Raw genomic sequence first — 54,944 nt, forward strand, 5'->3', positions numbered from 1 at the left:
GGGCAGTGCGGCGCTGGGGGCGGGGCTGAGGCGGGTAGTGCGGGGCGGGGCTGAGGCGGGGCAGTGCGGCGCTGGGGGCGGGGCTGAGGCGGGGCAGTGCTGCGCTCGGGGGGCGGGGCTGAGGCGGGGCAGTGAAGTGCTGGGGGCGGGGCAGTGCGGCGCTGGGGGCGGGGCTGAGGCGGGGCAGTGCGGCGCTGGGGGCGGGGCGGAGGCGGGGCAGGGCGGCGCTGGGGGCGGGGCAGTGCGGCGGTGTGGGGCCAGTGCGGCGCTGGGGGGCGGGGCTGAGGCGGCGCGGGGCCAGTGTGGCGCTGGGGGCGGGGCTGAGGCGGGGCAGGGCGGCGCTGGGGGCGGGGCTGAGGCGGGCAGTGCGGGGCGGGGCTGAGGCGGGGCAGTGCTGCGCTCGGGGGGCGGGGCTGAGGCGGGGCAGGGCGGCGCTGGGGGCGGGGCAGTGCGGCGGTGTGGGGCCAGTGCGGCGCTCGGGGCCCGGCGGGCGGCAGCACGATGCGCTGCTGGGCCGCGCTGGGGGCGCTGGGCGCGCTGCTGGCGCTGGCGCGGGTGGCGGCGGCGCAGGCCGTGTGGGGCGCCTGGCTCAACGTGTCGTGGCGGGAGCCGGCGGGCGGCGGCGGCTGGCGGGCGGGCGAGAGCGGCGTCTTCGGGCAGGACTCGCCGCTGCGGCCGGCGGCCGGGCTCCTGGTGCCGCCCGACGAGCCCGACGCCTGCGGCCCCGGCGCCAACTTCAGCGGGGCCCCGCGCGGCGCCGGCCCGGCCTGGCTCGCGCTCATCCGGCGCGGCGGCGGCTGCACCTTCGCCGACAAGATCCGCGGGGCGGCCGAGCGCGGGGCGGCGGGGGCCGTGATCTACAACTCCCGCGGCGCCGACGGCGAGGTGCTGCCCATGTCGCACCCGGGTGAGTGGGGGGGGGCTGCCCCTTTCCCGGGCTTAGCCCCCCAGGAGCTGAAATGTGGGGGGGGGTCGGATTGACAAGGGGGCGTGTGGGGTGACACGGGGAGGGTGGGCTGTATACGGCATCATAGTTCACAAAAGTGGGGGGGGGGAATTCAGGGCGGTAGGCACCCCCACGGCGGGGTGTAGGGAAATCCTTGGTCGTGGGGCGCTCTCCTAGCCCCCGAGCTGAGGGCGGGTCCGCGCTACCCTCCGTGCGAATTGCACCCCGCGACTTGCCTCGCTGCTTTCGACGCCGTTTCAGAACGGCGTCTGTCGGAATAACGCGCTCTTCTCTAGCCCGTGTGGCACGAGGGCTGTGTCTAGACTGGCCATTTTTTCCGGAAAATCAGCCACTTTTCTGGAAAAACTTGCCAGCGGTCTACACTGCCCGCTTGAATTTCCGCAAAAGCACTGACTTCCTACTGTAAGAAATCAGTGCTTCTTGCAGAAATACTATGCTGCTCCCGTTCGGGCAAAAGTCCCTTTGGTGCAAAACTTTTGCACAAAAGGGCCAGCGTAGACAGCTGAGATTTGTTTTGTGCAAAAAAGCCCAAATCGCGAATATGGCAATCGGGGCTTTTTTGCGGAAAAGCGCGTCTAGATTGGCACGGACGCTTTTCCGCAAAAGCACTTTTTGAGGAAAAGCGTCCCTGCCAATCTAGATGCTCTTTTCCGAAAATGCTTTTAACGGAAAACTTTTCCGTTAAAAGCGTTTCCGGAAAATCATGCCAGTCTAGACGTAGCCGAGGGTTGCCAGGATGTCGGAATAAGCCGCTCGTTATTCACGATGGGCTTATTTGGCTACCCCGAAATAGCTCCGCAGTGTAGTCGTGCCCGAAGAGTGCGAGGTGCTGGGCAGAAGAGGGTAATGGGGCTTCTGGCCCTGCTGGCTGGTCAGTGGAGTGCATGTGGTTACACAGGCAGCAAAGCTGCCGTGGCTATAAAAAAAAAAAAAAAAAGATTGGACAGTTGGCCATGCGGGTGAGCTGTCTTCATTAGATCTAGACATTTTCCTCCCAAGAGCGAGGACTTCTGTAGTCCCCCCAGTCTAAACTGTAAAACAAACAAACAAATAATTGGACGGCTGGCCACGCAGGTGAGCTGTCTTCATTAGATCTAGAAATTTTCCTCCCAAGAGTGAGGACTTAAGTAGTCCCCTCGGTCTGAACAGAGGGAATCTGCTGTGTGCCTCTGGGACGGAGATGCCGCTTTGCAGCAGTGTGTGCAGGGAGCCAAAACGGCACTAAGTGGTAGTCTGAGTGAAGTCTAAGGAGTAGGGGTGGAGTTTTGGAAAACTTGGAGGTAATAAGGAGCATGACCTTGATATAAGAGAGGCTAAGTCATTTCAGAGACTAACGTAGAGTGGACAGGCTATCTTGGCAGCTGTGTCCTGGCCTGAAAGCAGGTGGAAAGGATGAGTGGGATAAATGAGACATCATCCATAAGATAGGAAGAGATTTGGGGGACAATGTAGAAGTAGGCATGGTGAGGGTTGGAGTCGATCAATTATTGCCAAGATTGCAAGCATAGGGAATGGTGGTGATGCTACTGTAAAGGGAGGAGGAGGAAGCTGGAGAGAAGGTTGACTAGAGATAAAAAAAAATCCTGGTTAATCAGTTAACTGGTTAAAAGTTAGGTGAGCCTAATGTTTAAGGAGTTAACCAACTAAAAGTAGGATCTGGTGCTGGGGACCACTTGAGCAACACCCAGCCCCCACACTAAGTCTGGCTGCTAGTTCGCAGCTCCTGCACTGGGGTAGGGACTGCCGCCGGCTCCTAGACCCCATCAGAGCAGCCCCTGTCTGTGGCAGAACCCCTGCAGGACTGAAGCAGCCCCCTGCCTACAGTAGTCAGGGAGATGCTGCAGCCCCCACGGGTTACCGGTTAACCGGAATAGGTAAGCATCACCCGCTCAGGGAAATCCTACCAGTTAACTGGTTAACCTTTCACATCCATAGTGTTAACTAGTATTCTTACTCTTGATTTTGAAAATAATCTACTGAACATAAAAGTGATGCAGCCCTGAGGCTCTTAGATGGTTCCAGTGATTACTGCTCAGAACTTTCCAAAGATGTAACAGAGAGAAAGTGAACATGAAATAGTCGGTTTTCAGCAGGGTGTTGGCCAGGGACAGATGGCATCTTTACCCTCTGGCGAGATGAGGCCCCTAAGGTGACTTTAATCTGCCTTGAAAAGCAGGAAATCCCCATGCTGACATACCTGTTGTGTTAGTATGAATTAAGGAAAGAGTATCAGCCTGAACATAGCTTGCTGTTCAAGGCATTTTGGTGTTGAATTTATTTAATACATAACAGTGTTAAATACAGCAAGCTATTGCAGCTTAAACCTGAGCAGGTTGCGGCCTGAATTCTCTGGCCTGGGGTGCTATGTGCTGTCATACAATAGCATATGTTCAGACATATCGACTGGGGGTGGGAATTGTTTGGCTCTTTTTGCTAATAATCTAGTTAACTATGCTTAAACTCAGCTTTTCAGTCAGTGAGTGTAGCTGAGAGAGAGCTGATGTCTCCTCCAGACTTGTATGTTTAGTCATAGCTTTCCTCATGCAACAATGAACTCTGAATGGAATTAGCATGGGTCCCATCCTCTGATCTTATTTTTGTGTCTCTCAACTTGTCCCTTAAGGGGTGTTACTAGTATAAGTATCAAACCTTTTTAAAGCCAAGTTACATTCCGCAGAAGTTGATGTGATAGGTTCCCTCCACTTGTCACAGAAAGTTTGCTACTAGCTACTAGTGACTGTGGTTCTTCTCCCCCCCTCCCCCATCCCTCCCATTCACACACCTCCACACACACTCCTTATCTATCAGATGAAGACTTAAGAGTTTGATGGTTGTGGTAGTACAGACAAGCTAATATTTCATGGAAAGATGTCTTAAGTTTGAGCACCACAGAGGACATTAACACGCTAGTAATGGAAAACAGAGATACTGTACTTCAGAATATTTAAGTTCTTGAAAGAACTTCCATTGAAGTGGTAACTAAACTAGCAAGCTGAAACAGGTTGGCTTGGAACTTGCAAGTTTTTGCGTTAGTCTTTGTATGCAACGTGTAGATTATACTTAGGGGAGCAATGAATTTTTCTTCTCAAGAAAGTACAACCATCTTACAAAGACCTGAGGAAACACTTGGTGAAAATGGAGAAAGATTATTTCTTCCCTTTTTAAGTGTTAAAATTAGATTGCATTTGTGTGGCTTTTCCCCACTGTTGGCGGTTTGTCTTGCAAGTTCCTGCTTAGAGAAGATAAATGTATTTATCCTGCTTTTTACCCCCTGTGATGAAACTGGGGTGTGTGAAGAGTGTATACAAATACATTGGTAATCAAATGTTTCCCAAAAGTCATCTAATTTTTTAATTTGTAAAATCTACTTAAAGTTGATGCCACAGAGCTTACTAATCAATCAGGAAGTATTGAGGACAGAGTGAAAGCAGTTCTGTGAAAACTAGTTGCTGCCAGTGATAAAGGTAGCACATACCTGTAGCATAACATGAATCATGTTTTGCATAAATTCCCCTCAGGACAAAAACTATGTTGGAGGGAACGCATGGCTTGCCTTCAGGGCTTTCTCCAAACACACATACTTCTTCTGTAACTACTTAAATATCAGGGGATGGCACTTGTGCACTAACGCATCCTAGGTGTGCATAGTAAAAGAATACAGCCCAAAGGAATTTAGTCTTTTTGTTGGTTCTGGACAAGATGTTATTTCTTATACTGTATTTGGGACTTAAAACAAAAAAAACCCATAGGAATCTGCAGAAAATGAAGTACGTTAAGGATGCTAAATTGCGGTTATCTGGCTAATTGTGTAGTTGTTAAAATTTGTATTGACTACATGAGTAGTTGATAAAGGGCCACTCTGTCCCTGATGTCCAAGAATAAGGACATCTCCGTACTTATCTGTTTAGCCAGTCAGTCGAAAATTTTCTTAAAGTCCCGGTAGAAGACTTAGCTGGCTTAATGAAATAAGTTGTTCTCTATGATGTGTGCTGTTCTGGAAAGATCTCCTTCTCCTTTTGCCCTTGGGTGTAGTTTTGAGCTGTAAGCCGGAGGACTCATGCCACAATTGTTCAAGGTGTGGTGGTGATCTAGTGTGATTCATTGTGTGCCTTGGGGCGTATTGAAACTTCCAGGCCCAAGTATTGACAAGAAATAGAACGTGAAGTTCTAAACCTGGTGGATTTCAATCTTTTTGTTTGAAGCTGTCCGTCTGTAATAATTTTCGTAATATACCTCCTAAAGCCTTGCACTGTGGCCTGACTATTATAACGCCTAATATGTGATGCTGCCATTCTCTCTTCTTGTGTTCTTTGTCTGGCTTTGTTTTGTCTCTTAATTCTAACTTTCTACTTCATTCCCTTTCCTCCATCTTCTGATCTCCCCTCTCTTCCTACCCTCCCGTGCTCTCTCCTAGTATCTTTTCTGTTATCTGTCTTCCAGTTGCTGTATTTTCTGTGTGTCTGCCCTGACAGTTCTGGCTCTTCTCTTTCCAGTTGCCCTGTGACTGTTTGGGTCACAGAGATCCTCTTGAGATTGTCACCTGATAGGCTGATATTACTGAGCCTGCCTGCCTGCCCTCTGGTGCACCCTACCATCATGTCTTGCTATGCCAGAAGCTCTGGTTTCCTCCAGCAAAGGCACAGAGTTGGAGTAACAGCTCCCCAAGCAAAGTAACACAGACACTGAAAACAGTTGAGCTATGAGAAGGCTCAATTTCAGGGACTTGACAACACCTAGGAGCACAGCCCGAATGAGACCAAATCCCCAAAATAAATCCGTCTTGCTCTGTATAAAACTTTTACACTGAGAAAGCTCATGGAATTCTCTCCCTTTATGAATGAAAGAGTGAGATGCACAGCTCTAGTGTCCCTTCCCCTCTCCCCAAGTAATAATATATTTACCCTGTATTTGATAATAAGATCACCATTGTTTATTAAATATAAAAATAGGATTTAAGTGGTTGCAAGTGATGACAGACAGATCTCAGTAAGTTACTAAGCTAAAGTAAACAAAGCAGGCCAGTTATGCCTAACACGCTAAGATAAATTGTTACAAATCATAATTTCTCACGCTAATCCTTATTTCAGATAAAATTTTCAGGCTAGATCTGATTTTTTTTTCTCATCTGGGTCTAACAGCTTCTCCCCTCATTAGAGTTCTTTTCTTTTCAAGTCCTTTCATGTGTCCTCTTTAGGTGGGGAGCAGTCTGTAGCTGAAGACTATCATTGTTTGCTTCCCATCCCTTAAATAGAATTTCCCTAGAACAGGAAGTCTTTGTCCCATTCCCGCACTCCTGCAGAAAAAATATTGAATTCAGGATAGATTCCAGCATGAGGTGGCATGGTCACCTGTCTTAGTAGGACCAACCACAGTTTTGGCTTATAGGAAAAACAAGACTTCACAGATCCTTGTCTTGAGCACTGGGCCATTAAGTTCCTTAAGAACCACTAATAACTTTTCTAGAAGACCTCAATTAATAAACAGGCTTACACTTCATATTTCTAACTTTACATACAAGAATGATACATACACATTCGGGGTGTTACGAGCTCTTGAATAATAGGTTAGTTGCCTTGTTTGCATAAAACATATTCGAGTCATGCATATTCATATTCAAAAACACATTTCCATGAAAAATATGGGGGCACAGAGTCACACTCTGTTTTCTAGGGTTAGTGAATATCTGTCTGGCTTTTAGTGGGGGGTAGGAGATCTGGTGAGTCTGTCTGGTTCAGTAAAACTTTGTTGACAAAGCAACAGAAGAAGTATTGTCCTTTGCGGAAAGGAGGGGCGTATCAGTATATCACTATTTGTTATTTGGGGGCGAAGTAACTGGAAAATTCAAGTGAAGTTAAGACATTAAAACATTAAAGAACATTAAAATATAGTTCTTTTCTAAAACATGAATAAATATGTAGCTTAATAGTTCTCATTCCTTAATTTAGTCAGTCATGTCTTCTGATGGGAGGAGGCGGGGGAAGGGGCTGTTTCATCACCTGTTAGCACTTCACAGCAGTACACAGAAGGAACGGAATTATTTTTCTCCTACTGCATAACTAACAGAATTACTTGAGTTAAGTCAGCTGACTTAGTCCATACCCACTAAAGAGCCTGTGGGCACAATCTGACCCATAGAACCTTTATTACAGGTAGTGATGCTTGGGTAGGAAAGAAACCAGTTTCTCTTATTCTAGGCTTGTCTTCTCGGTGTGACAGTTGGAAAAAAACAGTTGTTGGATGGAGTGAGCACATTTCATATGGAACTGCTGCCAAACTAAACATTGACTCTTTAATGAGATATCTAGAATCACACTTGGAGCAAGAAGATTAGGCTGAAACAAGGAAGGAAAGATGGGTACAGAAGTAGCTTACTCACCAATTCCAAGGCCTGGGCTGTCCTAGAATTTTTACTTCATGATTCCCAGCACATGTATCACTGGTACTTTCTCTAGAGAGGTCATATCAGTGGGAATCCTAGGCCACGTCTCCTCTTGCTGCTCAGGAGATGGATCTTCTGGTGATCATGTAGCACAGTGGTTCCCAAACTTTTTGTCATCGTGCCCCCTTTTTGATTTTTGAGAGAACCTCCCCCAAAAAAAGCAGCAAAACTTGGGGTGCTATTGACGGGGGTATGTGTGGCTGGGATGCCTCATGCAACCCCCTGGAATTTCTTCATGCCCTCCTGGTTTGGGAACCCATGATTTAGTGGATCTAGTTAAGACACGGAGGCATGGCACTCCTCACAATCCTGAGGCGTAAGGGACGTCAACAGGAGCATTGGCTCCCATCAGCTGAGAAGACGTGATTTTACGTAGCTGGAGTTGCATGCCTTAATCCGACCTTCCAGGTCTAGTGTAGATCTGGCCTTAGTGTAGAGTAGTTATTAAAGATACCAACATGTAGACGACTACACAATCTTTGCCCCCCCCACCCCCAGCCCTGCTGCCTCTGGCTTAAAAGCCAGCTCCCCACGAGCACCAGATCCGCCTGGCCTCTCTCACACACATCCTGTGCTGCTGTCTCTGATAGAGAGGCAGTGGTGAGGGGGCAGGCAGAGCCAATAAGCGTGGGGAGGCAGTTTTCAAGCAGGCTCCCCATCTGTGCCAGCTCCATGGACCCACTTATCCCCTCCCCTGGTCTGCACGGGGAGAGAGGCAGCAGCCCAGAGAGGTAACAGGAGGCTCCCTGGGAATGGAGTCAGGAGTGCACTGGCTGCCAGTTCCACCTCCAGGGACTATCGAATAGTTCTATATATTGAATAGTCATGTAACCACTAACATTCCATGCACTTACACCACTATTAAATTACATGCTATCTAACATCCCTAATAGTTATCAGGAGTTTGCCCACTGTCATCTGGGGCTTCTCCAGAAATCAACTTTGTGTAAGTACATTTTCCCCTCATTTTTTGTCAAAAGCAAAATAAATAAGTTGGAGTAGTGCGTACCCATAGTTGAAGCTCACATATTCTGGTTTTATTCTACAGTAAAACTCCATTAGTCCAGCATCCAATGCTCCGGGACTCCTGATGGTCCGGCACCATCAGGAACCTGGAAGTGCTGGGGGAGCCAGACAGACTTCCCCCATTCAGCTGCTGCTGAAACTGACCAGCAGCTGAATCGGGGAAGCCGGGAGCGGAGCATCTGGGGTGCTGCCGGGTTGGTCTCGTAGCGCTGCCCCTCGGGGCTGCGGGACCAACCCGGCAGCACCCCAGCTGCTCTATTGCAGGCATCCCCGATTCAGCTGCTGCTGAAACTGACCAGCAGCGGCTGAATCAGGGACGCCTGGGGCAGAGCCGGACTATTGTAAGGGGGGGCTATGAGGGGTCTGGGGTGGCATCCCCTCCCACTCCACTCCAGACCCCTCATAGCCCCCCCTTCTGATAGTCCAGCATATCTGATAATCCGGCCCCCCCGGGTCCTAAAGGTGCCGGGTTATCGGAAGTTTACTGTACTTCTAGGCATGCATGGAACAGTAACTGAAATATCCTAATCTGCCCTTGCTAGCATGAAATAGACTATTGTAGGCAGTGCTTCTTGGAAAACACTGGTGCAGGGCAGTAATGCAGTCACATTGAGGGAGAATTGGAGCAGGTGGGAGAATAGATTTCATCCAACGAAATGGTGGTAAAAACAGGTGAGGCTGAAGTGAGGTATTGTTGGTGACGCAAGAACTTGCAAACTGCCTCACCTCTTAAGAGGTTATGGATGGAAGCTCATGTGTTGCTAGACAAAGAACAAATACCCCCCTCTGATGAATTTATACTTGTGTAACACAAAATATGCTGATTTTTCTTTTCCCTGAGAGAGTATTGCCACAAAACTTTCCAACTCTTAATAAGGCTTATCTTCTAGAAGTGCAATAAAGTACTATATTTTTCCCATTGGTTATCAAGCTTATCTTTTGAGGTAGCATTTGTACTTAGAGGCGCAAACATTCCTGTAGGTTTAAATAAAGTTTATTTGTGGTTATTTCACTTTAGGAGGCTTGTATTATTTAATTACAGTGCACACAGTGAGAGATCCAGAGCAATTCTGTTTTGTTTGTATCAGTCCTGTGCTTAGAAACAAGGGGCACACCAATTGATCAAAATGACCATTAAAATGCACACAACACAAAAATAGCCAAATCAGATGCAATAAAATCCTGCCTAATACCTTCTAGTATTTTAAATGTCAAGGACTGAATGGAGTCTGATGTAATATTTATTTAGTAACTTTGTAAGCACTGAATCTTATCAACAAGTAAGCTTCGGTTTTAATTATACCCATTTCAAGATGATAGTACCTTTCTGTGGCAGGCTGAACATGGTTTCAAAGTACAATATTATGGACGGGTAATTGCTGACCTCTGTAACTTATATTGGTTTTCAAAGGCAAACGTGTTTGGGGAAAGATTAAAGCAGAGTGAGACAGAAGTATATAAAGTGAGTTCAGTTAACTTAAGGGAGAGAGGGGCATCTTGAATATCTTGAGGGCAGGGGACTGGACTTGAAGATCTCTCAAGGTCCCTTCTAGTTCTAGTATTCTATGATTCTACCTTTGAGAGAACCAGAATGTTAAATGGTTGTCCTGTCAGGGTACAATAATAGCTGTGGAGATTCCTTACGTGTTAAGACTTACAAATCTTGAAGATCTGTTAAGAAAGTCCAAAATGTGACTTTTTTTTCCAAATTCCTTCTCCTTCCAATGCTCAGATCATGATTCTGCTGGCCTTGAGTAGTATGTCATTTGGCTTTGTGCGTGCTATTCCTGAGGGTGCCTGAGCAAACACTGGCCAAAAAAACCCCAACAAAAGTATCAAGGAAAAGAGGGGTGTTGCTTTCATGAGGTGCAGAAGTCAAGAAGCACAGTTCTGGAGTATCTTATCTGGGTCTAAGAAGGATCTGAGAGTCTAATCTTGGATCAGTATATGAGAAGGAAGGTGGTGAGGTTAAAACCTTTCTTGCCAATAGTAAAACTTGTATTGAAGGGATTAATTGCCACCAGCAAAAACAACATATGATCTCCTTAAATAACTAGAGCTAGCAGTGGTCAGCAAGAAGACTAGCTGCATCCTGTTCAGACTTGTTATGAAGTACAGTTTTTAGAAACAAACAGTAAAGGAAACAATGTTTAAAAGAGTACAGGATTGAGATCTCAGGTAGGTATTATGATTGTATACTCTAAAGTAGCCTGGTTTTTAACACTAGTTGTGAAAGATAAAATGTCCTTTGCTCCTTTTGAAAGAAAGCAGAATCATACAAATACACGGCCAGAAGGGACCTTGAGTTATCATCTCATCACCCCTCTGTTCTGAGACTAGGGACAAGGGTACTAGGCGTGGCTGAATTAGTCCAAGAATTATTTATTCTTGTATCTGGACTTCTAGTACTCCTGTCATCTGAAGAAGTGGGTTGTGCCCGCGAAAGCTCATGATACCATCTACATGTTTTGTTAGTCTTTAAGGTGCTACTAAACTATTTGTTGTTTTTTAAGTTTAGTCCAAGCTGTTACTAATGACCTCCAATGAGCAGGATTCTACACACTTCCTTGAAAGCCTGTTCAGTTCTTAGTTATCTTCATAGTTATTCATTCCTGATATTTAAAAAATAATAATAATGGAGATTGCCTATCTCCTAGAACTGGAAGGGACCTTGAAAGGTCATCAAGTCCAGTCCCCTGCCTTCACAGCAGGGCCAAGTACCATCCCTGACAAATTTTTGCCCCAAACTCTTAAATGGCCTCTGCAAGTATTGAACTCACAACTCTGGGTTTAGCAGGCCAATGATCAAACCACTGAGCTATCCCTCCCCCTAAATCTCCTCTAAATCTCCATTGTTTCAGAATAGGCAGATTACTACTTATCCTGCCTTCATTGGCCATGGAAAACGATTGATTGGCATGCTCTTTATAACCGGTTTAACATATGGAATGCTGTCAGGTTCCCCCCTCAGTCTTCTTGTTCTCAAGACTAAACCTACTTGTTTTTTGTTTTTTTTTAAATCATTCCTCATAGGTCAGGTTTTTCTCCTCTGGACTCTGTCCAGTTTGTCTGCATATTTCCTAAATTGTGGTTCTCGAAACTGGACATGGTATTCCAGATGAGGCCAAACACAACAGTACAGTTGCCTTCTACATCTTGCATAAAACAGTCCTGATATTGGTCTTTCTTGCAGCTGCATGTTGCTTGATCCACTATCCCCTGCAGAGATCCTGCCACTGCCTACCCAGTTATTCCCCATTTTGTAGCTGTGCATTTGATTATTTTTTTTAACTTTTTCATCTTGCTGATTTGATACCATTTTCCCCATTTGCCATTGCTATTCAGAACTGTGATCTTGCCCTCCAAAGTGCTATTTACCCCTCTTAGCTTTCATCTGCAGATTTTTATAAAGCATTGTGTTATCTAAGATGCTAATGAAAATGCAAATTAGTACTGGAACCAGGACAGATTCCTGTAGGCTCCAACTAGATCCATCCTTCCAATCTGATAGAAAACCATTGATAACTGTTGAAAGACTGTACTTGAAGAGTAGTTATGCCCCCAGGTTAGGAATATTATAGAGACTGCCTAGGGTGGAAAATGGAATTGTCTGACCATGTCAAATATGATTACCCTCATCTGCCTCAGCCGTGGTTTGGTGTGGTTTCTTTGCATGGTTCTGTGATCATACCAAACACAGCAGATTCAGAAAGAACACAAGTGGATCCACAATTAAGCTCCTCTCTGCACCAAGTAAAAGGTCATTTGTGAAAGTTTTTACTATCTTGAGCTTGTAGTTTATTGTGTCCCTACATAGCTGTCATATAAATATTAATTACAATGCCTGAACCAAGTATGGTATAACGTGGGTTCTCCACAGCATGGGGGAGCCAAAGTGTTGCAGCAGCAATAGGTTCTTAGCTCTCCAGTACAATGCAGTACCATGTGTTTGAGAAATTTTTCCTAAGGAGTCTGAACCCCGCCCAGTTGATGGATATTATGGAATGAATTTTCAGACTCTTGAATGCACTGGTGGTTTAGATGTACTAAAACAGTTATGTCTAATACTGGTGCTCGTTGGATTTACTAAACTGTTGTAATGAGAAATGATGAAATAAAGAACTTAACGAAGTCAAAGCATTCACTGTGGTAAGATATATTGGTCTTATCTTGCAACTTTTGCCCACTGTTGGCCCATGCCTTACAAATCCTACATAGTCTAACACGGTGGTCTCTAACCTTTCTAAGCACAAGATCACTTTTTGAATTTAAGTGCAATCCAAGATCTATCTCAAACCCAAATATCCTTGCCCCACTTCCTTCCCACCCCTTCTCCGAGGCCTTGCCCCTGCTCACTCCTTCCCCCATTCTCCTTCCCTTTCACTAGGCAGGGGCAGAGGCTTGGGGCACAGGCTCTGGTCTTGGGCTATGGGATTTGGAGTGTACGGAGGCTTCGAGCTGAGCCTGGGGCAGGGAGTTGGGGTGCAGGAGGGGGTTCAGGGTACAGGCTCTCCAAAGGAGTTTGGGTCCAGGGGGCCCAAGGCTAGGACAGGCCCTTGGGGTCCAGGAGGGGGTTCATGACTGGAGCAGGGGTTCAGAGCTGGCTCCAGCTGGACACTGCTTACCTCAGATGGCTCCTGGGTGGCGGTGCAATGGGGCTAAGGCCAGCTCTCTCCTGCCCTGGCCCTGCACCACTCTCAAAAGCTGCCAGCAAACTCCTTCCATCCCAAACCCTGTTGTGTCACCCTCCCGCTCCCTAATTCTGTGGAGATAGAATACAGGGTGGAAGAGGGGGCACCCTGACATCAGCACCCCTCCTCTCCCTTCCCTTCTCTGTACCACAAGCAGGAGGCTCCCGGGGGGGTGGGAGCGGGAGGGTGTGCTCCAAGGCAAAGGACAGGAGATGCGCAGCAGTTGGGAGAGGGGCAGCTGAAGTGCTGCGCTTTGTAGCCTCTTGGCCAAACCAGTGAAGATCATCTGTCAGAGGCTCCAAGATCTACCAGTAGATCCCGATCGACTGGTTGGTGACCACTGGTCTGCCAGGTTGACAACACTATTGTATGTAGTTTTGAATATGCCAGCTGCAAGCAAATAGTGTTTGGCTGTAGTCAGACACGCAGGAAGCCATTCCAGTAGTGTATCTCCCAATTGAATCTACATGTTGTCTGTGCGTTGTAGGATACAGAGAAACTCATTGGGACAAAGTAAACTAAAAGTTGTCTCTGGCTAATTAATCTCCTCTGGCATATTCCTCCAGGAGTTAAGAGAATTCAGTTACTAAAGAGATTTACAAGACGATAACAAGTGATTTGTAATTTGTGTTACAATTTTAAAATTGCACCTCTGAAGAGGTACACAGGAAACAATTTGACTTATTTCTGAGAGTTCTAGAGGATATTTAGGTTGAATGAAGCTTAATCCAGTAACTGATGGGGATGTATGAATGTAAACAACTAACCTTTTAACGGATAAGTGGTTGTTTATTGCTTAATGGTGTTGGTTACACTCAGCAAAGCCACTTCCCCAGGAGCTGGGCTAGCAGCTCCTGCACGAAACCTCCTCCCTGGAAGCCAGGTGGACAAGAGTTGCCTGCTCATTTCCCAGGGAGCCAGGCCAGCAGGGCCTAGCAGCCCCACTCCCAGGGAGGCGTCTCTGCAAGATCTGCAGTCTAAAGCTTAGATTTCAATTGCAGAGCCCGCAGCATGGGTAACTGCTGAGATTTTCAGCAGTTACACTTACCCCTTTACGCAATTTTTAACATCCCCAGAAACTGAAGCATACAGCTCGTCGCAGTTCAATGTCAGGAAGAAATATTAGTGGTGCTAACCTTAGTCTCATTTAACAGAGGAAATAGTATATTCTGCAAAGCCAGACCTCCTAACAGTTGCTGAATAAGATTAGTGAATAGCTTTCAGAAGGGAGTACTGAGTATTGAACAGGTTCCATGAACTGCTAAGTTTCTTCAGAGGATTTTTTTATAATGCCATTCGCTAGCCTAGGGATGTCAACATTTAGTCAAGTATACAATTGACCAATAGGCGTAGGCCAATAAGCGGGATTAACCAGTATGAAATTGACCAAGAGCTGACCAAATTGAGCAAGAGCTGATGCCACCTGCTCCTCCCCCCGCCCCCTGGAGAGGTCTGGGAGAGGCCTCTGTCTGCTGTGGGACAGAGGCTACTCCACTTCCCATGGCCCAGGCTTGCTGAGGACAGAGGCTGCTCCATGGAAGCCAGAGCAGCCTCTGTCTGTGAGGCACTCGGAACTCCCCGCTACCCCCCAGGCAGGGGCTGCTGCTGGATCAACCTCTGTGGACAGAAGCTGCTTCACAGCAGCCTCCCTGCTCCTGCTGCAGCAGCCTCTGATACAGAAGGCAGTGGTGCGGGATGGCAGGGGGCTCCCCAGGAGTGGGGCCAGAGCACACCGTGTGCCGGCCCTATCCCCAGGGACTATAGAAGAGTCGTGTACCCAATAAGAATTAATGCAGTTACATGACTCTTCAGTTACCCAATATCTAACATCCCTACACTAGACAACAAAGACAGTGCTTTAAGCTTGTACACGTCACTGAACAAAAGGCAATGGGCTGGCTCTAGAACATCCTTTTTAAAGACTTTGAAATCGCTAGCTAAAATACTGTTCTAACAATGCAGGAAAGGCTGATGTTCTAAATGTCATTAAATGTTAGTCCATGGCTCTTCATGTCAACCAATAATAATCTTTATGTTAATGTATATTTTGAGAGAAGAGATTTTTTTTGTTACTTGTAAGATGAATTTCACAACTGATCACTTTTCTCAGATTAAACTCCATTATAGAAGCAGAGTCTAGGGAAAGCCACAGCACACGACTTTCTCTCTTTCTGTACTGTAAATCAATATATTGGTGGCTGTGAAGGTAACCTTGCAGAATAATCTCTCTAAACAAACAAGGGTTGCAGCAACAACAAATACGTATAATATATGTGCGAGCCATGTTAAGAGTTGCTTTGCAGTTTTGTTTGTGGGTTTAATGCGCAGGACTTAAATACCTTATACTGTGTGCGCCTTGGAAGATTCTTCCTACAGAATGCTGACTCAAACAAAATATCCCTCACCAAGCCAGTTTGATTGCACTTTGAGTACTCGCTGGATATCCCCTGTGCAGCTTCTGAAACAAGAGTTGAAGCCCTTTTTTGGCTTTACTTCTGTGCTTGTTAACTGCCGTGTCTTTCTAGAGAATTTTTAATTAACTTTGGGGACAAAATCTATAGCTATGGGATTGATGAAAAAATTACCGAGTGAGGTTTTATGGCTTTTGTACAGGAGATGTAACTAGATTGTGATAATCCTTTATGGCATTTATAATCTATGAATCTGCAAGGCACGGAGGCAGGATGTCAAGGGAATTAGTTAAAATTGCTGGAGTTTTTGAATCTGCATCAAGGGAGGTGGGATTCTGTCTTGGGTCCTAGCTGAAGAAAAATCTAGATAAAGAAGCAGTCTGGAAGCACTTGAATGCCATTATATTTCCTTTCATTTTCACAAATCTCTTCTATTGGCTGTGACACCTGACACTTTATTGTGGCAAGTATTAGAGGGGTAGCCGTGTTCGTCTGGATCTGCAAAAGCAAGGAGGAGTCCTGTGGCACCTTAGTCTATAAGGTACCACAGGATTTCTCGTTGTTTTTATTGTAGCAGCCATTCTTGTTTTACCAGAAAGTATTGGCTCTGGTAGGAGGACTGTCCAGTCTTCAAGTCCAGCTTTTCTTTACTTTTCCTTTCACTCTTTATTTCAAAATACAAGAATGGTCAGAGTGAAACCTACTTGTACTCAGAATTTGCTACTTTGTTTCAGGCAAAGAAGGTTTAAAAACCTATAATCACACAATTCATACTGTACCATTGTTGGAGGGGATTGCTTCCTTTTTCCACACTGGCGACCAGTTTCTATCCTGTGTCATCCAGCTGATGTTTAAACTCTCCAGTTCTCCCTCTGTCCTTCATGTGCTACATGAAGTTACTTGAGATGGCAACTCCTGTACTCTGAGCAAGTACTGCATCTAAGATGTGCTATACTTTAACAAGGGTTGTGCCTGGTTATCCATCACTGGAAATATCATCTAGATTAGGACTTCCTAAAAGAGATGCTCTAGTTCAAACAAGAGTAAATTCAGGGAAGCCCTATGGAGTGTTATGCAGGAGGTCAGACTAGATAATCACGGTGGTCACCCTGGCTCTATAATCTGTAGAGCGGGATTATTTATATTTGTCTGTCTTTCTTTGTGGGGAGACTAGGACTTCAGTCAGCTCACTTCAATGTCTGCCATTTTTCTTGCTGCTGCTATTAGTGGCAATGTTCTTACTAAAAAATCTACTGGAGTACTGTAGGTCAGGTGAGTTGCTATAGCTTCCTTTCACCTCTTCTCTTGTTGTGCTTGCAAGTAATGATTAATGCATAGGAATAATGGTGGAGGTAGGGTTAATATTTAAGCTGTTTCGTGTGACTCCCCCGCAGCCGCAAGGGCACTGTTCTGCTACAGAGATGTATAATAAAATCTTCTCTTTCCAACACACCTGGTGTGGAGAATTTCACTAGGAAATGAACATTGAATATTTCTGATCTCGTTTTTACTTGAGTGTTTCTCTTCTGAGGGTACTTTCACCTTTAAAGGGAAACTAACTTGACATCTATTTCCTTGTTTGTAAAGATTCCAGGTAATGCCATGTGCTCTTAAGACCTTCTGCTAGCTTTTATTCTTTTGTTTGTTTTTAAATAACTGCATCTCTCCATTAAATAGGTTTCTATTCCTAATCCATAAAGACTTGTAGGAGGGGGGAACCAGACCATGCCAGCTGAAAATAGGAGTATTTTCCCCTTATCTTTCAATGATAGCCCTCTTAGGTGGCAGTTGAACAGGGAAACACTTCTCAGAAAGTTGAGTGTTTGTGTAAATCTTGGACACCATTTTGGCACTGTTGTTCTTGCCCGTCTTCCAGATCGTGGACACTTTGATCTGTTTCCTTGTTACGTCATCAACATTCTAATAGGTTTCAGAGAGTTAGCGGTGTTAGTTTATTTCAGCAAAAACAGCCAGGAGTTCGGTGGCACCTTAAAAACTAACCAGTTTATTAAGGCATACGCTTATGTGAGCTGCAACTCACTTCTTCAGATGCTTGAAGCTTGGCTTTCTCTTCAGGCAACTGAAGAAGTGAGTTGTATCTCACGAAAGCTTATGTCATAATACATTTGTTAGTCTTGAGGTGCTGGACTCCTTGCTGTTTTTATCAACATCATAGTTTTTTTTTTTAATCTGATAGCATTCACATCTAAAGGGATGATATTCTCTCACCTTAATCTGACTAAAACAAGAGACAGGACTATGCAGCACTTTTAAGATGGTTTATTAGGTGATGAGCTTTCGTGGGCCAGACCCACTCCCTCAGATCAATATGTGGAAGAAAATTGGCACGACCATATATACCAAAGTGATACAATTAAAAAAAAAAGTGAACACATACAATTGACACATCAGATTTTAGAACTGAGGGGGGAAGATTAGTGTCTGTGAGGTAATGATATTGGGGGTGACAATTATCACCCTAATATCATTACCTCACAGACACTAACCTTCCCCCCCTCACCATCTTGTTAGTCATTAAAGTGCTACATAGTCCTGTCTTCTGTTTCAGTAAGACCAGACTAATACGGCTTCATCTCTATCCTTAATCTGACTAAACTCAGAAAACAGAAATGTTTCCCATTCCTCAGGCTCTCATCTTAACACAATGAGGGGACAATATGAAGAATTCCTTCATTAAGCTTCTGCCTCAGATGACGTATGAATTGGAGGCAAGTGTGTGCTGAGGTGAGAGAATGTTTGGTATTATGAGTAACTTGGCTATTTTGTCAACAAGCTTCCTTTTTATGCCTGTCACTAGGAGAATCCTGACCTGTGAAGCTTAACATTTCTTGAGTTGAACAGTGCATAACAGATCATGTCTCTTATCCTGAAGCTAGCATGATGCATTAATGGCTTCACAAGAGTTATCGGTAACCATGACGATGCTCGGTGAAATTTTTGCTTGCCCATAACATGCCTGTACAATGAAGATCAGTAAAGCTGGAGTTTCTGTCTCTGTAGACAACCCTGGGTTTGAGCAAGAGATCAATTGACAACTCTGACAAGGTGGTGCCTGTTTCTCCTGCGCTACCGGATGCCTGTCTTTCTGTAAAAGCTAACATTACAGACTGGTTTAAGATTGCCTGATGTGGTTTATTCTAGTTTTCATCAACAAGAATCCAGTAGGGCACTTTTTATTTTGACCTGTCAAGAATATGTATGAGAAGCATTTGGGACTAATGTTACGTCTTGCATTTTCAATGTGTGAGATAATACAACAAACCTTTTTTGTGTGCCTGGACAGCCAGGCGTGATGATATGATAGGGAATTGATAGTCATGGATTCTGTGGTGAAATATAGGATGCCTCTTCCTCTGAAGTGTAGAAAATGTTGGTTTGGCCTGCAGTCTGGTTACACTGTTGGATTTAAATCCAGTAAAAACTAACTAGATGAGACACTGAGGTATCTGTCAAAATCAGGGCTTTCCTGGCTTGGATTAGCAGCTGTACTGGTCAAGCTACAACAGTTAGATCTAGGGGCTAGTCCGTTTTTCATGTCTGGGTACACATTTCTTGGCCAAGATATATTCAAGGTCCAGACTTCAGAGAAAATAATTTGAAAGAATAATAAGTAAAGAAATATTTTTGGGGTCTGTTCAAAAGCATCTAGCAGTCTAGATATGGCTGGGGAGGGTCTCCTTATTTAATATCCTGACATGGACTACCTTTCAGACTGAGTTTATTTCCACTATGCTAGGGATTGACGCAGCAGTGACCAGCCATCAGTTTATCGCATCTACTTAGATGCGATAAATCAAACTCTGAACACCATTCCATTGATGCTGGTACTCAACCCCATCGACCTTTACTGCTCACAAGATGCCGTGGTACATAGGTCTACTTTAGCAATGCTTTTTTATTTGATTAGATTTAGATCAGCGGGGGGGAGGGGGTTAGTATAGACAAGGCCTTAGGGATTGCAAGAATAAGATTTAACGAGGTTACTACATGCTCAGGTAGAGGAATAGTACCTCTTTTGCTAAGACCTGCTGTATTGTGCTGTGCTGACATCCTGGATGTTCTTCCTTTCTGTTCCATTGTATGTGATTCTGAGCAGATAGCATTTTCAGCCAACAACACAGGTAAACAGTGCTGGAGTCTTGTGACTCAGTGTACACTAGGGACAAGGATGAGACAATCAAACTTTTGACCTTGCCAAAAGCCTCACAAAAGAATATCTTACAATGACCTACCAATAAGAGGTTTTTCCTGACCCGTAGCAAAGATCTCAACTGCACTGTCCACCCATGTTGACTTCTCTATGGGACACAAGTTTGCTCTAAAATGGAAAAAAACAAAACCAACTGTGGACATCTCCTTCCCATGCCTTTAGTGCAGCAGAGAATTGCATACATGCATCTTGGATGGTAGAAAAAGCTTCGCTGGAGTGTCGAGGAAAGAGCTTCATTATTGAGCGTGTCATTGGCATGCTGAGTGAAGCGATGGCTTGCTATCTTGGTTAGGGATGTTAGAGATGAATTGAATAGTTGTGTAACCACACAAAATATTATTGGTTACACAATTATTCGATATCCCTAAGGGCAGGGCTGGCAGCCAGTTTAAAAACTGGCTCTCTATGCAAACCAGCTCCTGCCTGCCGGCCTATGCTTACTTCCCCTGATGAAGAGGCAGCAGCATGGGGTGGCAGCAGCCTTTGGCTGTGGGGTCCCAAGCCACCTCCGTGGACATAGGCTACTCTGGCATCCCACAGAGTAACCTCTGTCTGCGGCAAGCCTAGGCCTGCCAGGGACAGAGACTGCTCTGTGGCAGCCTCCGCTGCCTGCCACCCACACTCCTTGCCGCCCCCTTGTGTCTGATAGAGGCAGCAGAGCGGGTGGGGGGCAGGTAGCACTATGGAGCTGATATGCAAGGAAAAGGTGCTTAAAAGCTGGTTCCCCACGCATGTCAACTCCTGCCTGGTCTCCCCGCCCCCATGTGCTGGTGCCTCTGATATCAGATCAGAGCTGGTGGCTCTGAAGATCCAGTGGTCGTGGGGAGCCAATTGCAAAGCCAACTCCCCATGGCACCGGCTCCCGTCCCCCCCATTTGCTGCCTCTAATACAGAGGCAGCAAGAAGGGAAGAGATGCGTGCAGTTGATAGCATTAACTGATAAGACCAGGCTTATTGTTAATCATGTACTTGAGTACATGTTGACTTCCTTAGTGTAGGTAGCTTAGGCTTTCTGTGTGGCTACGTTCTCTGAATATCTCTTAATTTTAGAAGGCCTGTGTATCTAGATTAACGTCCCTCTTTCTGCCAGTAATCATGCCAGTATTTACTCTACTGTTGTTGTAGAACACTAACTGTCCACTTCTGAAAGGCCTCAGAGCTGTGACTGGGTCTCTTCCAAACTGGCTGCATTTAATTCATTTGACAAAAAGATGACCTTTTATTGTTAAATTCTTTACATTCTGGGTTGCTTTGTGTGAACTCAAGACTCTCCAACTACAGGATTAAAAGCTTCTTTCAGGCGTTAGCTATTTGTATTCTGAGAGTGCCTGAGAATTGTTCATGTACAGAAAGATGACTGTCCTAAATAGCTCTAAGTTAATAGTTTCTCTGAAGGTTTTTTACTCAGGTGTGGTACTTGAGACTTGAACTGTGCAAGTGTTTAACTTCTTAGTTCTGTTGCTGTATATATTCATTGTTTAAAAAGACTTGATACCCAAGCAGAAATGAGTAGGGCAGAGTTTCATAGAAGACTAATATTTGATTAATAGGGATGGGGGGGGGGGGTTCTCTCTCTCTGTGTCTGTCTGTCTGTCTGATTTTATCAGAGATCTGATTTCTCATTTGCTTTTGCCATAAGCATAATTTACACTTTTCCCCTTTATGGATGCAGAAACAATAATTGTAAAATAAATAAACTCTATCACTTTATTATATGTTTATTATATTATATGTTAACGACATGATGCAAGGAAACAGGGTCTTCTGATATTTAGGCCTTGTCTATACTACACAAAGTTTTGTCAACCAAAGTTATGCCACTTTAATTGAAATTTCTGTACATGTCCATATTTATGTTCCTTGTGTTGACAGAGTATGTCCACACTAACAAATTCTGCATCAGCCTGAAGCAGTGCACTGTGGTAGTTATTCCGGTGTGCAGGGCTGCTAGGTGCAAGGGGGTTGGGCAGAGGGGGAGCTCAAAGGAGAGGCTCAGAGTGTAGGGTGGGGGTGGCTGCCATCTTCTCCACAGTGGCAGCCCAGGGTGGCGGGGACTGATCTATCTTGAGACGGGGAGGGGGATACCCCCTCCCCTATGTCTGCCTTCAGCTCTGCACAGCACAGTAGTCTTCCCTCACCACTACCACCACCTGCCTGCTTTGGTTCTTCCACAGCCACCTCAGCTGCCTGGAGTAGCATCCTGATATGTGATATCTCTCTGTGCTGAGGAATGTCAAACAACACAGAAGTCCCCCAAGCCCTTCCCCTCCGTCTTCCACTGCAGCAATCTGCCTGCTGCTGTGTTCCTAGTGCAGGGCATGATTAGTTACTTGTGCATAGAAGCACACCCTGCTGTCAGATGCCTCAGAGCTTTAAAGGGGGAGGTATGCATGCTTGGATGGCAGCAGAGATCAAAACAGTGAGTAGAGCTGTCCAGACAGTATTGTTGGATACTGAAAAAAGTCGGTTATATTAACAAAACAAACAGAAGCATCTAGTGATGCTTTGTTGCTTTAACTTTGCTGCAAAAATATTTAGGCTTCTTGTTAAAGTGGTTTTATTTTGTCCACAGAACAACAGAATTTTGCCTCCAAAAGTAGATTTATAGTGTGTACACCTCTCCTGTAATGTCTCCCCAAATGTCTTCTAAGAGCCCAGTAAGCAGTGGAAGTGTTGGTAATGCTGGTAGACACTGTTGACCTCCCATGGTTTAGCAAATTCTCTGGTTCTTCTCTGGTCAGGTTCCCCGGGTGCTGGACTAGGGAGATTCAACTTGTATTTCAGAATTTTATCTTCATTTCATTGGGGGTGAAACCCCGAAATTTCAAAATTCTCTGAAGAAAAATAAAAGCTGTGTTTTTGGTAAACTGGTGTTTTGATTTTGATTTTTTTATATATATATAATCAAAATACCGTGTTCAGTTATAGTATAGCCATGTTAATCTCAAAATACTAGAGACAGTATATGGATGTAGTAATAACTTTTATTGGTCCAACTTCTTCTGGTGAGAGAGGCACAAATTTGAATTTACACCAGTTTTGCTTCAGGTCTTGAAGAGCTGTTTTACTAATGTACTGAAAAGTTAGCCATATGTATGAATGCAGAAAGAATAAATGTTATAGGGACACTGAGTGCTAAATGGTAACTAGATCTTATTTTCAGCATCCTACAGAAAAAGGAATAGACCTGACAGTGCAATTGCAAACTTGATTTTTTTTTTTAACTGTTGCAGAAAGGTGTTAGACACGTAAAACTTTTCAATTGTGAGGAGAGCAAGAAAATCTTGTTTCCTGCTGATGGGTGAACAGTCTGGAGGTTGAAAATGTGCTGGGTTCAGTCTGTAGAAGTCTGCACTGGAGACAGCAGAACTTTCAACATGGAAAGTGCACTGCTATAGCAACTCCATTTTTTTCTCTCTCCAGGGAAAGCATGCCTGACGAAGCAGAAATTATCTCAAAGGGATAGTCATTACAAAAATGAGACTGGGTGGATTTTAAACAGAATAACAGTAGGTTCCTTTTTGGCACCTTTTCTGAAAAACTGCATTGATTGTATAGGTAAACTGCAACACTAATGGTGCAGGGCACAACAGTGCTAGAACTTAAACTTTTCGCTTTGTGTTAAATAATATCTTCAAATGTCTGAGAAGGATTAAAAAAAGTTTGTCACTGTGAAAGGTGGTTGTGCTAATACATGGTAACTGTCTTACACTAACACTGGTAGCACATCTTCCAGTGATTTCCACAAGATCCCAAGTACTAACAGAGCAAGTGCATTCAAAGTTGCAGTTCCAAACAAGTTCAGTGGTTCTTGTACTGAGTTGCTAGTGTGAGCTTGAGTTGTCTATCTAAAGCCAGCACACTGAAGGAGCAGTACTTCTCTGCATGAAAGGAATCCAAATCCTCGTCTGCACTTATCAGTGCCGTTGGTCTACTTCCTCTGTGCAAATAGCATAGCTGAAGTCGACATACTCACCGCGGTGTATTGTGTGTAGTAAGGTCCACAGGGGCTGCTCTCCCATCAGCGACGGCGATTCTTCTCGTTTTGGTGGAGTACCAGTGGCAATGGAATGGTGATCAGAGATGTAATAAATCGACAGATGGTGGATCAATTGCTGCAGTGTCAATCCACCGCATAGTGTAGACAAGGCTTAATTGTGCATCGCCATTCCTCATGTAGTAGTAATAGTTCTATTCCAAAGAGTTTTGTTAAGCCATCCTGAATGACAGTAAGGTTTGGTAATAGTGTCTGTCTCAATGGGGATTGAGCAGAAATCTTCTGGCTACTTGGGGAGGAGGGGGAAGAAGGGAGCAATTGTCACTAATTCTTCTCCCTTCCCTTCCCTCCTCTTCTACAATCTACAAGTTTATGCTTCTATTTTTCTTAGAATTGGACATCCAGTTTTTAAAGGATGGCTTTTTGCCTCTAACCACTGCTTTTACTCTGTTTGGTCACGGTGGCATTTTTTGGTCCTCTTACCAGTCACTTTAATTTGGGGTCTGTATTTCATTTGAGACTCTCATGATGCTTTTAAATACATGTGGCCATGCCAGGTGGCAGGTGTTTCATTCTTTTAATTTTCATGTAATTAGCTTCCTCATTTTTCCTGAAGTTTAATGCTACTGTGGTCAGCTTCTTTTATGCCCTCCCAACCCTAAAGGTGATTAAAGTTAATTATATTACTGCAAGATTTACCCAGTATTGCTTGGGTCTTTAATTTGTTTTTCTTCATTTAAATCATTACTCTAGGGTGGGGCTGGGAATGAAGGGTTCAGCATGCAGGCTGTGTGGGGGCGAGAACACTACTACAGCCTTCTTTTATTGTAGCAGCTTGGGGCCAGGTAAGAAGTGCTTCTTCCTGGCCGCTGCAGCTCCAGGGAGCACATCTGGGGGAGTAGTGCATTCCCTAGCTGGGGCAGTTCCAAGTCCTCTGCCCCTGTACTTCCCAGCCAGATTGAAGAATGCAGCACTTTTCCCTCGCTTCCCCGATGAAGAGGAACAGTCAGCAATGTTCCCATACGAATCGGGTGACGGGGAGGAGCCACAGCTCCCCTGCCCTTCCTAAAGGTTGCGTGGGGGTGGGAGGCTCAGGACTGGGGCAGTCCTGGACAGAGTGGGGTGCCATCCAGCCAGCTCCTTTCACCTTCCTGGTAATTCTGTGTCTCTTCTGTATGGTTTTATGCAGCCCGATATGAATCGGGGCGAGGGGAAGCTTCAGCTTCCCACGCAGCCAAACCCCCTTACCTTGCTTTAAGCTATGATAAGAGCTTACCAGTTAGGAGGAGTTCTTGACCAAACAGACAAATTCAAATACATAGTGAGTGGTTTGGCTGTTTTCACCTCTTGGACCAGATCACATGGTCCATTTAAGACTACATCAAGAATCGCCTCTCTCCTTTTGTGGGTTTGGGACTAGCTGCTCCAAGAAGCAATTTTTAATGGTATCTAGAAACTTTCTGCATCCTGTCCTTAAATGTCTTGTATCCAGTGAATATAGAAATAATCAGGGCTCGCCAAGCGATGGCAAGCCCTGCTCGCCAGCCACGCGGTTCAGCGCGCTGCGCATGCACTTACCGCGCTGCGTGGCTGTGCCGGCTTGTAAGCTACTCACCATAGGCGAGTAGATTACACTAATTGTCAAGCCTGGAAATAATTGAAATCCTCCTTTATTATTATCAGGGCTCGACAATTACAGCAGTCTACTCGCCCATGGCGAGTAGATTTTAGCCCGGCACGGTGCCACAGCGTGATCAGTGTATGCGCAGCGCGCCAAAGCGCGCAGCTGGCGAGCGGGGCTCACTGCCGCTTGTCAAGCCCTGATTATTATGATTGTTTTATTTTTATTGTTTCTAATTTCCCTGAATACTACGCAGTCGTCATCCAGTTCAGGTGGTTGCTGGTCTATTTCTATTGCTGTAGTCTTAGTATTAAAAAACACAGAATTTCTGTCCATAGAGATTCCGTGGTGGAGTTTGTCAGTCTAGATTTTTACTAAATTTGACACTATGCTTTTGCTCACAGAGAGTACTACTCCCCCACCAGCAGGAACCTGTTCCATCTTTCCATGGTAAAAATGTCACATTGATTGTCATCATTCCATGCAGTTTCTGCAATGGCTGTTAGATCAATATCCTCATTTAATATCAGGCACTCCTATTCACTCATCTTATTAAGACTTCTAGCATTTGTGCAAAAATAACTCCTAACAGCTTTCTGATTTGATTTGTTGTAGGCATAACTTGATCTTACTTTTTCTGTCTGAATAAATCTTTTTCAGTAGTATTACCAAACTTAGGATGGAAGTGTAAGAAAAGCAGCCACAGAACAAGGAAATCAGTAAGCTCTTAGAATGGGACTTTGTCATGAACATGGCATTTCATAGAGCTTTAAAACCACATAGAGAAATAGGTACCTATCATAGTGACTCCTTGGGACATAAATCAAAATTGTGGTTCCAAGGTACAGATCAAAATACACACTTCCATAGTACACTCCATTGCTCCAGGTGTAGAACAGTAATTTAAGCATTCCATGTCAAAAAGGTGCCTTATGTAATTATTTTAAGTGACTTGTTCACCTAGTTTGTGGGTAACAAATAGTTTCCTTGAAGCATTAACCTATCTGTAAAGATAATATTTAAAATATAAGACTCACCAACTGTTGGCTAACGTCAAATATTCACATGGTCCATTGGAGACTGCGGCTTTACTCTTTCTAGTATCCAAGGTGAAGCAACTTGAAACCACTGTTGAAAGATTTGACTCAATAGCTTCTGCTGTACAATAATTTGAAAATAGCTTCCTCTTCTCTTTACAGGGGCAGGAGACATTGTTGCAATTATGATCAGCAATCTGAAAGGCATGGACATCATGCACCAGATTGAGAGGGGCTTTGAAGTGACTATGGTTATTGAAGTAGGGAAAAAGCATGCACCTTGGATGAATCACTATTCAATCTTCTTCGTCTCAGTGTCGTTTTTCATCGTCACAGCAGCAACTGTGGGCTACTTCATTTTTTATTCTGCTCGAAGGCTCAGGGTTGCAAGAGCTCAGAACAGGAGAGAGGTAAGTCTCTTCCATAAATTTGACACTTATTTATATTGTATATGGAAAATGATATTGGGAGGTGGTTTGGCGGCTGTGTCTGTCGTGCAAAATAAAGCTTAAACCCTGGGTCCTGGTTTGATTTGGGCTTGAACTGCTCAACTTTGTGGGGTCCTACAACCTGGGCCCAAGCCCAACGGATGTGTGTAAGTGGAAGGGGATTTTTGGGGCTTAGGCTGTAGCGCAGACTAAGGATGTTAAGAACTAGTCGACACAGTCCAGAGACATTCAAGAGTCTTCAAAGCCAGATGCACATGTGAGTTTCCTATCTTAGGATTTTTAGCAAAGAAGGAAATTGGTTTAGAAATTGAATGATGATAAAGCACTCCTCAGCAGAGGAAATTACTTTTGAATATCAACTTTTGTGTCAAAAGCAGCACTGGTTTTGTTTACTGATTATAAAACTGTAATCTTAGATTTTAAAGTCTCAGCAGGGATTTATACGGGAACGTTAGGGTTGACTAATTAGTAACTCTTGATATCAACTTTGCAGTAACCTATGAGCAGCTAATATAAGTAATAAAAATTATGTCTCCAGTTTTACTGCTTTACAATTGATATTCTAGACACATAACTCCTAAAATCTTGAGGACAGATCTATAATGGGCCTTATTTTGGTGTGAGAATCTTGTCCTATCATTTTCTTCTACCCGCGGAAAGCATAGACCATTGGCTGTAGTCACTAGTGGTCAGAGCGGCTGAGTGTGCCAAATATGAACAGCCATTTCTATAAGGTCCTTACTGTATCATTTAGGAGTCTACCAGAACATGTGATCTGCTTTGGTGACTTTTAGAAGGACTGCGCTCTCTCCAGCTTTCTTTCTAGGGTTGCTGGTAAAGTCCCAGTTTTCTGTAGCTTTAAAAAGAGGATCTGATATGCAGTTCCTCTCCCCCAAGCCACTGTGCAGTAGAGAGCCCCACTGCATGTTACAGGTGGGTTTTTGATCGTCTCAGAGCAAATCACAGATATGGTGCCTGGGTACTTGCGAGTGAGATGAAAGGCAGGTTGTTTTTCCAGACAATAATCACTAATAACCCTGCCATGTAATTCCCTAAGTATACTTGTTACTCCAGCCCATGAACTGGACTGTGTAAAACAAGCTGGCATATCTTAAAATTCAAAAAAGGAACATGAGAATGTCATAACTGTGTTGCTATAGTAGTTGCAGTCCTAGTCATAACTGATAAACTGACTCACTAGAAATGTAGCCCATGTCGAGTCAACCCACATTACCATCTTCATTCCTGGCAGGTTGTAAAATTAGAAAGACGAGGTGGGCATAAAAATGTTTCTTGTGACTCTAGCCAGGACAGTTGAACTACGTTTATAGTGTGTTTATTATAGAATTTTAGCTCAATGAAGTTTTCAGTACATATTTTGAGACCCTCTTGTTTGAATATTTTAAGCTCTTGTAGATATTAATTCTAGTAGAGTACTTCCAGTCCTCATGTCTATAGTAGGGATGTTAAATATCGGTTAATTGAATAGTCGAGTAACCTTATTAATTCTTATCAGTTATTTGACTATTCTATAGTCCCCAGGGGCAGGGCTGGCAGCCAGTGCGCTCTGGCCTCACTCCCGAGGAGTCCCCTGCCACTCTGCGCTGCTGCCTCTGTCTCAGAGCAGCGCGGGGCGCCAGCTGATCTGCAAGGGGAGCCAGTTTAAAAACCAGCTCCCCTTGTGGACTGGCTGACTGTCACCCTCTGCTGCTGCCTCTGATAAAGAGGAAGCAGCGCAGGATGGCAGTTGCTGCTGTGTACAGGGGGAGTCTGAGCCACCCAGCGCAAGCCTGCTAAAAAATGTACTGGCAAGTGTGGGGGAGGGAAATGCGTGTGTGTAGTCTATAGCTGTGGTTCTCAACTGTGGGCCATATGGCTCCCCAGGGGCCACACCCTACCTCTAGGGGGCCACATGGAAAAAACGGAACATTAGATAAATTATGGACCTTGTTTTCCAACTAACAGCGGCTATGAGGGGGGCCACAGAGGTAAATGAGGCTCAGAAGGGGACAATGAGCAAAAAAAAAGGTTGAGACACACTGGTCTGTAGCATGGACCTATAAGCTTTTGTTTATTGGGTAATCGACTACACTCTTACATCCCTGGTCTATAGGTAATGTCAGGGGATCTACTGCTTCCATGAGGCACTAGATGAAAGTACAGGCAGTCCCCGAGTTACGCGGATCTGACTTGCATCGGATCCGCACTTACGAACGGGGCTTTCTCACCCCGGAGCTCGCAGGCAGCGGGACCGCCCAGAGTGCAGCGGTCCCGCCACCTCAACCTCCGGGGCGAGAAAAGCTGCTCCGGGTGCCCCTGGTCTGCTGGGGACCGTCTCCAGCAGACCAGGGACATCGGGAGCAAAGCCGCAGCGGCGGCGGAGTCCCGCGCCTCCCCGGCTTTGCCAGAGCAAAGCCTCAGAGGCGCAGGACCCCTCCGCCTCCCCGGCTTTGCTCCGGGTGTCCCTGGTCTGCTGGAGACGGTCCCCAGCAGACCAGGGACACCCGGAGCAAAGCCGGGGAGGCGGAGGGGTCCCGCGCCTCTGAGGCTATGCTGTGGCAAAGCCGGGGAGGCATGGCACCCCGCCGCCGCTGCCACTTTGCTCCCGGTGCCTCTGGTCTGCTGGGGGGGGGGGAGGCGCAGCTAGTGCGCCCCCCCCCCCCAGCAGACCAGGCTTTTGTTGTGGACCCTGGGGTAGAGCAGCTGGGGTGCTGCCGGGTTGGTCCTGCAGGGACCTACCTGGTAGCCCAACTGTTCTGTCCCAGGCTCGAGACTCAGCCGCTGTTGAAACTGATCAGTGGCTGATTCCAGGAAGCTGGGGGCAGAGCAATTCTGCCTCCAGCTTCCTGTAGTCAGCCCCTGGTCAGTTGCAGCAGCAGCAGCTGAATCTGGAGCTAGTTCCGACTTGCATACAAATTCAACTTAAGAACAAACCTATAGTCCCTATCTTGTACGTAACCCGGGGACTGACTGTACAGCAGATACAGTTCAGGTATGATATCTCTAAAAGTAGCAGGCTGTCTAGCACATTTCAATCAAATAGACACTAGTCTTAATCTATTGCATAAGAGTGTAAGAGTGTCTATATTCTTTCAGACTAAAACAACAAGGAGTCCTGTGGGTTCTTAAAGACTCACGTATTTATTTGGGCATCAGCTTTTGTAAGTAAAAACCACCACTTCAGATGCATTTGACAAAGTGGTTTTTACCTACAAAAGTTTAATCTGTTCTTTACGGTGCCACAGGACTCCTCATTTTTGCAATACAGCCTAACACAGCTACCCCTGGGACTTGCTGTGTGATTTTATTTAAATCTAAATAGGAGCCTAGTTATTGCTAACTGATATCGTAATGGCATACATTGCTAATGTTAATGTATAGAGAGAAAAGTGATTTTTTTTCTTGTGTGCTGTAGCAAAGGTCCACCTATGTCGTGAACTTCTTGGTAGAAGTGGAATGTGTGTCTCTGTGATATTTACTCTTATGCAGGTAAATACACTAGTTCAACAGAATAAGCAGATAATCTATGTGACTGTAGAAATCTGGGTAGCGAAGAAAAGAGTAGAAAAAGATACTGCAGTCTCTCATGACCTACATGATTCCCTCACTTACTCCGCAGAGTCCTCTACTATTGGAGAGGTTTATAGCTAATGCAGGGAGTGGGGGAAAAGTGGGCATTAAAAGGCTACCTTTAAAACCAAAACTTGATGGCTTCTGTTATGTGAACAACTGGATACATACTTTTAAAAGAGTATTTGATGCTCATTTGTACCGAGGACTCTGTATAGCACTCTGACAGAGTAAAGGGACCTTAAATGTAGCTGGATACTGACCAGTACAGGACATTACAATTTTTCAAGTCTAAATGAACTCACTGCCATCATGAAATAACTAGGGATAGTACTTGGTTCACCATCATTGGTTCAGAGTTTACTGCTGTAAACTTAACTGCTGTCATACACTTTATGTAATACCTCAGAAGTGACCCACTTAACATGAAGCAAGGTGACCTGCATCAGGACAATGCCCATGTTCGTGGGAACAGTAATTAAACCTCTGCACCTTCGGGTAGTGGAGCTCGGTGTGTCATGCAGGTATCTTGCTTGGATTATAGAAGGAACGTAAGGCCTGTTTGGCCTGTTTAAAAGTTTCATCTCTAAGCACCAGAGATGATTCTCTCAGGAGGAGGAGCAGGGAAAAGAACTTGACCAAATGAATGCTACTTTCCAGCATGGAGGGACAGAAATAAAATCTTCTCTGTCTTCTCCCCTCTTTTCCTTCCATCTGAGTCTGACTCTCCTGTTTAGACCAGGCACTGGCCATAATCTTTCAGACTGTGGCATATTCTTAACTCTAAGTTGTCAGTATGGATGGAACCCAAGACAGGCGCATCAGGTCTCTGACTGATGCTTGTTCTCTCTCCCTATAAATGAATTCAGTTACCGCAATTAAAATATTGTTTGCTGAGGCATGGCTGTCAATTTAACCCCTTAACGCTTCTACACACACTATCTTAATTTGAGTTTTCACCTAAAAATACACTGGGAAAAAAAGTTAGGTGAGCACTGAAGTTACAAAAAAAAAAAAAGAGGATTAAGGTTGCCTATTCAACCTTAATTCAGCCCCTTTGTATCTGCACTGTGATACTGTCTCGAAATACATGACTGCATGTTCTTCCCCACAGCCACTGCCTCCGTCATGTATTGAATGCATGGTGCTCCCTGAATATTTAATCTTATCCTCATTGACCAATGTATGGCCCATGCCATACTCCTTCACAGAAAGAGCAAAAAGCCTTGACTTTAAACCAGGGCTGGGCAAGATGCAAGCTGGGGACTGGATCCAGCCTGTCTAACACTTTCATCCAGCCAGTGGACTGCATCTGGCCACTTTTTATTTATATCCCTCTGCCCGTGCCACTGAATTTCCAGGCTGTGGCTCAGGCAACAGGATCCTATTTAAATGGGTCATGGATCCCAGTTGCAGTGCGACCCCACCGTGAGCCCAGAGATGTGAGCCTTTTAAATAGCTGCAGTAGGGCCAGGAGCCGCAAGACCCTTGCTGTGTGTTTACTGCAAGGCCTCTGGCCCCAGAGAACTCTGGGGGGAAGCTAGGCCCCAGCCCCACCCCTTCATCACACATCCCCTCCCGTTCGGGGGTGGGGGTGGAGACAGTCTGTGACCAGTGCCAAAATTCATTAAGTGTGTGCCCCCGGACGAAAATTATTGCCCACCTCTGCTTTAAGCCAACCACAATACAAAATTTCAAATCTCTTCTCCAAACATGCAGTAATAGGAGCTGCTTAACAAAATGCTGATAATTTAACAGAGTTATTTTGCCTTACAGTTCTTCTTAGTAATGACTGTATATTACCTTCTTAAATGTTCAAAAATCGGCCCGCAGCAGACATTTTGTGTGTGGACTGCATAGTCCCAACACCAATTGAATGTTGGTGACAAAATTATGGGCCATTAAAAGCAGGAACTCATAATGGAAAATGTTGGGCAGTTTTGATTATCGTGCTACTTAGTCTGCCTTTAATGAGAATATGAAAACTTCAAGGATGTATGTGAGATGGACTTCATGCTGAACACAATATGCTAACTGCAGACAGTGACACAACTCTGGTTGTCCAAAGGCTATGGAAGTTCAGGACTCTTGTGTAACCACAATTTCTAGACAATTTCCTGCTCTTTCACAAACTCCTAAATTACCACAGGCCTAATGTGTGAGAGTACCAGGGTACAGCAATTGTGTCTGTCCTACAGGATCTTAGCAGAGACAATGTGTACTGAAACTGTAAGGGATGTCTGAAGGATTTACTGGTGCAGCTCCCAGACTTCCTTGTGCACAGCTGACAGCACAGTTGACAACTGGAAATATTTTTGACTGATGTCAGAGTAAGGGACTGTGGAGTTTCTAAATTTAAAGTCTGTTTGGAAGTCAGCCAGTGAGTTAGTGTGTGAAAACTGTGGCACTGATATCAGGTCTAAACTGCTAATTGTCTGAACATGGGTGGCTGCTATTTTATCAACTTCTGCTTCTTTTTCTGGTATTGAGCAACAGTTGATGTTCACAGACAGGGTCTATCTTAATGGGAGCACTGAGAATACTGTACGTGGTGGTGAAGCCTCCAGAGGCAAGCCTCTGAGGTGGAGAGCCATGCAGGAAAATGCATCATAGATTCTGTGCCTCCAAGTTCCTTAGCTGGAACTCTCCCAGAAAATGATCATTAGTTATTTAGCTCCCTGCATATACTCACTGTTCCTGTTAATGCTGATGTTAAAGGTGAGCAAGTCTGACAAGCACTATGTTTCTTAGACAAACTCAGAACATTTTTTCAAAATATGACTTAATAGTCAAAATTCAGATAATGTGCCTATCCTGACAGAACCATGTGGATTTGATGCTTGTGTGAATTTTATATAGACTTTCTTCAGTTGGCATAATTTAGAGGGCTATAAACTGGATATATGCTGCTCTAGCCAATACAAATAATACTACTGTTGCTATATATTTAGATCTGCGTATGACTTTACCACACTCTACATGAGAACTCTGTGGAGGTGTCTGTCATTCTTTGGGGGCTCTTAATCTATGGGAGCCCCTGTGGACAGGGGCTGCTGCCGGAGCTGCCTCCCCTGGCCACACCGCACTACTGCCGCTCATAGAAGGGCATGGGGGGAACGGCGCTGTTGCTCAGGGATGTGAAAACACCAACCTGAGTGATACGAGTTACTCCGTCAGAAGTGATGGCATGGCCAGCCCATGGTGTGCTGCTTGCTGGAGGTGGTACAGTGTTGACGGAAGCACTCTTGTCTGTATGGATCAGATACACAAGCAGATTTCCAAAGGCATTGGCCCATCTGTAGACCTGGCCTACGTATCAAAAACCATAAGTGCCCTGCCATTCATCTGTCAAACTCAAGTGATTCTTTTCCTCCTCCTGAATTTCTCCAGTAGTTATGTATTGTCACTACTAACATCTTAGCTATGATAAGAACTGGAAATATAGGGAAGGGATAACATTTAAAAACGAGCTCAGTTTCTGTGTTGATTACGATCTTACGAATATAAACACAAACTCAACATTTTAACTTGTAGCAGAATATCCAGTTGGCTGCCGAACTTTGATCCCCCTTGCCTAGGCTGTAAAGATCCTTATCGTTGTTTTACTGAGGTGTTGCAGCAGTGTAGCTGGGTCTGCCTGCCTGTGACTTCATGTAAGTAGCAGCATACCTGCGTAGTAGGGAGAGGTCATCCCGTTCCTGAAGATGACAAAACTTTTGTGACATTTTAAGCAGAAATACTGGCTTTCGTGCTAATTGAACCCTTTAGTGTGCCAGTTGGTTAACAACAGCCGTTAGGCAAGCTGAAACTTCAATTTTTTGGCCATTTGTCTGTGCCTCTGTTTCTTGGCAGCTTCGCACAATCAAACAAATTGATTGACAGGGTGTGCGAGGAGGGGGAATGCAGTCTCACTTCCTTGCTGGCGTTATAGGTACCTTGTAAGTCTTCTAGGGCTGGCCTTTGATAGTGCAGCCTACAGGTTTTACCTAATCTGTCCTCGGGCTTAGATTAAAAACTAGCTTTCGCAAAGATGCATATCTTACGTGTGCTAACTTGGGTCAGTCACCAGATAAAATTGTTTGAATTGTTGTCGCTGTTCAGCTGCAGTTGGTGCTAGCAAGCTCTGGGCTCCTGAGCAGCATGTGTACATTATGAAATGAACTCATTTCAAAGGCTTGGTTCAGAAAGCATGTTGGCTTTAGTTATGGTCCTTTAGCAGCCTGCTCCTCCCTTTTATCAAGATATACCTCAGTGTCAGTCAGTGCTAGGAAGTCACCATACAGATTCACAGCACTTGGATAGATTAAATCCCTCTGAGTTCTACAGGTTTCCTTCTTCTGGACTGAGTTAATTTGAAGGCTTAGGTTGACACTGCTAGATCTGATGTAACTTAATCAACAGAGTATTGTGTATGTTTAAAAATCTAAAATGCCTTGGTTTTATATATATATTTTTTTTCTCAGTGACAAACCTTTTTAAAAACATTTGGGGAAAGCATGTAGCACATCCCTCAAAAGCACAATTATATAAAGTATCCAAAAACTAAGCTTCTGCTCTTTATTCTGCTTAATGTTTTGATGCATAGAGAGTCAAATTTTCTCTTCAAAAGTCACATTGAATATCTATGGAAATACCTGGCTACATTAGTCTTCAGGCGGAGGGGGGTGTAAGCCGTGCTAGTCTGTAACTTAAAAAAAAAATAAAAATCAAGTGTTCCTATAGCACCTTAAAGACTAACCCCTTCCCCCAAATTATGTAGTATTATGAGCTTTCGTGGGCACAACCACTTTAGATGAGTGGAGCAAGAAGTACAGAAATGCCAAATTGGAAGCAGAAAGAGGGGAGCGGGAGGAGGAAAGAAAAAAAAAACTTGTCAGTTATAGTGTCCGTGCTAAATGAGGCTAATAGTGTAAGAGTTCAACACTTAGCTTTTGATGTCATTTGGGTGCTGAATATAATGTTTTTGGTCACTATTTGTAAGAAAATTAATTCTGTAGTTTTAACCAACAATTCTCTTTTTTGGTTACAGAGACAGTTAAAAGCAGATGCCAAAAAAGCGATTGGACAGTTAGAACTGCGCACATTAAAACAGGGGGACAAGGTATTGACAATATCACTTCCTTATGTTTATTTTAAATGTATTCTGACATTATATTGTCCAAACTTTCCTCTTCTTGTTTTTAATAAACATGGCTGTACAAATATCCTAAAATCTTCCTGCCTTAAGTGCAAGCTCAGATCAGTTTGGAGACCAGGCCTTTCCAAAGAGTTTACACCTTGCAAAACTGCAGTCTATAGCAAAATCTGCTGTGTTCTGAGCCCTCTGTTGGTTAGCACTGTGAGATTTTTGGCAGGTGTAACTGACATTCTTCTGTGACGTTGATGCAAATAAGGCTGTTGGCAGGGGTAACTTGGGCCAACTGCTTTGTTCTAAATATTTTTTTTTAATTGTGCCATTTTTTGGTGGAATTGATGCATCTACACTGCGGATTATGGAGGGATGGATTGGGAGGGGGTGATGTGCAAATTCTAGAGCACACCAAAGTCTTGTACTTTAACTGCTCCATGTTGATACTGCTAGAATAAAAATACTTCAGTTTGCATTAATACACTCCTAATATATGGAGATATACCTATCTCATAGAGCTGGAAGGGACCTTGAGAGGTCAAGTCCAGTCCCCTGCCCTCACAGCAGGACCAAGTACCATCCCTAACAGATTTGCCCCAGATCCCTAAATGGCCCCCTCAAGGATTGAGCTCACAACTCTGGGTTTAACAGGCCAATGCTCAAACCACTGTCCTATCCCTCCCCTCCAGTCCTATTTAAAACATAGTCCACTTTCAAACAGAATTACGTTAACGCAAACATAGGACACTTGAAATGTAACTCTGGTGCACTCACACTCCTTTTGCAATTCACACTCCTATTGCCCGTACTGTGTTGCACTGTAGCCATACCCTTCCTTCCCTTTGGCTTTCTAAGGTTTTAAATACCTATCCACTGACGTAAATTATGTTTTGCTGCTGATTAAGTCACAGGATAGCTGTTTGAATGCCCCAGATTAAATGGCAAACCTACTGGTTTGGTAGTTCATTATGTGTATTTGTATCTGAGTCCTGTTCTAGATTATTCTGGCTAGAACACTTTAGCTTGAGATTGATTTCCAGAATAAATTTGTATGCAACTCTCTCTGTCTTGAATCTGTCTCTAAAATAACTGATGACTTATGCTCTTCATTTAGGAAATTGGTCCTGATGGCGACAGCTGTGCAGTGTGCATTGACATATACAAACCAAATGATGTAGTGCGCATTTTAACTTGCAAGTAGGTTGTTTGCTAAATTGCCATGTCTGTTTTAAATGCAAAAGCGTATTTTCAAAAAGCCTTTGTTAAAAGACAATAAAGGGGATGTAATCTTACTATACCTGTTTCTCCAACAAAATAGCCTTAAGCCTTCCTGTAAGGTTTTCAGATAAGCATTAGAAATTGTGCAACTCTACAATAAAGGTTGCTTATTACCATGTAACAACTTTGTGAGGATGAATCAATTCTTAAGGTTGAAGTGTATTACCATATAGCTCGTGTGAAGGATTTTCTAGCCTTTTTAAAGATCAAAGTGGCATAATACTTCTGTGCTATTGTATAAAACTGTAGGGTCCCAAACTCCTAGGTCTGATGGCTTGACTCCTTTTAAGCTCATCTGACCACCTTCATCTCCCACAAGTGTTGCTGGAATTTAGGATCAAATTCAGGCTGTCAAAGTACAGTAGGCTTCCAGTAATCCGGAACCTATGGGACCTAGGTGGTGCCGGATTATCAGATATGCCGCACTATCAGGAGGTACTATAAGATGGTTATATATATACTGTATACATTATATACTGTATATAAAGTGTTCTTAACCCTTTTTATTGTACATACTGTATACAGTATACTGAAATGTTTTAGTTTTTTTAAGCCTTTTTTACCCTTTTTGCTCAGTTCAGCTACTGCCGCTGTTACCTTGTGACTCATTTTTTGCTGAAGCTCACTCACTAGGCTCTTGCCATTTTGATGCCGGACTATCAGGAGTGCCGGACTATTGGAGTTTTATTGTATAAATGCACTAGGCTTTTTGCTGAGGGACATGGTGTAGTCTATATTTGCAATATATTTTTCCTCTTTAGTTGATCATTCAAGCTAGTTATGGAAAAGCTGCTACTCCCTTCAGTCTGTCCTAGAGTAGTGCGATGACCAAATGAAAATGATAAATATTTTCTGCGGAGACCTTTAATCTCCCCTGTGTATCCTACTCTTATACTCCCTACAGGAGCTCAGTGTTGAAGTACTAGTACTTTCAAGGGCTTCCTTATGTTTGTTGGTATTTCACAACACCACTTCAGTGCGCACAGCTTACACCATCTAATTATTAATGATTTATAGCTATCCCTCATCTTGCCTTTCTCGTAACTTGCCTAAACCTTTCCTTTTGAGAAGGGCTGGGCAAAATAGTCCAGGCCTCTTGGAGTTAAAGTTAAAATTTAACTAATAACTAAACCGGTTGGGGCTGCAAGCCTTTTGGGGTTTGTGTAGCTTCAGTCTACAGCAGGGGTGGGGAACCTTTTCTGGGTCAGGAGCCACTGACCCACAGGAAAGTCAGTCAGGGAGCCATGCACACAAGTAGGAAGCAAAGTGAGAAGCCCCTGACTGAGAAGGAAACAGATGCGTCTCACATTCCTCTCACACCAGAGCCTAGAGGGGGCCCAAGCTAGTAGATTTTGTGTGCTCCAGCCCTGTGGGTGAGTGGCAGGGAGGTTGGACCACCAGTTCAGGGGGATCCCGGAGCCTTGGGGGCCAGATCCAGGCAAGCCAAGGGCCCCATCCAGCCCCCAGGCCTGAGGTTCCCCACCCCTGACCTACAAGTTGATGTAAAGTTTGAAGAAAAGCTGAAGTCATCACATGCATCCTGGACTCAGTCCACTTTAATAATTTACCTTTGAAATCTTTGCAACAAAGGAGATCAGGATGCTCAAGACGGTGTTACATTTTCAGCTTTCAAAAGCTAATTCTTGTGTAAGGAGGGTACAAAAGTAGCAGTCATCAGTTAATTAAGCTGAGAAATAAATTGCGAAGGCTGGACAAATTCAGAGTTTATAGTTGATTTCTCATCAACAAGAGGAAGAGAGCCACAGTGAAGAGACAGTGTTATGTAACTGTCAGCTACATTATCTAATACAAGCTGGAATCTTGCGTATAATCTTACAAAAGGGAGTATTTGTGTAAGCACTCTATCCTTTGCTACCACGTAATAGCAGCGCTACATTAAGACTTGATGACACCAATAAATTGACAAAAGCAATTATCAACCCATCTCTCTGGTCCATTGCTGAGAAAAATGTACCCTCTAGCAAAAGCAAGCACATCTCAGGAACATTTGTGTTAATGAAAATGTTATATTAGCAGTAAATGGCTTTCAGCAGCAGTCCAAAGGATCTCTTACCGATAGTTGCATTCAGCAGTGGTTCATCTTCCCAGATTAAAAGGCATCTAGCCAGGGTTTTAGACACAAGTAAGTTGATAACTTGAAAAGTCAGCTAGCTACTCTATTCTAGAGGACTGTATCCAAAAGGCAATGAAAATGCCCTGCGGTGGGCTTATAAGTGGACTAGTGGGTGGAAAGCAGAGCCATTTTTAGAACTTGTTTCAGATGTGTAGACTTAATGTAGGTTGAAAGAAAGTTCTATAGTTTCTAGTATTTTGTTCCTGAGTCCAAAAGAATTCCCACTTGGCTCTCTTATTGAAAAGTCCTATACATTTGTGGCTACATTTCAAAAACTTCTGGTTAATACCCAAGTACAATTCAGAGAAGTATTTGATGTTTCTTATAAGTCCTCGCTTTACAGTCCCATTGTTTAAAATGGTATATAAATAAGTAGTCATACACGTAAATTCTGGACTGCTGTTTTGAGGGGATCTGGTATTCTCAGAATGCCCACCGTGACATTATGTATCAGTACATGGTTTGGTACAAATATTGTATACAGGCAGTCCCCGGGTTACGTGGATCCGACTCCCTACTTACGAACGGGCTCCCCCTCCCCCCAGCAGACCGCCGAGACGCGCTGCGGCGGTCCCGCCGCCCATGTCCTCCGCGGCGAGAAAAGCTGCTCCGCGTCTCCCTGGTCTGCTGGGGGGAGGGGACCCCCCAGCAGACCAGGGAGACGTGGAGCAAAGCTGCGGAGGACGCGGACGGCGGGACCGAGGCGCGTCTGGGCGGTCCTCCGTGGCGAGAAAAGCCGCTCCGCGTCTCCCTGGTCTGCTGGGGGGGGGCGGGCCGCAGCTAGTGCGCTCCCCTCTCCCCCCCAGCAAACCAGGCTTTCCTTGCTGCGGAGGACGCGGGCGGCGGGACCGCCAAGACGCGCCGTGGTCCAGCTGCCCACGTCCTCCTCGGCAAGAAACCTGGGGTAGACACCTGGGGTAGAGCAGCTGGGGTGCTGCCGGGTTGATCCCCGCAGTGCCGAGGTGCGGTGCTGCGGGGACCCTACCCAGCAGCGCCCCAGCTGCTCTGTCCCAGACGTCCAGATTCAGCCGCTGTTGAAACTGATCAGCGGCTGATTCCAGGAAGCCCGGGGCAGAGCAGCTCTGCCTTGAGCTTCCTGGAGTCAGCCACTGGTCAGTTTCTGCAGCAGCTGACTTGGGAACACCTGGGGCAGAGCAGCTGGGGTGCTGCCGGGTTGGTCCAGTAGCGCCGAGGAGTGGCGCTGCGGGACCAACCCAGCAGCACCCCAGCTGCTTTGCCCCAGGTGTGTCCGATTCAGCCGCTGCTGGTCAGTTTCAACAGTGGCTGAATCTGGATGCCAGTTCCGACTTACATACAAATTCAACTTAAGAACAAACCTACAGTCCCTATCTTGTACGTAACCCGGGGACTGCCTGTATTGAATTTACAATGAGTGCTTAGACGTTCTCATTCCATGACAGATACTGAGAGAGTACATCAAAGCATAGGCACAGTGAGCTAGAATTGAGGCTGATTACTCAGACTCTTTGATCACGCAACAGGATATGCTAGAATGAACCTTCGCAATACTGTGGCATCACAATGACCTTAATGGGACTCTGGCTCTGGCGGCCTGCCTAGTGGATCCAGAGGCAGGAATGGGGTCTCAATTTGTAGAATTTTCAGTTGGCCTTGGCTAACACAGTGGTTACGTCTACACTGCAGGCTTCTTGTGCAAGAACGGCTGTTCTTGCGCAGAAACTTGCGGAGCGTGTACACTGCACGTGCGTTCTTGCGTAAGTAAATTTACAGTCTGGCATCGGAACAGAGGGCTTCTTGCACAAGAGGAATAAGCCCTCTTGTGCAAGAAGGCAGTGCGGACAGGCAACGGGTTTCTTGCGCAAGAAACCGCTACGGTTAAAATGGCCATCAGAGCTTTCTTGTGCAAGAGTGTCCACGCTGCCATGGATGCTCTTGCGCAAAAGCACATCTCTTGCGCAAAAGCACATGGCAGTGTGGACGCGCTCTTGCACAAGCCCTTTTGCACAAGAACTCTTGCACAAAACAGTTCTTGTGCAAGAAGCCTGCAGTGTAGACATAGCCAGTGAGGCTCCAATTGGGCTGAAGCCTTTTTTGTATTATTGAGAGAGATGTTCTGAGAGTGTAAGTTGTCAGCTTGAAGCTTCATTTAAAACTTAGCTTTTCTGTGCATTACTACTAGTCATACCCTAAAGAGATTAAGAAACTATCAAGAGTTAATGAGCAGAACATATTTTGCTACTCCAGGACTCAAGCTAGCTACATTAAAACTAGCTCAGACATGTGTAGGGATGAAAGCAACTAGTTGATAAGCAAAAGCTTATCGCATAGTCGACACGCTAGTCTACTAGTTGCTTCCCCCCCTTGCTGCCTCTGTCACAGAGGCAGCAAGGGGAAGGAGAGGAAGCGGTACTGGGGGGAGCCAGCTTAAAAGCTGGTTCCTCCTCTCCCTCCCACCCCCCAGCTCCAGCCCTGTGGGAGGGGGCAGGGCGCAGCAGCGGCGCTCCAACATTGAAATGTACAAGAGCGCCCCCTCCCGCTGGCCCCAAGCTCCATGCAGTGTTTCAATCTTTGAAATGCACAAGAGCCCCTGCTGGGGTTCTTGTACATTTCAAAAGCAGAACACGCTAGCCCTTATTGCCTAATTGAATAGTTGATGGAAATACCATTGACTATTCGATTAGTTAATTAATCAAAATTTAACATCACTGGATATGTCTACTCGAGTTGCAGTCACACCTTATGACATAGGTCAAAACTATCTCTAGACATAGGTCAAAACTATCCCTTTTCCTAGTTTCACTCCAGATGGAAGGTTGAAAGGACAAGTAATTTACTCTCTTATAGCTAGGCTACAGTTAATATTAAATCCTATATATATTTTTCTTATCTCCTCATTTCCCTCTTCCTAACCCAGAACCATCACCAATTCAGTATGCATATGGTAGGCACTAACATGCATGCCTGTCTGTTAATCTAGTAGAACCTGAGTTATGAACATCTCCGGAATGGAGGTTTGTTCGTAACTCTGAAATGTTGGTAATGCTGAACAAAACGTTATTGTGATTCTTTCAAACATTTCCAATTGAAACTTTACTATGCAGGAAAAATGCTGCAATTTAACCATCTTAATTTAAACGAAACAAGCACAGAAGCAGTTTTGTTATTTGTCAAATCTTTTCTTAGAAACTTTCCCTTTATTTTTTTAATATTTATATTTAAGACGGTGCTGTATTGTATTTATCTCTGCTGCTGCTTGAGTGCATACTTCTGGTTAAATGAGGTGTGTGGTTGACTGGTCAGTTCATGACTGAGGTTCTGTTGTACATATTGCTTGTGTACGCACCCATTTTATGTGCTTGCATGTCTGTGCAGCCAGTGAGTACTCGTAGACATTTGTGGATACAGACTTCCTCATCAGGTTGAGGGCATGATGATAAATGAGATTTCTTAGATTTCACACAAACAAGTAGGGTTGGTTTTGTCATGTTTTTTGAATGATAAATATGTTGCTCTTCAATCTAGGAGTGAAGTCTAGACTTTGTTAACTTCGCTTATGTAAGTTCAAGGTTTATCCACTTGGGGAAATGACTACTTACACGCAAGCCTGAAGAAAGGGTGAGATACAGCTAAGAAAGGGTGAGAGATAGCTAAGGTGCTGACTTGCTCTAGTGAGTTTTAACAGAGAAACTAACAGGCACCAGACATTATAGCAATTTCAGGCTGGAACAGTTACAGATTAGTCCAATGCAACAGCTGGTTCAAATAACTAATCATGTAACTTGAATCAACACAAGGCTTGTGTGATAAACTCATACCTTAGAAGAGAGAATTCTGTCCTTACCTAGTCTTACTAGCTGTTAGTATGTGAGCATTCCTTTTCCAGACCTCAGGGAGTCAAACTTCAAAGGACTTATTTTGAACTTGAATAAATAGAACCTCAAGTTACTCCGCAGTGATTAATGGAGCTGTTTGACTATTTTCGACTACATTCAGGGTTTACTGAAAACATTGTCTGTTAGCTCTCCTGTAACACTTCATGAATTTCCCCTTTTTATATACTAGATCTTATCTATCCAGTATTGCAGATTGTATCTCTTCCTAGTTGCACCTTAAAAATATACAGGCTCCTAAACTTTGTAAGGATGTTACTGTTCACAAGTAGCATATCACCTTTAAATCTTCCCTTACCTGTAGTTGGCATAACAAAAGTAAGCAGCAATAAATGTAAATATATCTTAAACATTTTCAGTGTATTATGGGGTGACTAAAAGCCAATGGCATTGAACAGATGTTATTAGAGTCCATGGGAGATTCAGTAATGTTGGGCTGACTAAAATATTTAGCTCTATGATGACCAATGTTAAGACTAAAATACTGATGGTTAACTTTTTTTCTACCAGCCATCTCTTCCACAAGACTTGTATTGATCCCTGGCTGTTAGAACACAGGACATGTCCGATGTGCAAATTGGACATACTCAAAGCTTTGGGAATTGTTGAGGTAAGCTAGCGTTATTTCATCGTGGCAAATGACTTCAGAAATGGTAGTGTGCTAGTATAATGAATCAACTGACTTTCTTCGTTTACCTACTCCTAGAATGTAGAGAGAAAACTGAGAATTGGAGAATGTCTCCCATAGTAAGATGTTAATGTGTAATACTTGTAACAGTTAAGACGACCAACCTCTTGATGAAAACTGCTTCTGACTTGACACGGCTTAGTAGCTGCCTATTGGCTGTTTAAAATGTTTTGTGATGTACTTCGTTGAAGACTACAGTGTCACAGAAAAGAGTAGCTGTTTTAAACTGCAGTTTGGGTGGCTTTTATAACAGGCCGGGCTAGCAGATATGCGCATTTGAGAATTGCCACAGTTAAGTTGCAACTTATTGCAATAAATGAGTTACAGTAGTGGGGTGGGCATGCATTTTTTTGGTAGATTCAGATAATTATCACTTTTCATCCATGCTACAGCCACCCCTGCAGCTCTTTAATTAAATCCCCAGGAGTTTTTAGATGCCAAGAAGGCTGGCAGAGATCCCTCTTCTCCCTCCCGCAGATGGCTTCAAATAACATACTTTGAAGGAGCTTGTGTTTATCAGAGACTATTAGTGTAGGCACCTCTGACCCAGGGAAGTGCCAGAATGAAAAACTACTGCATTGTGTGTGTTAGTAGAAGGGGAAATGAGTGTGCTGAGAACAAGAGTACACAAGGTAACAAGTATCAGAATCTCTTCCAGTTTGCTTCTCTAGATCATGTCAGTTTCACCTTCTCCTCTGCAAGGTGTGTGAAATTATATTGAACTTGTCCTGTAGCAGCCTCTTGAGAACTAGCCTTAGCACTAGGGTTCGTGGCACTGGCCCTGAAAGGGCCTCATTCGTGGGCTGCTCTTGATTGCTGCTTAGCCTATGAGCTTGTGTTCTATATTTCACTTCCTTTAGTTTCACTGTGCGCTCTTCAGGAGGGTGGCTACGAGAAGTCAGCAGGCATGTTCTCTCCCCCTCCCCCGCCCCGTCCTGCAGACGCAAGGTTTAATATCAGTCTGAATCCACAAAAGTGATGCGGAGTCCTGTGGCACCTTATAGACTAACAGATTTATTGGAGCATAAGCTTTCGTGGGCAAAGACCCACTTTGTCAGATGCACATGGTGGAAATTCCAGAGGCAGGTATAGATATACAGGCATAAATATACAGGCTCTTTTCTCATGCCTTTATATTTATACCTGCCTCTGGAATTTCTACTACATGCATCTGACGAAGTGGGTCTTTGCCCACAAAAGCTTATGCTCCAATAAATGTTAGTCTGTAAGGTGCCACAGCACTCCTCGTCGCTTTTGAAGGTTTAATATGACAGCTGTGTTGGGCAGGTTACAGCTTCATAAATAAAATGGGCAATTACAAAGTTGCACCTTATTTTAAATCTATGGGGCGACCAAGTTAGTCTGTAACTTTATTTATTTTAAATCCTTTGTCTTTACAAAGGTGGATATAGAAGGTGAACCAGAGTCTCTTCAGACCACGGTGTCTAATGAAGCATCTAATAGAGCTTCCCTTAACGAAGAGGATAATCGTAGTGAGACTGCATCATCTGGATATGCTTCAGTGCAAGGAACAGATGAGCCAGCTTTAGAGGAACGTGCACACTCAGAGCGTAAGTATTCACTGATCCCTGTTAGTAATTCCATTAGCTCCTCATTGTATGTTCTCATACTGCAGGCAACTTTAATTTAGTTATGGTATGGCTACTCAGAAGCAGAGTGCATTCAGGCTAATCAAATTCTAGTGAAGGCTAATATCAAAGGCTTTTGTCTAGTAAAAATCTTCTTCCTAGAAAAAGAAGTCTTTTAGCAATACAGGTCTTATGTGAGTACTGAAGAAGACCCTTAACCAGTAAAACAAAAATAATAATCTAATTTGGAAGCAATGTTGAGGATAGGAGAAATGCCAGTGGATTCAACTTTAACTTTTGCCTAGATCCAGGGTTAAGGTGCCCTTTCTCCAAAGTCAGCTATCCTTTCACCAAAGTTCATATAAGGGAAACTCATCTGCTCCCTTGCTGAATGCTCTGTGCAGCAAAGATTAAGAAACTATGCACTGAGTAGAATCTGAAATACTAGATGTGTGTTAACACTGGAAAGGATCTTAAGTTTTAGTATTAACATTAGAACTGAGAATATATAACCTCTCTGAAAATCTGTTCATGACCACAAAGTTTAATGATGTTTGATTACATTAAGCACAGCGCTCCTATGAAGAGGAAGACTTTAATTTACCATCAGTGCCAGTCAAATTTTCTGCTTTCTAACATTTGCACTGCATTTAAGAAAGCCCTGAGAAACTAGTCTTTCCCGATCCTTAATGAGAAATAAGCTCAACGAAAAGTGAATGTAAGTTTAACTAGTACAATATGGATTCCAATGATCCAAAGGAGTTTTAGATGGGTTCATGTCTCACTTGCCCTTTGTAACATTCCTGTGACAAATGTATAATTTCTGCAGTACCACTAGGTAAACTTACATGCTTGAAATTTTGCTCTAGTTATGGAAGATTTATGTAATGCTAGTGTGATACTCCAAATGATGCAGTGCAGCATGATGAGTTGAAATGGTAAATATCGTACTGAATTTCAAATTTCCCAAACACTAGTAGAAAACAAAAATATGACTATATAAATATATCAAAGGCTGTTCATAGTCTCTTCTACAGATTAATAATACTTTCTCCTTATAGAAATAAATTCTGTCTCTTCTCTTTCAACTAGAACAGATATAGAAAATGTAGCAAAATTGCTTTGCACTTGTATTCTTGGTGATTTATACATTTAATCTTCCTGTTAAATTTAACTTCTCAAATGGCTCCGTAGTTTTGCGGTTGCTTTATCTGGGTTCTTCCTATCTGGAAAATTAATTTTAATTGACTCCATAATGATGAAAAAGCCAAGGAGCAGTGTAGGTTTTTTTTTGCAGATGTAATAAGTTGTTCAAATGAAGTATTAGAAGTGGAGACAGTAAGGAAAGTGTGGCATTTGCTGCCACCTGTTGGGTATCTTGCCCTGGAAAATGCAGGTAGAATTGTTCTGAAAAGAGCTAGTGTGCTCTTCAGGTAAACAAGATAAGCAGATCCTTTCATTTATTCAAAATTCTTGAAGGCTGCATTTTATACCACCACAGCTACACACCTGCCACTTCTGTGTATTTACATAGATGATTGAAATAGCTTAATTCTTATTCTATTCTTGCAGCTTAATCTCTTCTTTGCATTTCCTCCAGGCTCTTGTATGTGTTTATATTCCTTTTCTTTTGCTTTAAGTTTTAGTGTATTGTAGCCTCACCTGATACTTTTTGTTAAGCTTCTGTCTCTTTGCCAGCGTTTCTTCAGCATTTTATCTAGGATGATCCACTACACGGCTATAACCTGGCACTCTGTCCCCACGTTGGGTATTCTCAATGAGATGTTCATGCCAGAGTCTAGTTGACACTGGTGGCATCCTTTTCAAAGTTGTGGAGAGGACGACAGAGTGCAGCCCAGTAGCTCCTGGACTGCGTATAGAAATGCAGAGCAGCATGTTAGGTATGGGAAGTATAGGTCTGTGTAGCGAGGAAGAGGCTCGGCGGGGGGGAGGAGGTACACACGCACGCGCACACACTTTGGGATAATTCAAGTGACCCAAAAGCTATTTATTAATTGGGTTTTTCTTTTGTTCCTGAAGGTGACAGCCTACATCTTGTAAACAATGAGTCTCAGTCTCCAGCGGTGGATGTCCTTCCTCACCTTGACAACCCAAGCTTTGAAGAAGACGAACCTCACAATCAAGAAATCAAATCATAAAAATGTGGAATCTGAACCCTTTGTAACACACTGCCAACCGTGGTCCTATGTACATCAAACAGTAAAACAAATGAACTACTGTAGCAGCAATGTTGCATTGGAAATATTGGGATGAAATTTTTTAATAGATTACGATTAGAGTTTGAAACTTTAACCTTCCTCTAATTTAAACCTTTCTATCTTCCATATGGAATGTAGTTTAAATATTCTTCAGATAAAACTGTCTCAAAGGAATGTATGAAGAAAACCATCTGATTTTAACATTGAACCAAATCTTTCCAACCCAGTCACAGTCTTGTACAGAGACATTTCCATTCAGCCTGTGAAAACATATGCTGCTTTTTTTAGATTGTACTAAGGATTCTCCTGTAGTAGCTGTCTGTTTGGAACTGTTTGATTGGGAGATTATGGATTTAAGATAAAGGTGGATTTTTATTAACAAGCAAATGAGTTTTGATCTGGGCTTATAGAATCTTAATTGTTTTCTGGAAAGCAATGTTCATGTTACCTGTCACTGCACCAAATCAGGAGGACAGAATTGCAAAATAAAATGCCTGTCAACCTTCCTCCATCACCCAGATATTTTTGAGGAATACTAAACCTATTTCAGATTAGGTGAAGGTTATAATCTATCATATAATGCAACATATATATTTCTAAATCTTCATGAAGGGTTTTAAAAAACAGGTCAAGTCTGACTTGCACAATATTATAAAGGGAACAATTCTAGAGGATGTATTGTATTTAATTTAAAAAAAAAACCTATTCACTTTCTCAAACTACTTCTAACTTGTGAATTAAGAAGTTTTAAAAGGAGTCTGAAGGCTATCACATGGCTCAAGGGTTGTCTAATAGCTGCAACACCAGCAATGTTTGCTAGTCCATACTTTGTAGAAATCTGAAATGCTGAAGACCGTCAAGTGAGGGTGAAGACCTACAAACACCAAAAAACGTGATAAGGTTATAAGGGAAAAAGAAAGCTACAGAGTATTAGTGGGTGCATGGTTTAGCAAACTGGATAAAGTTGCAATGACACTCAACTGATGTCCTGTAAATGTAGCTGTAAATTATTGCTGATAGTTTTCTAATATTTGGGGAGGGGGAGGGGGAATGGAACACAAGGGTGCCTTATTCAGAGTCTAGAATCTCGTCCACCAAAGGTAACTAAGTACATCTATAAATGCACTTTATTTTTATTTTGTGTCTTTATTCTTTATTCTGTGGTTTCGTTCATAATACTAATGTTAACAGAATTTAGTTTAAAGACCAGCAATAATGTACTACTGTTTTGAATCTCTTGGGAGAAAACAATGCTTTTTCTTACCTCTGTGTAGTATGATTTAAAATGTAAATATTTCATGATTTGTACTGATTTCTTTGAATATGAAAATGTAAATAAAACAATATTCTAATGGGCCTGCCTGATACTCAACCACTTTTATTACTAAACATAAGTATGTATAAATTCCCCTTTCGGATAGAAACTTAGCCAACTATTTCAATGTTTCTCATTCCTGTTCCTTCCACAATCCCAGAACTATTTTGGGGACTCTTTTCTTTCATGTCCATGTCTGAGAAGTATGTCTAAAAGCCCAAAAACATGATACAGTAATTCATGTTGTAAAATAGGTAATATTTTTAAATGTTTATTGCTTTTGAGATCTGGTAGTACTGACAGCCTAAACCGATTAAAAACCATTCTACAAGTACAGTAAATGACAGTGTCTGCTCCCAATTGCTTCCTGTTAGAGACAAACCACAGCAGGTTCATGGAACAAGCAGGAAGAGTTTGGGGTGGAGGTGTAATAGGTGGCAGAGCCTCGCTGTCTATCCTGTTTATCCAGTTCATAGCCTGGCTATAAAAATTCTGACGACAGCCTAGCAGATGTCTGTGTTCTATATGCACCATAGCTGACAACATTGCCTACAAAATAGGTGGCGTGGAAAAATAGGCAATCCAGGTTGGTATTTCAAAAAGCAAAAACACAGGTTGTTGTGATAAGCAAGTAACCTCCTGAACTTCCCCGATTGAACTCTTGCTCCAATTGTAGATCATCTGTAAATAAAAGCAGCTATGCTATTTTTAAGAACGGATATGTTAACTTGATTTACACCCTTCGTCAGTCAGTTTTATATTGATATTGCACAGCTTGCAATACAGTAGCACAGGTGTTAACATATTTCATGTGGCTGTTTGATGGCATATATAATCTGAAGAACTATTTTATTTTTTTTAAATAATTCAAAGTATTAAGATAAAAGCACATCCAGTCAGTATGAATGTCAGAACCTGGACATGCACTTGTGAATGAAGTTGAGCGGAATCAGATTCCATCCACTGATCCAGTCTGTCTCCACTAAGTGTAGGTCTCCCTCGGTAATGAGAGATTGGAATGTAACAAGCAGAGAGATCGGGTAGTATGACTTGAATATTGGTTAAGAGAGGGAATTGTGCAAGTAGAGGATAATGACAGCTCTGCTATCCGAGGCCTGTGCTCTCCTAGCTGTCTTAGTTCTAAATACTTTAGCTATGCACATTTATTTCGTTAAAAGCATGCACAATGCTTACGTTCTTAAATATTTCCATATAGCCAACAAGCCACAAATCAGTAACTTGTTTATTTTGAGAAACAATGGTCTTTTTCTGTTTTCTTTCACTTTGCCTGGAGTCCAGAAAAGCTCAATGAAAATGAGAAAAGATTTAGAAAACCTGACTGTTGAGGACAGGTGAATAAAAACCCAAAACCTGAATGTGTTTAGTCTTGAGAAAAGAAGCCTGGGAGGAAGAGGGAGAATATCATAAAATCATAGAATATTAGGACTGGAAAGGACCTCGAGAGGTCATCGAGTCCAGTCCCCTGCCCTCATGGCAGGACCAAGTCCTGTCTAGACCATCCCTGATAGACATTTATCTACCCTACTCTTAAATATCTTCAGAGATGGGGATTCCACAACCTCCCCGGGCAATTTATTTCAGTGTTTCATCACCCTGACAGTTGGGAAGTTTTTCCTAATGTCCAACCTAAACCTCCCTTGCTGCAGTTTAAGCCCGTTGCTTCTCGTTCTATCCTCAGAGGCCAAGATGAACAAGTTTTCTCCCTCCTCATGACACCCTTTTAGATACCTGAAAACGGCTCTCATGTCCCCCCTCACTCTTCTCTTTTCTAAACTAAACAAACCCAATTTTTTCAGCCTTCCCTCATAGATCATGTTCTCTAGACCTTTAATCATTCTTGTTGCTCTTCACTGTACCTTCTCCAATTTCTCCACATCCTTCTTGAAATGCGGTGCTCAGAACTGGACACAAGACTCCAACTGAGGCCTAACCAGTGCAGAATAGAGTGGAAGAATGTCTTCTCATGTCTTGCTCACCACACACCTGTTAATGCATCCCAGAATCATGTTTGCTTTTTTTGCAACAGCATCACATTTTTCAAATACACTAAGATCAGTTATAAAGAGAATGGTGATCAAGTGTTCTCCATGTCCCCTGAAATGTGGAGAAGAAATCATTTTCCTCATCTGTAGCAATGGTGATTTAGGATAGATATTGATGGCGGGAGGGACCCTAAGAATAACAGGCTTCCAAGCGAGGCAGTGGGCTTTCCATCATGAGAGGATTTTATGAACAGGTTAGACAAACATCTGTTGGGGTGATGTAGCTAGACTGCCGCTATTTTGAAATAAATATCTTGGAATAAGCGTTATTCCTCGTGGAAAGCAGGAGTTATTTCGAAATAACCAGCCCCTTCTTTCGAAAGAACGGGTTTGGTCATGTGGTCATGCCACTTGTTTTGAAATAAGGGTAGTTCTTTTGAAATAACTCCCTCGTGTAGACCAGGGCTAGGTGATCTCTTGGGTGGTCATTCCAGCCTTCAATTCCTGTGATTCAACACCAATAGCCTCACAGTCCATATATTTGCATTCATCATGGGCCTTTGCATTTTTATCTCCTTTCTCATTAGTCCTTAACTGACCCTACCTATGACATTCTGCAACTGTGATTTACATAGCTTTGAACTGCCCACTTTGTGTTTACATAAATATTCTTTGGCATTATGGAGGTATGTCATTTACAAGCAGTGGTAGGAGTGTCCCTCTAGGCAAACTAGAAATAGGAACCAGCCTGTTAACGTTTTTTCTATTAATAAAGGTTAACAACATGACTATCTGAGGCTTGCTTTCCTGCTGCCAGAGAACAAATCTGACATATAATCCTAAAAAGCCGAGAGCTGCTGTCTTATTTTGCAGTTCATTTGTTTTTATTGTACATCGTGCACACGCCATTAAAATCATTGTAGAAACAGAGAACAGGGAATACTGTGGTACTTGCAAATGGTAATGATATAGACTGTAATGACTACCATATAATAGCACTGAGGTTAGCACTGGGAAGTCTGGATATCTCCATTTTTGTCCTACTCCCAAGGAGAGAAAGATTTCGTGTGCTCCTGTGCTTCTGCTCCTTGAAGACATTCTGCTCAAGCGGCTTCAGTCAGACATGTTTGACAGTTCTTCACAAGAAAGCATGCTGGGAAAAAGCCTGGGAAAGATTCCTACCCAACAAGGCGGTGTGGCAAAAACAGGTCAGTGCTGTGAACTGTCATGCGTATGCTCTGGACTTTCATAAGCCAAGACTTTCCAGCAGTGAGATTTAGAGCACTATCTAGGTCCTAAAAGTCTGAAAGGATCTACCCTCTAAGCCCCTGCTTATGTTAAACAATCTTTCCTTAATGTAACTGTACCAGTGTAGCTATCGGCATGTGAATTGCCTAGAAGTACAGGGGACCCATGCTGAGGGATGGCATAAAAATTGTAAAAGCAGGTTGGGTCAAGAAAACCAGCTGAAGAATTCTTCTCAGAGTTTACAGCACCAGAGAGATCTGTGGGCATTACAGACTAGAGGGGTGCCACCTCCATTTTACTTCCAACCACTTCAAAAATTGTTACAGGGCCAAACCGCAGCTGTGAAAATTGACATGGCTCCATGGAAGTCAGCAGAGCTGGTCTGAGTTCCATACATTCACTGAGGAGTGGGCCATACTCGCCTCCATAGTTAAATGGATGCTATCTCCACATAGGGACAGATGCTGTTCAGCTTTCAAGGCATACACTGATGGTCAGCAACACCACTGGGCTGTGTCCAGACTGGCAAGTTTTTCTGCAAAATCAGATGATTTTGCGGAAAAACTTGCCAGCTGTCTACACTGGCTGCTTGAATTTCCGGAAAAGCACCGATGATCTCATGTAAGATCGTCAGTGCTTTTCCGGAAATACTATGCGGCTCCCGTTTGGGCAAAAGTCTTTTTCCAAAAGACTTTTGCGCAAAAGGTCCAGTGTAGACAGCACAGTAGTGTTTTCCACCAAAAAACCCCGATTGCGAAAATGTGATCGGGGCTTTTTTGCAGAAAAGCGTCCATGGCCAATCTAGACGCGCTTTTCCAAAAATGCTTTTAACAGAAAACTTTTCCATTAAAAGCATTTCCGGAAAATCATGCCAGTGTAGACGTAGCCTTGCTGTTTCCTTTGCTCCTAATAGAGATGCTCCACTGATGTAAGATAGGGCCTACAGAGAGGGCATGTAAGGCTATGGGTAGGTCTACACTTGCACCCTCTTTCGAAAGAGGGTTGCAAATGCAACTGAGCGAAATTTGAATTTCCCGCGCTTCATTTGCATATTTGCGTTATGGCGCTATTTCAAAAAAAGAAACGCTGTCTAGACGCGGTTATTTCAGAAGAAAACCCTTCTTCCGAAATAACTGGTAAACCTCGTTGTAGGAGGAATAAGGTTTATTTCAGACTAGACTGCAGCACTTTTCTGGGGTAAATGCCGCATCCAAGTTAAAGCAGCCGTCCTTTTTCGTTATCCCTGTAAATCTCATTCTACGAGGCATGAGGGATGTGTCAAAAGAGGAGTTCTTTCTGAAATTCGGTGCCGTGAGACGGGCCAAATTTCGGAAAAGCCTCTTTCAAAATAAAAGTGGGAAAAGATACGCAAATTGTGGTTTGCAATTTGTATATCTTTTTCTGACTTTTCTTTGTAGTCTAGATATAGACTAAGTCTGGGGCTTGGCGCTGAAGGTCCCTCTGCCTTCTCACAGAAGTGTTGAAGTCCACTCTAAGATCACGCTCACGTAGGGCCTCTATACGGTGCGGAAATTGTGACTTCAGTTTAAAAATAATGGCTCCTTGTGCCCTTGCCACGTGTGCAAATTGTGATGCAGAGAGAAGCCAGCACCAGACTATATCAGTGATAACCAGGATCACCAGTATGGAAAGGAAATACCCCACTGTTGTTACACTGCCAGTCTGTCACTGAAATAAACCTTCTGCTGCCTCACCTTAAGAGTTACCGTTGATGTTGACACCCGCGCATCCAGACTATCGCACTGAGCCGACAAACAGCTGATCAGCTGTTTGTCAGCTCAGCGCGGCAGCCATGTAAATTGAAATGAAGCGGCGATTATTTAAATCTCCGCTTCATTTTACTATGTCGGGTAGCCTAATCTACATGCCTCTGGCGACAGAGGCATGTAGTCTAGACGTACCCTATAAGAAGGCTTAACAAAGATCTATATATATATATAAAAGGACTGACAAAGTTTCTCTTAAAACTTATATGAGAATGATACAAGGTTATATGGAAATGTTGCAGAGATTTATCCACAGTTGTGGGCTGAGGGAGAATTTTCCTCCAGTTAGCCCCTCAACTGTATCTCTGTTCAGTTAATTATCACCCTCTGCCTACTGACTGTCATTCAATTCATGTATATTGTTGGATATTTTAAAAACCAGGTGTGTCCAAACTGCTCCTGACTCAGCATACCTTGACACAGCCCAGGAAATGGTCCATGATGTCCTTCAGGGCCTGATTGTGCTCCATGAGAACCTCAAACCATTCAGACAGGTGGCTACTTCTCAGTTCCTCATGCCTAGCATTGCCGTCACGTGAGGCCAGGCAGCTTGCAGGCCCAAAATGGGTGGTACACGCTGAGCCGTGAGCATGGCTGTAGCAGATGGAGGATGTGTGGATTCAACACATCCCTGGGTCCTGTCTTGTGCAGGAAATCCAGCTACAACTTTCATCTGCCTTTCCCTAGTAGAAACCCCCGGGGAAAAGTAAACAGGACCTAGACTAGCTCCTCTCAGGTGTGACTCGCTCCTAAGATGTGTCCACACTGGAAACCAGAGTAAGTGACTTTATATCAGTGTACTTTTTACATCCTCACATGTATTACAATACAACTGATACCTTCATTAGCATGTGACCTTCTGTTAACAATCATGTGTTGATCAAGCCATGCCAAACACATTTTCCCTTATGGTGACAGGCTCCAAAGTGCAGCTACAGCCTACAAGTCAATTAGTGCCCCATTCCTAGGCACAGGGGGGTAATTTTAGGATTAAACCTGGCTGAAACTCCACTCTGTTAAGTCACACGTGCTCTGGAGTTCCTCTTCTAGTGATGTAGCTACACTACTACAGGTGCACTAGTGCAGCCCCTTATTGTAAACATGCCCTAGTTAAAAAATACCTTACACCAGTGCAGCTTACACCAGTTCAAGCCCTTGCTAAGAGTTAAACCTGATATCTTCCCAAATTCTGCATTTACACTCATCTCCTGAACGTCAGTCCGCTCTGCTTGGACTAGTAGCTA

General features: G+C 43.8%; 1 protein-coding gene across 1 annotated transcript; it reads left to right on the forward strand.

Annotated features, from left to right (window-relative positions):
• The first annotated feature begins 441 nt into the window (after window positions 1-441).
• Window positions 442-48,703, forward strand: RNF128 (ring finger protein 128). The gene is made up of 7 exons (XM_075941114.2): window positions 442-907; window positions 26,583-26,830; window positions 35,469-35,540; window positions 36,682-36,764; window positions 43,362-43,461; window positions 44,942-45,110; window positions 47,169-48,703. Exons 1-7 carry the CDS (start codon window positions 502-504, stop codon window positions 47,285-47,287), a joined length of 1,197 nt encoding a protein of 398 aa, XP_075797229.1. The 5' UTR covers window positions 442-501; the 3' UTR covers window positions 47,288-48,703.
• Window positions 48,704-54,944: the final 6,241 nt, after the last annotated feature.

Source organism: Pelodiscus sinensis, chromosome 13 (assembly GCF_052426305.1).
Source record: "Pelodiscus sinensis isolate ZL-2025 chromosome 13, ASM5242630v1, whole genome shotgun sequence".
Classification (NCBI taxonomy): domain Eukaryota; kingdom Metazoa; phylum Chordata; order Testudines; family Trionychidae; genus Pelodiscus; species Pelodiscus sinensis.

Coding starts and splice junctions, on each gene's coding strand:
- RNF128 (XM_075941114.2), top strand. CDS start 502: ATGCGCTGCTGGGCCGCGCTGGGGGCGCTGGGCGCGCTGCTGGCGCTG. Junction 43,462..44,941: donor AAGCTTTGGGAATTGTTGAG/GTAAGCTAGCGT, acceptor GTCTTTACAAAG/GTGGATATAGAAGGTGAACC. Junction 45,111..47,168: donor GGAACGTGCACACTCAGAGC/GTAAGTATTCAC, acceptor TTGTTCCTGAAG/GTGACAGCCTACATCTTGTA.